The sequence below is a fragment of the Conger conger genome, chromosome 8 (genome assembly GCF_963514075.1).
Source record: "Conger conger chromosome 8, fConCon1.1, whole genome shotgun sequence".
Taxonomy (NCBI): domain Eukaryota; kingdom Metazoa; phylum Chordata; class Actinopteri; order Anguilliformes; family Congridae; genus Conger; species Conger conger.
The window spans coordinates 46,699,699-46,771,787 of NC_083767.1; the positions used below are offsets into that span (position 1 = coordinate 46,699,699).

General features: G+C 42.4%; 3 protein-coding genes and 1 long non-coding RNA gene across 9 annotated transcripts; 2 read left to right on the top strand and 2 right to left on the bottom strand.

Annotated features, from left to right (window-relative positions):
- Positions 1-16,755: 16,755 nt before the first annotated feature.
- LOC133135726 (uncharacterized) lies at positions 16,756-40,153 on the bottom strand. Its single transcript, XR_009709430.1, has 3 exons — positions 39,546-40,153; positions 17,809-17,899; positions 16,756-17,342 (listed from the first exon to the last, which is right to left on the bottom strand). It is a non-coding gene; the product is annotated as an uncharacterized LOC133135726 (long non-coding RNA).
- Positions 40,154-44,309: 4,156 nt separating this feature from the next.
- On the bottom strand, positions 44,310-56,845 carry LOC133135186 (bromodomain-containing protein 1-like). Of its 5 annotated transcripts, none has more exons than XM_061252006.1 (13): positions 56,556-56,845; positions 53,860-55,247; positions 52,684-52,840; positions 52,165-52,296; positions 51,559-51,687; positions 51,059-51,371; positions 50,451-50,711; positions 49,651-50,145; positions 49,073-49,199; positions 48,232-48,362; positions 47,601-47,710; positions 46,120-46,274; positions 44,310-45,707 (listed from the first exon to the last, which is right to left on the bottom strand). In XM_061252006.1, the coding sequence occupies exons 2-13, from the start codon at positions 55,227-55,229 to the stop codon at positions 45,524-45,526; spliced, it is 3,564 nt and encodes a 1,187-aa protein (XP_061107990.1). In that variant the 5' UTR covers positions 55,230-55,247; positions 56,556-56,845; the 3' UTR covers positions 44,310-45,523. The 5 variants fall into 5 exon arrangements, 4 of the variants coding, with proteins under 4 accessions (XP_061107990.1, XP_061107988.1, XP_061107991.1 ...); XM_061252004.1 differs by having other exon boundaries at positions 48,232-48,365; XM_061252007.1 differs by lacking the exon at positions 47,601-47,710 and having other exon boundaries at positions 45,558-45,707; positions 48,232-48,365.
- A 938-nt stretch (positions 56,846-57,783) lies between these two features.
- Positions 57,784-64,671, top strand: LOC133135083 (zinc finger BED domain-containing protein 4-like). Of its 2 annotated transcripts, none has more exons than XM_061251843.1 (2): positions 57,784-57,993; positions 59,808-64,671. In XM_061251843.1, exon 2 carries the CDS (start codon positions 60,009-60,011, stop codon positions 63,834-63,836), a length of 3,828 nt encoding a protein of 1,275 aa, XP_061107827.1. In that variant the 5' UTR covers positions 57,784-57,993; positions 59,808-60,008; the 3' UTR covers positions 63,837-64,671. The 2 variants fall into 2 exon arrangements, with proteins under 2 accessions (XP_061107827.1, XP_061107826.1); XM_061251842.1 differs by lacking the exon at positions 57,784-57,993 and adding an exon at positions 58,087-58,242.
- Positions 64,672-66,767: 2,096 nt separating this feature from the next.
- On the top strand, positions 66,768-72,014 carry creld2 (cysteine-rich with EGF-like domains 2). Its single transcript, XM_061252072.1, has 10 exons — positions 66,768-67,151; positions 67,553-67,635; positions 68,357-68,467; positions 68,721-68,812; positions 68,908-69,084; positions 69,182-69,280; positions 69,440-69,523; positions 70,189-70,284; positions 70,410-70,550; positions 71,559-72,014. The coding sequence occupies exons 1-10, from the start codon at positions 67,020-67,022 to the stop codon at positions 71,645-71,647; spliced, it is 1,104 nt and encodes a 367-aa protein (XP_061108056.1). The 5' UTR covers positions 66,768-67,019; the 3' UTR covers positions 71,648-72,014.
- The last annotated feature ends 75 nt before the right edge of the window (positions 72,015-72,089 follow it).

The following is a 72,089-nucleotide window of genomic DNA, read 5'->3' on the forward strand; positions in this document are numbered from 1 at the left end:
AGGCTATGTACTTAATGATAAGTGCCTCTACTCCTTTCTCTGTTAAAGGCTTTCTTTCAAGACGTATCATTGGCTTTGAAAAATCAGTGTGAGAATTGAGCTTAATTATATCTCAACTATGGACAGAAATTGATCAGTGGAATATAATCATTTTTAAATGCCTCTGTTAGAGAAATTACTTAGACCCATGCTGTGTTTAGAATTAGAAAAGCAACAGGCACTCCCTCTGGTACCATGAGATGAATCCTAAATGGGAATTAAACTTACAATATGGGTCTTTTCCCCATTGAGACACAAAATATATGTGTTATTCTCACCACAGTGGACTCAATGGAGTTTATGATGGGATGGGATGGATTGCATTGGTATTTTTATACAGTAGTTACAAAGATAGTCCATAAGGCATAAAATGCCATACTTTATGCAAACTACTTTGAGATTGATATTCACAATTTAATATTTGTGAACACTCATATCCTGTGTACTAAATCACTGTTGTGATGATCCAATTGACACAGTGATTCCCTTAAAAGTCAGGGAAATGTTATGCAAACAGATCAGAAACTGTGTGTTGTTATTTTGTAGAATCATCCATAGTTGAACTTGAGTATCGGTCTTTGAAACGGAGGAAGACTGAATGTCAAACATCTTGAAAGGCATTTGCCTTTTCTCTACACAAGAACTGAATTGGTTTCATTTGTGTAATTACTCTAATTGGAGAGGTAAAGGGGTAAATGAAGGGGGGTAATTGGCTGTGATTATAGGGGTAACATCTCGATGCACTTGAAAGCGTGAGAAATCGAGGTCTGTAAATCATGCAAGAGAACAGCCTTTGGACTGCAATTGTAAAACAAACAACGGCTGCATTTATAGATTATACTTATCTCCACACATTTATAGGGGTTCATTTACAAACAGATAAAGATAGATAAAACGAATCATCTTTGGATTATCAGAGTAATTCATTTCAGAAGTGCCATAAAAACTAATAGCATTTTTATAAAATATAATAGTGAAAACAAAGTGAGAGACCACAGGTATGTGCATTAGCCACTAGGAGGAATGGATTAAGAACCTGTAAGGGGGGGTTGATGGATCTGATAGAGGTGTTGATACTGGAGGCCCATCATGGCAGCGATGTTGTGCACTCACGCTCACAAGATTGACTGCCAGCGTGTCCTCATTCTGTAATTTCTCATGTCTCCCAAGATGCCACAGTGGCACAGATAAATTGACAGATAGGAGTGAAGAAGGCAAAAAATGACGAAGTTGTCAAAAGGAAGAGAAAAGGGGTGCATGTATACGAGAGATAAAGATGGGAGTGCAGAGAAAAAGAAAAACTGGAACTTTGTACAGTATTACTGAAGTTAAAGGAACAGTCTCCATCAGCAATATGTAGACGCGGATGAAAAGATGGCCGGTTTGTGGTTTAAAGAGGAGTGGGTCAGAAACACAGAGAGTATTTGAGTGCATTCAAATTTGCATGAGGGACTTGTTTGTGTGTGTATACATGAAAGCATGCGTTTGTGACAGCCATGTGGAGCTACTGCATCCATCCTCTTGAGAATTTTGCATATTTCTGAATACATTGTTTTCAAAGGAGAAACCTATCAAAATGGAAAAACGTTTGCTTGTTGCTTGTATTTTGTTGTCCTGAAATCACAGCAGGACATTTTTTTAATGTAACTACAGTTTCAAGTGATTGTTTATTTGGAAAATATTTGGGTAGACTAATGAAATGTTGATGTTGTTCAACCAGATTTCTTGAATTAATCCTGACAAACAGTAAAAAAACAACAATGGTTGGCAGAGGAGATCATTAACATGTTGAACTGGGATTCACTTAGCTGAAACACATCTTCTGTGTATCGCCAGGTAATACATCTTCCGAAGTTTAATGATATTTGAATGACCACGACTGGCTTAATGATATGTGTGACTGCTCTTATCTTACCTGGACAGGCTAAGGCCTTCTAAGATACTTTGAAGGTGTGACTATGTAGACATCCTTCACTTCTAGATTACTGTGAAGACAGGACAAGGGAAAATGTATGAAACATGAATCTAAAAGGTTTGAAATTTAATGCCACATAAAATAATGTTTATGTATGTCAGCGTGTTCCCTAAGTAGCCACTGGTAAATAAGATGACAGATAGATTGCCTGGTATTAGGATCAACTAAAGTCCCTCAGTACCTGCACTGGTTAGAAAATAAAATAAAAAAGAATATAGGATTTTTTTGTCCCTTGGATAATGCATCCCAAACTTGTACACCAAAAGGTCAATATGACATTCTCAAGATTCAAACTCCAGTATATTCATTATGTCAATATTGATTTTTTTTCAACATATACATAGCATGGAAAATATTGTCCTCTTTCTTATTTGCATAATGAAATGAATATTGAATAACTGTCAGCTCCTGCTGAATCAAATTAGCGTACCTTGTGGCTTAAATAATTTCTGATGTGATTAGTTACTTAGCTTGCAAAAACAATAAGCCGTACAATATGTGTAGCACAGGCTGATCAGAGAACTTTTGAAATTTTCAAAAGTGCTGAGAGGCAAAGCAAGCAGTCAACAACAAAACAGTCAATAGCCATTATAGGTTACCACACACTGTAAAAATGGAAAACAGATATTCAGTCAAACTGAGACTTTAGATTATCCAAGAAAAATGCATACCACTCAATTAACAGTCATTATAGCATAGTGGAACAGCGGTTCAGAACAAGGGTTGATCCGTTTTGGGATTTCAGGAACAATTCTGATCTCAGTTGTTTACTTGGCTCAATCATTTATTTGATCTGATTTAATAATTAACTGATCATAATCTTCAATCAAGACCTTGATAAGTAGAAATTGGCTAGAACAAAAACACTGGTGCTTTTCAGATAAGATTTGCCATGGTGGCTTCCCATGGTTAGGCATATTAAATTAGTGGTCCTCACTCCTGGTCCTGGAGAACCACAGGGTGAGATGGTTTTTATTTTTGCCTTAACAGCAACCAATTCAGACCCACAAAGCCAGGAGGTTTCCTTGACTACACACTAGTTACCACTGCTGCCTCGCAAGGTTCTGGGTTTGAATCCTGACCGGCCAGATCCTCTGTGTGTGTTCTCCCCGTGTTGTGCCTTTCAGGTCAGGTGTGCTCCTGCCATTGGCACTGGGCCAATGGTTTTGTGTAGTGGCTACCCACTACTAGGTAACTAGGATGGGTCAAATGCAGAGGACAAATATCTTCAATAAAATATGGCACATCTCATTTTAAGATAGCTGGATATTTGCAGTGAGTAAAACACGGAACCCTCCCAAATCTGGAACATGGAATAAAATAACGTTTACTAAGCCCAGTTATCCAACGCAGTAACCTGCTTTGTGAATCCTGCGCCCCCGCCCCCGCCCCCGCCCCCGCCCAGGATTAGGACCAGTCAGCTTGGCCATTAACACTGTGAAATCAGTTCTGCACAACATAATATCTGCCACTAAGCACCATCAATCTCAAAGCAAAGGCCACATCGCGCCCCACAGCCAGCGGAACGATCTTCAACCCCCGAAACATCGTTCCAACCCCTGAAACATCGTTCCAACCCCGTCACCGAACGGCGTGTTCGAGTTAATCACATCACAGCTACAGCTTTACCCATCATCCGCGCTCCGATTACCGCGCGTCTCCGTCATGACTCGTTTGACACAGCGTGCTTTTAGCGCAGTAAGTTCTGCGTGTCGTATTCAGAGCACCGCAGGGTCTGATTTCCCACATGGCAGTCCCACAGACACAGGTGCAAACGCAGCTTTGAGAGGGTGAAAACTCCAACAGACCCGGGACGCCGTTTTACAGTGTTCATCGTATTAGTGTTCTCACCAGGATGGCAGGGAAATATAGTATTAATTGACTTTGATTGTTTTGGGGGGGGGGGTTTTGTTCTGAAGATGGAAATGGGTTGTGCTGGAAAACATGCTGGGAGAAATCTGGTCTGAATTGGGAAATAGAGGGTGCGCTGTGAATGCTATGAAAATGTGAACAGGGGGCTCAAACTGTGACATCTTAAAACTGTCACACCGTCTATGTTTCTAAATACCCATAAAATTACAAGAAAATAAACAGAAGATGAGAAGCTTTTGTCTAAATATACACTCACTGAGCACTTTATTAGGAACACCTGGACACCTACTTATTCATGCGATTATCTAATCAGCCAATCATGTCTGCAATCCACAACCTCACGCAAATACGGGTCAGGAGCTTCAGTTAACGTTCACACCAACCATCAGGATGGGGAAACATTGTGATCTAAGTATAAATATGGAATAAAATCGATATAAAATCATGATACCAATAATCCTGGAACAGCTTCAGAAAGTCAGACAATCAGGATGCCAAGATCCTCCATGTCCCAGATACATCCAGAAGCTCCTCTCATGTGTCCCTAGTCAGGTGTTGAGCTGTTCTGACACCTTTACCTGTGCACATAGGCACCAGGTCTTCACTGGGAGCTCTGATGTGTAGTTAGGTGCCATGGAGGACACCAGTGGCCCAGTGTAATGTCTTTGTGTAATGATCTTATGGGCTGGAGGGAAATCAATAACTATTCAGAGGATGGGCGGAGATGTGTGTTTGTGCGATGATCCTGCTGACTGTTCTTAGTGATGGATTTGTATTGTTCCCATTAGACTGTACCATGCGTCCTGTCACCAAGCAATGCTACATGCAATAACTCTCATTTCAACGATAATTGCCAAAATTATTTTTGGTGGATGAACAACAATATCTCTGATGAAGTCAGTGACCCTTCCTGGCTAATCTAATCTACATTTAAATTCACCAGATCTGCCTTCTGAACAATTCTTTCTTCTTCTAGCACACAGATGCATCTCATCAATGCTATTCTCGGACAGCTTGTAAGTTGAGTTAAGTCTGAGGATTCTTGATGATACATGTGTACTCCTAATCGAAAAGGTAGGGCCAATAAAATAAATGAGATATTTGACGCTACGTTAATCTCCCGGCACGACCTTTAAAATGTCCCGTTAACCCTTTCAGTCCCAAGCCCAATATGAAGTGGCTCCACTCAAATCGCATGGGCTCCACTTTTGGCTTTGGTTTAGAAAATTGAAAACATTTTGTTGGGTTTTAATTGGGGCTCAAAACGATAGTATAGCAGGCATTTAGACTGGTTGAAAAGGTATAAGGTTGAGAGTCCCATATGGCACTCTTGGTATTTTACGGTAGTTAAGCTTGCGTGCCATATGGCACTATTGGGACTGAAAGGGTTATGTATCCATTTTCCTTTTCTGCTGCAAATGGTTTATCTGCATACATAATAAGGCCAGATAATAATTTTTTTTTTTCTTTATGCAACACGGGAAAGTATTTATGTATGTTTTATGATATTTTGAGAGCCTGGAAATTGATTTGCTTTTGCCCACAAAATGGATATATAATGTATATGACATGAGCTCTAGTATCAAATTCATAATTAGAAAATCTGTCGCAGGGTGTTTCAGTTCTATTTATTACCCAAAATGCAACACTTCTATTGATATATGCATGTGCCATCTGTGGGATATATTTCTTTTACAGGCAGGTTAAAGTTACGACTCTGAAATTCTCCCAGCTTTGTAAATGTTCGGTTGAATTTTAATTGACACCAGTTCTATTCTGTTGGGAACATAAAATTGCATGGGAAATTCTAAAAAAGGATTCGCCTAGGAGAAACCACACCACAACTGTGTCCTGTCTGATAAGTGATGTTTCTCTTCCCTTCTCTCCCCCACTGTAATAAGAGTCGACACCTATTTGTGACATATGACTGTATCAGAGATTGCTTTAGGCATGATAGCATCTTCACTCCTCACACTCAGAGCTGGGGGGGAATGGGTTTCAAATCTAGTTTACATTGCAGGGGGTAACTGATGTGTGCGTGTGTGTATGTGCGCGTGCGTGAGTGTGTGTGTCCTGCAGGGTTTGAACATCATCTCTGGAGCTTTAATGCGCCATTGGAACGATAGACATGAACAAACCCTTTCTCGTATATTTGCATTTATAAACAGTTGTTTTCTATGGTGCATGTTTTAAACATTCCTCTGTTAACAGGAATGTATAATAAATTATTGTAGTTACTATTGTTCACATGGATGTTCGTGCTCAGGTCAGGACCAGTGATCTTTACTGCAGCAGTGGCAGTTCCTTGCATACACATGAAGAAGTCAAGCCGGGTCAGCTAAGCCCACATACTCTCTCGCAGTGCTTTTTACTTCTCACTCTCTAGCTCTGTCACACTCACACTAACACACACTTACACTTACAGACTTACACACACAGACACACACACACACACACACACACACACACACACTTACACACACACAGACAGACACACACACACTTAGACACACAAACACACACACTTACAGACTCAAACACACACACTTACAGACACACACACACACACACACACACACACACACACACACACACACACACACAGTCAGCAATTCAATAACTCTTCCAGCATAGAGCTTTCACGAACGGCAGCATGAACATTCGGTTGTTTTGATGTAGAATTGGCTTTGGGTGTGCAAAATGAAATTTCGGTTTATGGAGCTACGGAAGGGGCACAATGCAGAGCGTGACATTACAATGAGAGATGCAGAGAGTACAGCAGACTGCTGGGGGAGACTGGCCTGGTTTCTTTTCACCATATCTGTATGTTCAGATTCACAAAAACTCCACTGTTCATCCTGTATAAATATTTTGTATGAGAAAGGGCCAACTGTTAAAGAATCCAACAAAAATGCCAGCACTTTTTTAAAACAAAGATTCCCATATTTCACAGGTATTGAATTATTAAACTTTATGGTAAGATTTTTACTTTGATGGACAGAAGGCAAAGTGTCATTTTCTCTTTCAGTTCAGCTTGTCTGCTGGATCAGAGGGAAAACGCCTTTAATAAGATTCATGATTTATCTCATTTAAATGAATTTTACTTCAGAGATAAAACTGCAGCCTTGTGGAGGTAGAAAAGAACATTTCGTTCACTGCAATGCAATTTATAACCCAACCAGGGAAATACCTGAGGACGATGACTCCTATCAAAATGAATAAAGAAAGGTCTTTAAATATTACACTACAATATATGTCACACAGCTAATGATATTTTAGTTAATGATTCAGAAGTTGATTTTTATGGGCGATTGATGGAACACGTGCATGGCACATCCACACTGTTGAGAGGCAGTGTCATTTCAGAGGATCGCTTGCTTAAGGACAAAGCTGGATGAAATGCACACTTGTTCCGGGCCGTTCTATCTGGCCTGTCAGGCAGAATAATTTCAGAGAATGGATCTTTAGCCACAGGCACCATGTTGGGCAGTTAAGGTGGTTTATTTAAATCAGCTAATTTGTCATTGCTGTAGAAATGACAGCTGTGGCACAGGTACGCCCCTCTCCCCCTTAAGTACTGCTCCGCCTGATCCTGCCAGAGACCCCTCACCCTCCTACCCAAAATCCCTCGCTCGTGCTAAAGACTCATTCTCCTCCAGAGACCGAGGAGGCATGCTTCTCCTCCTCCTCTGCTTGGCATCGCCAAGGCCGCCCCATCGATAAGAAGATAAGCAAGTTCTATCCTAAAAGCACCAAAACAATGTCACCGCACAACCTCCGGGGGCCCTCAATCCAGTGCGGTCGGGGCCCGTCTCACAGCTTCATCAAACCCACGGTGATTAAAACCCAGATTGTGGGCTGCAAGACTGCAGGCATCTGATTAACTTTGGCCTTCTTTACACTGCAGACTGAATGGGTTTATGGATTTTTCCTTTTGCCAAATCTAGCTTCAGCAAAGATCACTTTCCAATGCTACAAGTCTCTTTACACTAATTACCACTTGTAGCATGGGGGCATTCCAGGTGATTAAACATTCCCCACTATTTTGGCCACACATGCCCCTGTGCAGTAACTAAACATCTCAGATGATTTTTAATTTCATTTAATACAGCTAAGGGACATTGTTGTTTTCATCATCACTGTAAATTATTTTTATTTTTTTATTTAATATATTTTTTTAATCATTAGTATGCACCAGTTTTATTTAGTTTTTCTCCATGAAAATCATTAGTTTACTGTCACATTCATTAGAAGTGTTTATTCTTTTTCTTTATGTTTTACAGCTAATATTAGTCCCACAATTCTTGTTTCCTTTGTGGTCCAGTGTTGTGTATTTATTGAAAAACAGATAACAGCATGGCCTAGATTAGATAGTGAAAGTGTATCTAAATCCCCAAAGATACATCAAACAGCTAGTATCTGAATGGTGGGCGAACGTGTGTAGTCTCACCTGACGCTACCGGAACAGGATTAATTTAATGTTATCTCATTTATCGGACTCCAAAATAATGTTCTAACCTTTCCTCTGTGCTAATAGTTGTACATACAAGGAGACTGCAAATGAGGGACTGTGGCCTCTTTCTGGCAGTAGTGTGGTTCTATATGGATCGTTATCCATCTTGTTAGACACAGATTCTCTGGCTTGTGTAGCCTACAAGGATAGTATTGTGTATCTTGCGACGGCACTGGTGTGTAGCGGTTTAGAGTCAAGAGGAATGCCAGGTTAAAATGAATACAGTATGTTCAGTAATAGCAATATAGCAATACACATATAGGATAGCAATGGTGTGAAGCAAATTACAAGCAGGAGATTGCGTTGATGAGTCTCCCAGAATAACCATTCCCCTTTTCCCCTTACTTACCAAAAGATTGAAGAAAAACCCCAAATCATCAAAGAAAGGCACAATCAAAACAAAACAGCAGCAGCATCAATGACCTTGCTCGCATTATCTCAGTAAGTCTTGACTTGTATTAACATTCACTTTTGAATGCTGTTCCATGATCATTATTCCACGCACACTGTACCACACCATCAGATGTCCAACAACACCAAACATGATTACACTATATGGAAAACCTAAGGTTTTGCCATTTCAACTCAGTAACTGTGGGAGCATTCTGCAGAGGTAACTGTAGCAGAATGATTCTGTCTCTTTATCAAACCTTGCTGACTCCCTGTCAGCACCCTAAACACCATAAACATTGTCTGTTCACCCTGAAAGGTGGATAAGATGTTTACCTAGTCCACAGAGCATACTGCTATTCTGACTGTGATTATGTAAGTGTACAAGAGTAAGTCCCATCTTATTGCGTGATGGCATGACGGTTTAAATTTGGATAAGCCAGCAATCGCCCACATATTCCGAAAAAAAAGAAAACAAGAATATACTGTTCCTCAGAGACACCTTAGCAACTGAAACCATGGTGAGAACATAACATGGCTGGTTACAAGACAGTAAAAATTACCTTTACGCAATGGACTAATTACAGGGGATGTACAGGGGCAGGATGACAGGAGGCTTCACTCTCAATGTTGCTCTTTCAGTGCAGTAGATTCTGCAAATGGAGGCTTCTGATTTGCCAAGACCAGTTAGGATAGAGTTTTAAGAATGTACATTGCCTGAGTTTATGTATTAATTTCTCAGTTTTATGCATCAGGCCCCTTCACTGCCAGTGCAATAGTTAATATGGGTGCTTAATTGCAACATTGTACATGTTATGTGATATACCTTAGTGTCTTCCTTAATAATGATCTATTATTATAATTTATTGAAACACTACAATGTCCATTTAAACAGAGGAAACACTATACCTTAAACGCCTTACTCTAGAGCAAGTAGTACCCAAATCTTTTCATCTGAAAGTCTCAAAAAATTCACCCTCTGGGTCAGGATGGCCCAAATCCAAACCCCAATCTCCCTCAACCCCATCCCACCCAGACCCCCCGCCCACCTCCCCCTCGTGCTCGAGGTTACAACAGCTGTGCCCTACTCTGGATTCAAACTTGCCGTCCATTCCCTTAACCATTCCACTTCTATGGTATATTCTTTCCATGAACTCCAGTAAATTACTGCCAGACTGCTGTGCACTGTCATTGCCCTTTTTTTTTACTAGTTAGCTTTTTTATTGGAGCGTTACAATTTACAGTGCCGACTTCTGGAGGGAGAAAAAAAAAAAAAGAAGATAAACAGCAATAAAGGTTTTTTTTTAACCTGGGTTGTGCAACGCTTTCTCTGGCCTCAGCTCACCCCCCTAATTTCACGAAATCCCCGAGATTTAGAGGAAGGGGGGAGAGGTTAAACTGAGAGGGATACAGTTCATCAAATTCAAAGAGTGATGCATGACAGGAGCCTGTCTGGCAGCCAGGGCAAATCTAACATAAGCAGGATCCACCAGGCCCATCTGCTCCCAGCGGAGGAAATTCTATTACAGGTGCGAGATGGAGGGGGCTGCGTCTGGCACATATCGCACAGAAAGAGGGGGGGAAGGAGGAGAAAATAAAAGAAACAAATGCCAATTTTGAGGGTTTTCTTTTTTTCTTCCCCCCCCAATGCTAAATCATGAGTGCATTGGAACCACTTTAGCATCAAAAACACATTAAAGCGCTCAAGTTCTGTAGTAGCAAAAGCATCCAGCACCTGTATGTACACAGATCACTGCAGCTAAAGTACGGTTATGTCCGTATTGTTCAAGCAGCTCTGCAGTAAAAGAAAGCTGTCTTGAGTGGAGTTTTTTTTTTTTTCTGAAGGAAACAAACTACAGCAATACAGATAGATTACATTCTATCCATTTCACTGGGGGGGAAAAAAAACCCTTTCAAGAACAATTGCACTCCTTATCAAGCCTGTGAGTGACAAGACAATTATGTGAAGTTATGAATGCAAGGAGAAATACTCAAACAAAATCCCCTTAAAGCTAGATACAAAATGGACGCCGCATTGAGCATTCAATGGCTCGTCGTTCCAGAACAGGATCAATGCAACGATATTACACATTTCTCATTAAATTCTCGTTTGTTTTCCCTTCGTTAATCTCTTGATACAAATGATCATGCGATGTCAAGACTTAAGACCCTTTCTCAGGAAGTCACAGAAGACTGCCAAAATCATATCCCTACACAGCCTCTAATCCTACATGGCTTATGTAGTGAATAGGCTTGAAATACATACAATTATAGCACATGATATGACTACATTAAAGATGTAAGAATAATGCATGAATAACAATAAACGTTTTGGTATATTGAGCTGAAATTCATTAGGTATTTTTTATGTTGTTCCACATGTGTGCGGGTGTATATGAAAGTATTAACATTCTGTAATGCATTCACCTGAGATTCATCCAAAGAGATTTATGCTTTCATGGGTGGAATTTCGATTCACCAGATGCCCCAATAACTCCCATGCTCATTTTAAAAGTCTAATCATAATGATTCATTTTGGAGCAATATTTTATTTCACATTGAACAGCAAAGCAAATGAAAATGACATTTGAGCATGGTTGTAATATTAATAAGCTGTATTCCCTCAACACTTCAATACAGGTGTACAAAATGACTAATTACTCCCACATGACCCATTCTGTTGTGTCTCCCCTCTGCTTCCTATGTTACACCATGGACATTACCCACAAACATATGTCCTTTAAAATTAACGGCCAATTTCCTGACTAATGTTTATTGCTGTGATACACACAGGACAAAAACATAACAGCAAATAAGTGATTTTAAAAAAATGCATTCATATTTTATTTTTCCAGGAAGGCCCACTGAGATTTGAAGGCTTTTTTGAAAGAGAACCAAGAACATACAGTTCAATCCATATAGAACATACTGTAGGACATGAGTGAGGCAAAGATAACAGGGACACCTCTCTAATGAAATACAAGTGGTTATGGACATCAAAATGCTTTAGTGAGTTAGTGATATTAGGCTGTATTTTAACAAATAATGTACAATTGTCAACCTCAAACAATGCAAATTAAGGTCCAACTTGAAGTTACCATAGAAACATTTCTGTCTTTTGTTCCCTATATGTATGTTATGTTAGAGTGGTTTTACTGTAGGTACAAAAGAAAAGTAGAAATGCTCGGTATGCCACATTGTCTCACTTACTATACACTCCCTTTATCTGGTTTAAGTACGGTCCCACCACAGGGCTCTGCTGACTGTAATGAATTGATGTTAATGACCCATGTGCGCCTGGGGCTTTACATTGAATTCATCAGACGTGTAACCCAGGTGAATATGAACGATGAACTCAGTTTATTCACTTATCTTCAGTTAAATGGAGAACAAGCTTTATTTTTCTCCATAACAATTCCAACTGTTTAAAATGGCCGAATAGTTTAAAAAAAGGTGCCAAAATAAAAGCATGACATTTATTCATATTTTTATGCTTGGGGACAAAAGTGAAATGATAATCATTGCCTAGCTCCTGAGAAACCCCCACATTACCAGCTCAATGCATTATCTAGCTCCTGAGAAATCTCCACATAACCAACTAAATGCAGATATGCAGTATGTAGAATAGTACCGTTGGTGGGAAAATTAATATAAAAGAGAAAATTCCCTGATTAGCTCCTTTATAATAAATTTAAAAAATGTCTGAATGTCTTCCTCAATTAGAACTGTTCCGAGTAATAATGAGAAAGACTGAAATGTAACTATTTTACTGAGATCCCAGTTCTTTGGCCCTTCTGTTCCCAGTCGAGCTTCAATGAGACTCTGAACACTTTCCTGCTGGCGGAGGATGAAATCTTTGGGGCAAATTGATGCTCCACTAATTTTCCTCTGAAGGTTCCTTCAGGGCTATGCAGCAGTTATTTCTACATTTTAAAAATAATGAGAGAGGCTTTAAATATGCATGTATTTCAACGTGGCAGAAAAAAGTGCCAAAAGTGATAATTTCTGACATAAAAGTCAAGGACTAAAGTAATGGCATTTTAAAGACATATAAATGCGCACATTTTTAAATCTCAATCACATGATCATGTAGCTAATCATTTCAAACATTTGTCTACCTGCGTTGTACTGTGTCAAACACAGGGCATTGACCCTCTTCTCTCAGGCCTGCTGCATAGCCAGGTGAAGCAGACACGATACAGCACATTAACTTTAGAAACATGCAGGCAACCACCACCCCATTACAATATTGATAGAAGACTATCCTGATTCAGGAGTGTGAGAGCTTAAAGATCACCACTTCTATCTGTTGGACATGAATGAACATGAGCTTGAAATAGAGGAAAAAAAAAAAAAAGAAAAAAAAAAAAAAAAAAAGGTGCCTTTAAACCACTGATAGTCCGGAGCACATTTCTGACCGTTTTGCTTGTTTAACAAGTGTGTCAGTCTAAATAAGGATCTCCCATGAAGAGCTATTCTCTCTGTACTTCATCACGCCGCCTATGGTAGCAGCACAGCCTGTGTTCACTTCACCTTCGTTTTAATCAGAGCATAGTCACTGGGTAAAATTAAATATTTCAGAAAAAATTAAATATTTCTGAAGCAAATATTGCAGATTTGCTTTAATTGTATATTGCTCTTTTGTTATAATTTGCATGGGAATTATGCAGCAATTACAGAAGTAATGCCACAACATTCAAAGCAATTAAGTTAAAAGGAATCGGTTGTTAATGTACGAGCAGTGTTTAAAACGGCACCCTCGTTAATCACACAAAGCGATATGAAACGCGTTTGAGGAAATTAGTATTTTAGACGTTAGCTTTTAGCCTCCTCATTTCACTTTGTAATGCAGCTTCCGTTTTCACAGTATCCATCACTGCATTGGCAATGTCAATCAGAGGTGATTTGCATGCAACACACCTTCTGAAGCGATTTTTTGACTTGGGTTGTGAGCCCAAACTATTGGTGCTAAGTGAATGTTTTACTGTTGGGAATTGACCGCAAAGCAAAATTAACAACGCTTTGACATAACGCTCTGCGAGGGATTCATTTTCTCCCCGTCAAGCCAGCAAAGATGAGGGATTATCACAACCTCGCACCACGAGCGCATCGGGGAAATGCCAGCCTTCTCGATCACACGTAACCGTTAGCAACAGAAGTGAGATTGATGACTGGTGAACAACACACTCCTCGATACTCCTCACCTATCCGAATTTCCCTCACAGATACAGTAATGGAAGCTGTCCATCAAGGATCCCTGCCGGTACCTGGAGGCTGGAATATACCAGTACAGAAGAGGGAACGCTGACTTTCAGCTCCGAACGGTTTATAATCCAAAGGTATTTAAACCGACAGCTACAGACTACGCTTCAATTTCAAAAGCAGAGGTCAGGAAGGGCTTTTGGGCACTGCTTACATAATAGCCAACCAACTTGGCCTCACATACGTATATAGATATCCAACTAACGAGGCCAAAGAGTAGGCAGAAAATGCACAGTGCTGTAATTTCTACATGGTGAAACCAAAATATATAAAATACCCTTTAATAAAAAATTCACTTTAACCAAATGTGAATAGTTTGATTACAACTCTAAAATGTGGAGCACACAGCCAAATCAACATACAGCATATGAGAACATATGAATATTGGAATATGAAAACAGGCCAGCCATTTTCCTACAGTCAAAAGCAGTGATGTGCTCATATCTGGCTTTGGCCATCGGTACTGCTGGTTTTCACTCTTTCTCTCCAATCAGGGGCTAGTTTAGAGCGGGATACAAACTGAGTCTCTGGCTAATTGCTTCCATTACTCATTCAATTAACTATCAGGTAGAAAATAAATCAGCATTACCACTGGCTTTGAGGGTTAGTTTGAGTATCCCTGCTTGGGAGAACCCAGCCCTGTGTGGAGCCTGGAGTTAAACACCTCAAGGTTTCTGTCTACAGTATGACCTGGCAAGCTGTTTTCTCAGTTCTCTCATCAAAAAATTCTTCCTGATGGTGAGACGTGTGGCGCTGACTGTGGCGAAGCCGACTTTCAGCCATGTGTAATTCCTTTGCGCGGGTGGGGGTTCCATCCCCTCCGTAGTACTTTCTCATCTGCGGCCTCTGCTCTGCGTTACCTTCTCTGGTTTATACCTTTCTAAATAAAGCAAAAAAAAGGAGGGTGAACTTTCTCACTATCTTTTGAAAAAAACTTCATGATATCAGTGCGAAATGTACCTTTAATTTTTAACTTGGCCCCCTTATTCTGCTGACACAGCTTCGCCTTAAAAATCTTCTGCCGGTCCCTTAGGCTTGAACACATTGTCTTACTTTCCTTGCAACTAGTACATATCATATCTGGAACTGTTTTAATTGGCCTTTTGGTACTTTTTCCAAGATTCTTCTATTACTATCATGGGCTTCTATTACTATGGTGCCCCAAACTGGGAAAAATAAAACCTAAATGTCACCTGGAAAAAAAAAAAGCAATGTATAACACCAACATAACCTTTTTTGGATTTCTACTCAAAGTTCTTTTCTATATATGCCAGCATCCTGGCAGCCCTGGAATGAGGCCCCAGGCTGTCCACACTAACAAATTAGCTATGCAAATAGTAAAACCTACCAATACCTCCAGCAGAAAAGACAAGTGCCTTTCACATCATATACACTGCTTTGTATGAACCAGGGTTTGGAGGATCTAGAGCAGCAAATGCATAGACTTACCAGCTACTATAAATACTGAAACCCCAAATAGAAAAGCACTACGGAAAACAAACTCTAAATCCTGTTGGTTAGCTCACTAGCTACCAATTAATTTAGCCTCTAATTGAATATTGTATCGCATTTGTTAGGAGAGAAAGCATTCCATTGTGTACACACAAATATGCACTTATACCATTTCAACAAGGAAACAGGTTCTTCAAACTTAATTGGAGGCAGGCAAAGTTAAAATGCAGGGAAGAACAAAGAAGAAAAGGAGAGAAGATGGATGAAGGTACTTTCAATACTGTAATAATTCACCGGGCTGCTAAATTGAAAGGCTCTCAGGTGTCTACCCCTCGAGAGAATACACCAGGGGGAGATCAAAGTTTCTGTTTCCTTATGAATAAAAGAGTATCACCCATCTGTGCAGGTTTAATAAGAGGGGCTGCTTTAAGGGGAGGGCAGGCAGGCAGACCCTGGCCCGGGCCCCCAGGGGACCGCGTGGCCCCGCTCCTCAGTGAGAGAGGAACGCATGATGGAATGGCATTTGAAAGGACATGAAAAGAATTTCCAGATTTAATAGGGCCGTGTGGAAAAAAAGAAAAGAAAGGAGCCCTCCCATATGTCTTTGGACAATGGAACCTGCAGCCTCTAACACACAGGGGGAAATTAAACACAATGAAATATTCTTCATACCTAATGAACAGACATATGCACCATGAATGTACTGTACTGTACTTTCTTTCTCCATTTCTCTCTCTTTCTCTCTCCAATTAATATTATCAAGGGAAACAATCCTTATCCTTATTTTATTAAAAATGATTTGTTTTTGAGATATAATAATTTACTACCTGGTATAAACAATATCTCCTGTGGCAAGGGTAATCATTTGATGTTGTTCCTTTGATAAAACAAGGGTACATCTGTGGGTGCTCCCATGCAAAAGTTTAAACTTTCAATTTGTAGAGTTAATATCCCAAATGCCAAAATCATAAAACGGAGCCATAAAATTCAGTTTTGAAACAACAGTGTAAATTGCATTGTTTTAATGAAAACATGTGTTTATTGGTCTAGAAAAATGTATTAAATCATTGTCCATACAGTCCTCTTTTTCTTTTCCAGCATGATTCTCATCTGTCAACTATTATTTTATCTGCACTAAAATGTTTAAAAGTTTATTTTTGTACAGGTGAACAAGGAACCCAAAAGGAACCCAAAAACATCCCTTGTTCATAATTATAGTGATTATATTTTAAGTCATTCTTTCAAATATGAAAAATCTTGTATTTTAGGTGTTGATCTGCCCATTGTCCTAATCTAGAAACTGCCACACTGTTTTTTTGCAAGTGGGCTTATCCAGTTTCAAGCAAACTAAAAGCTTTTTTGAAGAATGTAATTAAAGTAAGTATAGGAATATAGGAATATCATTTAACTTTCTTTAGATTTTGCCCTTTAAATGTGATGATTTAATGGTCAGTTCAGCCTTGTGAAAGAGGTGGATTCAGTGGCTGCGGCTGAGTGGATTAAAATGACCTTGTGCGCGCACATTTCGGCTCCTACCCCGGTGTTATTACGGTCGCACGATGTGCAGGGATGCCTCTGAGGTTTAACTTGTTAATAGAAAAATCAGCTGAACGAGATGCATTTGGACCGAGGTCTGGCCACCGCGGTCCCTCCGTGGGACCGGACAGATGGACCGGGTCCCCCAGCGGAGCCAGAATGGGCCCGTGTGGGACGCCGTGCCTTTTCTCCAGGACATAATTAATCTTTCCGTCCGTATTCGCACTCGCCAGCCCCCCTGCGAGGCCTCACACGCCGCCGCCATGACAACCTATTTCACGGTAACGACTGGGACCACCACCGCTGAGAAGAGAGTTTAAAAAAAATAAATAAATAAAAAAGGCGATTAAAAACACCTATTTGAACTTTGACCTTTTCAGAAAATACAATTCCCTGTGACATCATTTACATAATTGGAGCTGAGGGTTTTTTTTTCCTCCAGCAACAATACACACATTTTTTTTTTTGTGTGTGAACACACAGGAGAAATGATAAACTAGCTAAGGGAAATAGGTTTGCAGCACAAACCACTTCCTATAAGTGAATATGCTTGACATATAATAAACCTACAGGAGAGCCACTGTTATCCATGGCATATTTACTTAAATTCAATATAGTGCAGTACATCGGTTTGGCTGTCTGAATGCTTCTGCCTAAGGGCAGGTTAGAGTGCTTATCATATTGAATGTCTGTGACTGTGCTCTCATAACTTACAGTCAAGAGTTTATCAGGAATTCATAAAATGCTCTTTGATCAAACAGTATCCTACCAGGAGATGAACCAGGGAAAACTGCCATCACCGGGGGCAGTGTCCAGTGCCCAAAGCATTTTCAGTCCCAGAAAATACTTCTCCCTGCCACCTATGGAAGAACCGCCATTATCCAACCAGCTATAATTGTGATTCAAGTGGGGCTGTTAGCTGCAATCGCTTCCAGGACTTCAGCTAAAGTTATTTAAAAATGAATTGCTCATTCAAAAAGTCAAACAGAAACTTGGCCCCAGAAAAAGTAGAAAAACAGTCATTTCATTTTCAATCCGACATTTGTTTCACAACAATCAACAGCAAGAACAAGTCTGGCTAATGCTTCGGGGGTGGGGAGGGGGGGGAACAGAGAGGGAGTATAAATGGGTTATGATTTCTGTCAGATCAGTATAAATATTCAGAGCGTATCTTCATACCTCCCTCTGTCCAGAGCGAATAAGACTGAGGGTATCAGGAGAGGCATCACTGGGGACGTACATCATTTCATAGTGTGATTTCCATCCCTCCAAAACAAATCTGGCATAACAACTCATGAATAACAGCATATCATTCCGCTCCCAAATCAACAGTGCGCTGGCCTTCTGCAGAAGTGACTCCTCATCCTGTCACAACATTGCATTCAGCTGTGAGGGGGTGGGGGGGCGGGTGACTACCCATCAAACCCAGCCCACTGCAGTACTGGTGACAAAGTTCTCCACCCTCTGGTCTGAACCAATAGCTTTCCACTGGGTGTGACCACAAAGTCCAGACGCCTGCTTTGAGACATTCTGACCCACAGCCATGACATCTGGGGGCCAACCAGCACCCTCAGCAGTACAGAACAGAACAGACCAGATGGAGGTCATGGAGCAACACCAGTGCTCATGAATGTTAACGCTGTTTGGCTCTTTTTCCATGGTCAAATGGTAGTCAACTGGCCCAATCCCACCGTGTTCATGTTAGTCTGTACGCTCATCTGCAGATGGGCCCTGGAACAGGAAGTTATAGCTTGCAAGATTGGATTCCTGAAATCTGACCGCTCTAGCAACTTTTTTCCAGCGCTATGTTACAGGTCAGTGACTGAGACGACATGAGATAATTAATCAAGAGAAGCAAGTGACCGTTTAATTAATATTAAAGCACATTCCCTGATTTTTGGTAAACTTAATTCACATTATAGCTTTGGTCAGGCTCATATTAACATAAGGTTATCAGCTTGTCAAGCGAAGTGATCTGCTTGCTCAACAATCTACATGCAACGTCGTTCTAATCACAACAAATTTCTACTGAATTAAGTTTTTGGCCATTGTCAAGTAACTTAAACATACAGTACATAAAATGAATGCATTCATTTTTATCATAACCCCTCCCCCCCCCCCAGACTTTTGAAGGTAATGCTAATTTCAGCTTTTAGCTCTGTGGAGGGACAGGGTGAAGCAGGTAGGGCAGCCCTGAGTGCTCTGCAGAGAGAGGGAACAGGTACCGCAGGACAGAGAGACCGGCAGGGTAGGAGGACTGGAGACGGCAGCCCTCCACAGAGATGCTGAGGGAGGTGTGCTGATTCTCATTAAGAGATATGTCCAGTTTCCACGGTGTTAAAGAGCCATTACAACTTTCATCAGGAGCAGATTGTGTCTAATAGGCTCGGGGAACAGAAAGCAGGCCAGGAGATTGGAGACAGGCCAGGCCGCAACTGCACTGATTACACAAGTGCACGGATCTGCTTATTACATCTGATATTAGCTAACCGGCAGATTATCAATTGGCAGGTTATCAACATCCCTCCCCCCCATACCCCACACCATTACAGGTGCTGCCATTGATGTTGTGAGAAAATATCTGCAATACATTAGGCCTGAGTGTAGTCTGCTCAACAATCTACCTAACGGGCAATTTCAAGAGTGGATTATGATTTGCCTGGTCAGGATTCTAAGTTATCGATCCCAAATATAGCAATGAACGGACAATAGACCAGAAATGTCAAGTTAATAATGAATAAATGCAGGACAGGAAGATGGAAGAAGCAGCAGAAGAGGAATTCATCAGCATTCTTTCAGAGGCGAGGCTTTGCTGCCGTAATTCATATTTATTTTGGCTCAAGAGCTACACCCAAGCACTGACAATCTCTCACACCACACTCCATTCCGACAAAGTTAAAAAACACACCGATGCAGAGGCACTGGATTATATTCTGGAAGCAAAGCTTTTTAGATGTCGTCTTGCCATTTGGCAGGGACAGGGGGTGGGTGTGGGGTTGGGTACTAAGTGTCTTTGAAGGTTAATGCTCTCACTCAAACACAATTATTCCATCAATTAAGGTCGGCGGCGGAGCAGAACTTAAACAGCCCCGCGGGACAGCGGCGGGATTGTGCTGATGGGCCCGCGGCACGCGACCGAGCGGGCGGGGGGAAGGGGGACAGGGCGCCGTCGGCCTGCGTGGACCCGCCCGTCACTCCCTCCGCAGCGGAGCGCAGCCGGAGATGGCAGGGAGGCTAATGCAGGAGGAGACTTTAAACCTCATCCTGCGGTGGACGAGCGGGGGGGGGGGGGGGGAGCGGGTCAGGGCGACAACGTGCGATCAAAGACGGAGCCACCGCACTGATGAGCCGGCCCTTCTTATCTCAGCTCAGCAATGTTTCCATCGATCGGCCCGCGATTGTGCGTCCGTCAGCCCCCTGGAACCCCCCCCCCCCCAATAGCCCCATTGATCCAGCTCATACCGGCCTCACCCTCCTGATCACACAACCTGATGCCTTCTGTGTTCCCCAAATGAATCACATAAACAAGCCCAGCGTGGAGGACGCCCAGGATTATGGGTGGGGGCGAGGGTCACACAGTGAGATTGGGGGGTGGGGGGGGTTACTGGCTCTGGGAGAGGGTAGTAGTGGTGTATGGGGGGGGGGGGGGTTGTGGGATAGGGTAGTAGTGGTGTGTGGGGGGGGGGTTGTGGGATAGGGTAGTAGTGGTGTATGTGAGGGGGGGTTGTGGGATAGGGTAGGAGTGGTGTATGAGGGGGGGGGTTGTGGGATAGGGCAGTAGGGTGTATGTGAGGGGGGGGTTGTGGGATAGGGTAGTAGTGGTGTATGTGAGGGGGGGTTGTGGGATAGGATAGTAGTGGTGTATGTGAAGGGGGGTTGTGGGATAGGGTAGGAGTGGTGTATGGGGGGGGGGGGTTGTGGGATAGGGTAGTAGGGTGTATGGGGGGGGGGGTCACTGGCAGAAGGTGGAGGTGGTAGGGGGCTGTGCCTAAGTTAGAGGACGAGGGATTGGTTGCTTGCTGTGACAGACTCGTGTAGGGCGTGAGGAGGATGTACCGGAGGTGTCCGATGCATGAGAGACCTGCAGGATTAATGAGTGACCTCCACTGGTGCGACATCTTCATTTGCAGTCTTCCCGGAAGGGGAGCATATTGGGACCAACATTCCCCAATGGCATCACATGACTCACTTGGCATTGATGGGATGTAAATGGCAGAACCCCGGCGATGTCAGGTGCACAGATGAACATTGCAGGGCCTCTTCCCCTGACACGGATGGCAAACCCAAAACCCTCATGTATGTGTTCACAGACTTGGAGGTAATTGCATCCATGACAGTGCATAATTTTGCTGTCATTACGACAAATCCCCACAAAAATCACTGGGGCTTTGATGCGAATGGAGGGCTCTTCAAGACACTAACAAATTAGCGGTTTCAAGCCTTAAATCTGCAAAACTGATGAATGATGTTGAAATAAACTGTAATCATTTCATTTCTGAAGAGAGGATGTCTCCTAAGCCTTTTGTAAGCAATAGAACATAAGATTTTTATAAGGGTGGCTTTTTGAAATGACAAGCATAACAGCCAAAACTGATAACCAAAAATACACATTTTAGTTAATCCGTTGCCTTATATTTAAATTCCATGCTCAACAAGTTTAGCAAACTGTGTTATACCGCCTTTGTGAATGATTGCCCAAGTATACTGCCTAAGTGAATTGTTCCATTCTGAAAATAGTCCCCATTGAATGAACAATTTGCTCTGTTCAGAAGTACAAGACTACACTGGGCGCGTTTTTTTTTTTTCTGTGATAATAGGTTATGTTTTCTGGATATTGAAATATGTCTTCCTAAGCTGGATTTAATTACTTTAGCACACAATTTCGAGGAATAGCTTCCTGGTTGAGAACTAAATGGGGGAGAAGAGTGTCAGACAGAAACATTGGACGTTTTGGTGTTGTGAAAGAAATGTGTGCCGAAAATGTGTGCCCCCCCAAAAAAAAGACTAAAAGACTCCTGACAAGGAGTGCGGATCAATCCGCCGAAAATTCAATCTTTATTAATCTTTATGGCCCCAACACCTGAACCATGCCTGGTTTGCTTATACTCCACCACAGGCACAAGAGACAGGTCCAGATAGCCAAGAGAAATGTTTTGCTACAACAAAGCGCCTCTTTCTTTGAATTTCTTGAAGTGTGGGTAAATCAAGGCATCACCTCTGCCCATGTTTGCTCGTGCGTGATCGCACATGAAAGCGCTGTTAACACAGTACACATTTATTACCAATTCAGCTTTTCATCTCTTCCAGGATTGTGTGTTTTTCCTTTGTGTTCTTGGTCAATCGTTCTTAAGATAAAAAGAGCTTTAAAAGATTATCTCCTTGGCTTGCATGCCATTAACATTAATCAGTGTGTATTGACTGCTTTGTCCTTTAGCATTTCAAGTTCAGAAGAGGGCTTCGTTAATCCACCAATTCTGAGGAGAAGGCACACACTCACTCACTCATTCACATAGCAGCCTCCCGCCAAATACACACACACACACGTTGCTGCATTTATACACAAATTAAAATGCATATTATAAGCAAATGTCTGACATCAGAGAGGAGATACGATAAAAGCTCTCCCAATTATTTTTGAATGCCTACCGGAAAGGCACTTTATCAGGCAAAATCTAAACAGCACACTCACTGTAGTTTTTTCAAAATGAAAAATGGAGGAACAACACTTTTAGAACAGGTCGAGGATTTAGAGGTATTGTCTGGAGGAGGCAGCAAGGCATTATGGTGTCAATTTTGTCTGTTCTGACACAGACATCTTCATAGACCTTTGATTTGGTGTACTGAGACAGAATTTACACCACAACTGGCTAAGAACACAGAGTGACACTAAAATAACAACGCACAGTCGCAAAGCCATTAGTATGAAAGATATACATATGCAAATCCCTCTATTCCTCTCTCTGACATAATAGCAGTGACATGTGCTGTGATTGCTTATGGGAGTGGTTTCGGTTTTGAATGGTGTTTTCATGCCCATATCAAGCTGATAATTGCAGAGTAATTACACCTCCATTGTGGTCTGTTGTTGCTATTGTGGTGTAGCGCAAACAGTGCTAACATCAAAGCAAACGCTGGCTACAGATCATAAGTGGTATTAATATTCAAATATCCTCATTGGAAAAAAAGTGTTTATTTATGAGACACACAAGTGTTTATCTACACTGATCAAAGAGGAACATTTATCATTTAGCATTTTGTGTGCACACTTTTTAGGGGGGAACATTTGAAACTGTGCGTGTGTGTGTGTGTGTGCGCATGTGTCCACCTTTAGTTTTACAATATGCCGCAGTGCATCCATTAATCTGTTTCCCCATCAACCTCCAAATGTTTGCTTGTACCGTATTTCAGGAGCTCCTTTAATGTCATTGTGCTGCAGTGCTAGACATGGACTGGCAGTCACTGATAGACTGGACCATCTTCCCACAGTTAACCTCAGAGAGCTCCTGAGAAGTTCCGTCACACCTAAGTTATAAAAAAAACGAGTTATGACAATTCAGGTAGGAGGATGTGGTTGCTTCTTGTGGAAATACGTAATCTTTCTTTGATTATTGAACCACATTTTCAAAAAGTAAATATTCACCCTTATTGCCACAACAGCATTTTCATATAAATCATTCATAAATGTGTGAAAAAAAACAAAAAAAAACTTGTAATGTAGGCCCATCACAGAAGCAGAGCAGGAAGAGATGGCAGAGTAAAACAGGACTTCAAAGACAAAGAGAATCATAACTAATACACAAAGTATGAGCAACAAAAGAGACAGCTTGTCATAAATAGAGAAGGCAGGGCCTGGAAACACAGAAGTACAAAGAAGCATTGACAGACAGCGGGTCACACGTGGAGCAGAGTGGACACTGCCTGCCATTTTCTCGACTGACGCGAGGTCTGTCTGGTATAAGGAGGACAAATATGCAGGTGCTTGCAAAGCCATGTCAACCACCATGAGCACAATCATGTGGCTTAGATGGGTCACATGACCCTCAGAGGCCTTGTCAATAGCTCTTGCCTTACCCCAGCCTCTCTGACTGCCCAACTAGGGCAATCGTATGACAAGCCCTACACCTGGCAGTAAAATAAGCTGCTTCCCTCTCTCCACTCGATCAATAGCCCAAAGCAAAGAAAGGCTTAAGTATATTAACTCTGCGCTGACAAACTCCTCCTGTCAAGCACAGCACAAAGGCAGCGGGCTGGGAGTCGGACACATTGCGCGCGGACGTGAGGCCTGCTCGTGCCTCGTAGGCGTATCCAGAGCTTTCTGTCGGACAAAACCAGCCCCGCACTGCCACCAGACGACTTTAGCATGCAGCTAGACCACGGACTTCAACAATCCTCAAGAGTCCTCAGAGTTATCAGCTTCTACTTATTATTATTCTTATTGCCATCATAATTACAGCATTATTGCAGCGTATGACAGCAGAAGCGTATGAGTGAGAGCATCGTAATGATCTTTTAATCAGTCAAGCGGATCACCGCATTTGCTCCCACCACACCACTCAAACCACACAGATCAGTAAATTCATCTAATACATGCATTATAATGGTCAATGATAAGTGAGAACAGTCCAAATCCTTACAAAAATGCAACGCTCGGTGCAGCTTGACGTTTTTTTTTGCGAGAGTGGGACAGAGAGGAAAAAGAACACCCAAGAACTGCTCCAATTTTCGCCTGGATTAATGATGTATGTGTAATCAGCTGCAGTATTACCACAGTCATTAGTTGTGAGGAAGAGAGAAGTGGAGGACCATGCTGTTCTTTGAAGATATTTAAGGATATAATTAATCAGGAAAAAGAAGCAAACTGGATGTAAACAAGCTTCCAGAGAAATTACCCAGGGTCACACTCAGCCTTCTTCCAATAGGAAGGAGACTGTGGGATGTTTTCCTTGTTTATAGTTATATATTTTTAATCCTTTATTTAACCAGGGGAGGTCCATTAGGACATGTTTCTCTTTTTCAAAGGACGCCCTGGGAGAAACGCCAGAGAGAACAGAAGTGGGGAGAGTTGCGAGTGCAAGCCACTGGAGCAGTTTTTGGGTTAAGGGCCTGGCTCAAGGGCCCAACCGCAGACATTTTCCTTTTTCATTTAGGGACCTCCAGATGCATGTCAGCATCTTTATGCACCCTCCAGGGGCTTGAAACAGCAACTTTACAGTTGCTGGTCAAGCAACCTACCACAAGGCTACGAATGGTAAATGGTAAATGCTTGGAATTTATATAGCGCCTTTATCCAAAGCGCTGTACAATTGATGCTTCTCATTCACCCATTCATACACACAACTCACACACCAACGGCGATTGGCTGCCATGCAAGGCGCCGACCAGCTCGTCAGGAGCATTTGGGGGTTAGGTGTCTTGCTCAGGGACACTTCGAAACAGCCCGGGGGATCGAACCGGCAACCCTCCGACTGCCAGACGACTGTTCTTACTGTCTGAGCCACGTCGCCCCCGATATACGAATGTATGTGTACATGTGTCTAGTTACTGCTATGCTATCTCTACCCCATGCAATGAGCACTGTCAGTAAAACATGCCCAACCCTCCAAAGGCTGTGACTAGCTTACATACAACATGTCCCATGGTACCTAGTATGCTATATGCTAATATGCTAATCATAAAATAATTTATTCCTCTCTCTCTTTCTCTCTCTCTTTTCCACTGCCGCTCACGCTCTCTCTTTTTTCTGGCTTGTTAAATAGACATTCAGCTTATCAAATGATTGTACAGATTGTTGTTATTTGCCACACTGAGCCCCAAAGACCTCTCTTGTCAACCATATGACCAGAGGCTCCAAATTCCCATCACCTTAATTGAGGCAGACAGATACAGCTAATTATGCAGAGATAATCTTCTTCATCTGACTAATTATATTTCCCATTAGCCGCTGATAATGCTCATTAAATTTACTTTCTGCAGAAGACATTATAAATGATACGACCAAGACTCATCCAGTTTCGGTGCTGTATTTCGGGGCAATGGTCCCAAATGGAGGGACCATTACCAGAGGAGATGGCCACTGTGGAAAGGTCTGTAGATCTGTACCATGACAACTTTTGAAAGGAGAGTGAGGACATCACAAGAGCACTCTGAGAAAGTAAGAAAAACTAACAACAAAGTTTCACAAGCTGCAAAATAGAATAACCATAACATAACCAAACATTTGGGAATGTGATCATTTTTATTGAATATAAATATATATATATATGTTTTTGATATATAATAAGTAGCCCTATGATCAGAATACAATTATTCTGTGTTAAAAAAATGAAATGGGAAATTTAAAATAGAATATCAGTTAAAGTGAGTGCAAGAAATCTATTAAATCCAGCAAAATAATGAAAGTCCTTGAAATAATTGCATGTAAGTACCAGAGGGATGTGTGTGCACATGTGTGTGGACACGTGTACATGCACATGATTGTATTGCAGCAACATCACGCAGCACATGAAAACCACACAATCGAACAGTCAAAGCATACGATGACTACCAACAACTGGCATCAGACAAAGGGCTGCATGAGAAAAGTTTTCCGCGTCCTTGCCTTTGAAAACCAATTAATTGCGCATTTGAGGAAACGCAGCCAACACTGGTGGCGAGAGACGGCAACAGAATGGACGTGTGAAACTGATTGGCAAGCCATTTTATGGTCCGTAATCAATTCTGTCAGAACAAGCGCCTAATTCGTTCCCCCTGTGTCCACCGTTTAACAGGAAGGGGAAGGACTTCGGGCTCCAAGCCATGTGCTGGAAGGGTAGCATAACGACATCAGAATGACCCAACTCTCAGGCTATTAATAGTATATTACCCGATAGATCAGAGGTACTCTCAAAGGGCGAAGGGGGAAGGTGGGTTAGCCCAGTGTAGGCCGTTGGGGGGGTGGGGGGTGGTTTGATCCAGACCGTTGACCGAGAGCACGTCAAGGTGGTGCTTTTCCAACGGTTAGGACAAACTACGGTTACAAGCACCTGCTCATTAGTGATACACACGGAGAAATTAATTAAACTGGAGAGCATCTGTGTTTGTGAAAACCGTGTCGAACCGCTTCATAAAGCCGGTGTCAGACATTTCAAAGAACAGCAACAACAGCAGCAGCAGCAACGTCAACAGAGAAACAATGGCTGAAACCATGGCAACAGATATTAATGGACAGAATTGCAATCACCAAGAGCAGGATTTGCTTTTTATGTCAATATGCACAAGAACAATCTGCATCAAAAATGCCTTGTAGCTAAATGTTTTTTGAAAAGTCTGTTCCTCTGTAAAAATGTGACTGACACAGTTAAACTACTAGCATGCCAGTATAAGACCTTGATTAAATTCAGCATTGTGACATTTGTATTTTTAGCTCCAGGCTTTCCAATTGTCCCCTGCATAAATTGAACCCAGGCCCAAGTTGTCAGTTGAGCAAATCAAAAGGCACAACAGGCTTCATAAAAATGTTTAAAAAGCTGAATTTAAATTTAGCACTGAAACACAAAAAAAGGTGGGGGAAAAGAAGAGAAACAAGCCAGAAGCAACAATTCAATTTAAGTGGGAATAAATGAACTTTCATTGCCGATTATTCGGATCAGCTGGCACCTCGAAGCACCAGAGCGATTTCGTCTACCAGGCCTGCTACCTCTCAGCTGAAGGGAAGAGCCACATGTGCCATTACATTTCTCCATTACCGCATCTAAGCAGTGACTTTATGTCTCCCTATTGTAAAAATAATTTCATTCTCCTCACAAATAGTACATAAATGTCCAACCGACACAATGAGAGTGATAACTCCACCTGCATTCAGGCTTCAGTGATTTGATTTTTTTTTTTCCCTTGGTGTAATTTCCAGCAGTACAAAAAGATTGTGGGATTGGAGATGCTCCCATTTCATTTTGTCTGTGCACCAGGTGGCAATATTATATCACTGGCAGTAAAACTGACAAACTTTTCATCCTTGCTTAATGGATGAACAGTTTCTCACTAGAAATGCGCAATGCACCAGTCACAAACGGTCCTTTCATTTTGACTATGTAAATTATATCTTTTCAATTGTACCCATGATCCCCACTGCTACGCAATGATACCCAGGTAGTAATAGTAATGAAAATTCGCTAGGCCTAGCAATCAACCAAAACTAAAATGAAAACCAGAGATCTAAGTTATAGGCTACTGATAAGTAAGAAATGTTCTATGTGAACGTTAAGATGGCATGTAGATCATGTAGAGTGAGAGCAGCCAAAGCCAAGCTAATTCTCATTGGGAGTCATTAACTAGACCTTTATCAAGCTAAAGCACACGGTTCCTAAAGTCAATATGATGGACACTGGATTTGTCTGTGCGTTTGTTAAAAAAATGATCATGAACTTCAAGCATAGTAACCCCCAGATGCCTAAATTAGCCATAGTCTTTTTTTGGGCATATCTGTAACAGCCAACAACTGAAATATAATGGCTACATTTTTTTTTTTTTTTTTTTTTACTAAAATAATTGATATCAAAAACTGTCAAAATAATTGATATAACTAATGCAAGAATTTATATAAATATATACAGCATAATATAAACATAATTCTGTTTATACTGTTACAATTCTGTTACAAGTGAGCTTTTATACATAATATAGGCTACCAGGACTATACACACACATGCATTGAACAAGAGCATAATCCAATCCCCATTCTAGGGCACAGTCCTATTCCTTGTTGGATTTGAAATTCCTCTCCAATTAACTCAAATAGGCTTCCAGCAGAGATGCTATTGGATATAAGGTTTCCAACAGCATGTGACACAATTTACTGATGAAAACAGTACACCACAGTGGATGACTTTAATCTGATATTTATAGAGAAATGTTGAGCACCAACCTAAGAATGTAACCTGTAAAATTCAGTAACAGTAAATTCAGTAATGAATCAAATTTTAAAAAGCATGCAACAAGCTGGAGTCTAGGGTCGACCAATCCATTACCCTGGAATTAGGCTTTTCACTGCCATGTACCTCATTGTTTCAAGGTTACGACTCACACTGTAACACTTTAAGCGCCATTGTCATTTTAATGCGTGTGTTGCTCCATAAATACCTTTTTTTTTTTTTATCCTATTGTTTAGTGGATGTCATGTTTTAATAGCGTAAGAGCTGAAAGAACTCCTTTTCTCTCCACTTCTCGGTCTCATCATTGGTCTTTACAGATGGGAAATTTCTAACGAGGTCGTTAGCGGAGTTTGTACTGTGTGCCGTTTGTTATCAGGTGACGGCAGGCTGGGGCGTTAATAAAGCCGTCATCCGTGCGCTAATTCACCCCTGATTATTTCTGCTCTCTGGTGACTCTCGTTAGCATATTCCACCATTTTTGTGTGACACACAATAAACGATAAAGGAAGCTGCTGCGCTATCTCTCCACGAGATGAGATGAGGCCCTTTAATCACTCTTTGTAAATGGCGTCGTAGGCCTATCCAGGAGGACGGTGGAACCGGCAGAGAGGCTGGCGGCTAATGAAGTCAGTGTTCATTTTCTCTCGGTGACGGCGGTTAAGTTTATTCAGGCCCATGCGTAGCTCGCACAAACACGCCTGCAACTGCCCTGCTCTTGACCACCAGAAATGGAGCACCCGTTTTTGAGTTTATTTCCTTTTCTCAATTTGGTTCCGTGTCGCCAGACCTGCCACCTCAATAATTGCGCGTTTGTTAGCATAAGATGATGCGTGTGCAATACATGCATCCGCTAGAAAGCAGAATCGCTGTGCATTTGCATAAGGAGGCAGGAGGTTAATAACGTAGGGGCCCCCACTCTGACGCGGATACGCTCCCAGCCTCCTCAGCAAGAGAGACTGAAAGCGCTGATCCGCGATGTTCCTCCAACTGACAAAGAAAAATGATAAGTCACATTGCAGCGATGTCAAACTCCAAGACCTCAAAGCTTTGCCCATCTGTTAATGTTGTCAGCCATGTAGCTAAAACTGCCTTAGGTGTGTGTGTGAGTGTGTGCATGCACACGGTAGTATGACTGGGCAAAAACAAAGAATGCCAATAGACTCATATATTACACTACTCTAAGATGAATTATTTGAGAAGTCTGAATCTTAAACAATCTGTCCAGTGGTGAGCACATGTTGTTTGACATGCAGTAGGCATTATACATGACTGTAGCACATCGGTGATCATGCATTGATGGAAGTGTTAGGGGCTGATCAATTTCATTTCCTGAATTTTGAGGCTTTCAGCAAATGCAAACATCACTTAAAACTTTTTGTGATTAATAGAAATGATAAAGTCAGCCATGACAGCTGGGCAAAAACATACCCATCCCAGCTATTTCAGAGTTACAGTAAAAGTTAGTATTTCCACAGTGAAATTTCAAAAGGCTTCAAAAAAAGGCTTCAAACGTTGCCGCAGGGATGAGGATTTATAACAACGGTGTGCACAGTGGCATTTCCCATTTTAAAATGGCAGAAATGTGTATTGTGTTGGGCACACTGCCCCATAATGATTAAATCAAAGCTGACCGTCTGCACTTTAACCTTTTACCCATCGTTTAAATTCAAATCCAGTGTTCTGGATTCAAAACAACAAAAAGTATATCACTGTCAAAACACTTACGGATTGCACTACATACGAACTTTGCAATATTCTATGAGGACAAAAAAAAAAAAAAAAAAAAAAAGAAAAAAAAAAGGGATTCTATAGCTGGTGTCCTATTGATTTGTTTGGTTTAATTAAGTTAAACATCTTTATTCGATAATGACCTTGAAAACTTTGTTCTATTGACGAAGGATTAATTAATTCTGGTTAAAGTGAAAAATAATGGTTTGAAATCCATACTAATCCCAGGTATTCATGGATTATCTTGCACATGCAATTCTGGTCATTTTTTAACATAGTGGCCATTTTCAGGATTGGGAGATTTGATCAATTAAACCGTTAGCAAACAATCCACAGCATGCCTGTATGAATTAAAGGTCTTCTGGTGCAGAATAAAGGAATACTACCAACTGCCAACATGGGGGACCACTAATGAGAAATGAATTAACGTGCAGGCCCTTTTTGTACATTTTCTAAAGTCAGAGTGTCTATGAGATTAAGACATACTAAAAGAAAATTAACTAGATATCACCTTTTTAATGTGTGCGATGCGCATTTATAGACTTAAACATGTTTAAACATGCTGTGCGGCTCTTGTTGCACTTTTTGCGTTAGTCACATCCCCCCCTCCCTCCCCGCTGAGACGGAGTTGTGAGATGCCAGAGGGAGTTGCAATGTTATCACCAGACAAGGGACCGTTTCCTCTTCTAATAATGCAGACGGCTATTTCAGGAGCATCAGGTGTTTCTGCCTGCCTGTAATGTGACGTTTCTATTCAAAGATTTGGGTTTGATAGTGTAAGATAGCCCTAGAAACAAGCATGCTGAGAATACCACATGAATAATTTTAAACCACCTTCAAAGTTACTGACACAAGGTTATGATGAAGAACCAATGCAATGTCTTAATTCACCGTGTAATATTGAAATATGATAACTCTGTAAACATAAACTACTGTATAAACAGCAAGAAAAATACAGCCACAAACTATACACAGATATTTGCCAGCATCCATCTTTTGTGCATGTACAATTCTCCAAACTATTATTCCTTCACATGCAGTTAACAAAATCTGAAATCAATATACTACAGGTTTTGCAATGCCTTACCATAAAAATGTTAAACTTACTTGACTATCATTTAAGTTTCGCTTGATTTTCTTGATTTGGGAGTGCAGCAGGGTGTGCTGGTTTTTGTTGTGACTCTGCGCTTAATTGAACAATTAAAGCAGTTAATTACACTGACCAACAGATACAGACAGACCCAAAGACTGCAAATCTAGATTCCATAATCTTGATTGTATCTATCAGAATGATCCTATCTGAAAATTATTTGAAAAACGAGGACAAAACCAACAAGATCGATTTGATCTGGGATAGCAAAAAAATAAAAAATTTTGAAATACTGGGCCCAGGTGGGTATCTTTTAAAGCAGGATTACAGTTAGCTGGATAACAATGTTGAGTAAGAAACGTTTTACTTCAGTGAATATTCCATATCTGGAAAGGATCGGTTTCATGTAGTGCAGTTATCCAGCTAACTCAGTAATTCAGCAGGGCCCAGGTTTCTTGGGTCTGAACTGGTTGGGATATCAAGGTGAAGACAAAAACCAGTACACTCTGTGACTCTCTGGGACCAGGAACGAAGATCACTGCTGTAAGATTTCTGCTTGATTTATTTGTATGCATCTGCAGTGGCTTAGAGATTAGAGCAGCACATCTCTTGTTGGTTTTTGTATATTTCACTATGCCCACCCACCGTATAGACATGTTTGACCAATAGCTAACTGCATGAGCAACAAATGGATGTCACTGCCAGCGCGGGAGGGTGGACACTTCAGAGAACACCTTTCAAATACCTCAGAAAACCTTTCAAAAGTCAACACATCTTTGCGGAGTGATAAATGTACAAGGCAACACAAACAAATCGTTTGTTTTTTTGAAGATTTAATACCATTCTGTTGTGATTTGTGATGTTGTGCCTCGTCATTTGTGACAGGTTCCCCACAGCTCCAGGCCCTTTCTTAAGGTTATTTTTTATTTGATGGTGGGTATATCGGGGAAAGGGATTTTAGAATAGCTCAGGGAGATCTGTCAGTACAACCTCCTGCGCCACATTTGCCTATAGCCATCGTGTCATTTGGTGTGTGGATATAATGACGATATTCTCGATTCAGCGTAACACGCTGCTGTATACGGTCTTGTTCATGGTCTAACTCAGGGGTCGGCAACCCTGGTCCTGGAGAGCCGCAGGGTGTGCTGGCTTTCGTCTCCACCTTAAAATAAGCAAGCGACTCAGACCCAAGAAACCAGGTGAGGTGAGTTAACTGTAATCAATGGCTTTCATTGATCAATTAATGCCAAGCAACAACGAAAGCCAGCACACCCTGCGGCTCTCCAGGACCAGGGTTGCCAACCCCTGGTCTAACTTTTTACAATATTAGCTAATCAATGTACTGAAAAGATATAATTGGTAATGTCTTGAGTCAGCTAGAGTCAATGTAATATAAAGGTGGTATTTTCTTTATACTGTTCTCGAGTCACACAGGTAAAGCTATGCGACATCCTTCATTGCTTGGACACTTCTGCCATTTCACATGTTTGAGCACAGTCCTACACTACAATGACATCAATCACAATTTAATGTTCAGCTGCTTTTATGTGAAACACTTCATCGGTGATAGATTAATTTACCAATGAAACATGTTCATGTCAGGCAGAATCTGAGACTGCACTTAGCATGGTGCTTATCACAAATCCAGTGCAATCCTGCACAGATGAACATAGATTCACAGGTCTGGTATCAAGACTGCACCATATATGCAGATTCCAGACCAGACAAGCAAGGCACAGACATAAGCTTAACACACATTCAGCATTTTGCTCACATAATGCATAATATTCCACTGCTGTGATATCCATTAGACCTGCACAGCTATATACAACAGCATTCTGCCCTAGAATGCTATTATTGGGACAGCCTGTTAGCATAGCGGCTAAGGTACATGATAGGGACCTGGAAGGTTGGTGGTGCAAGCTCTGTTTTAGCCACGATAAGATCCGGACAGCCGTTGGGTCCTTGAGCAAGGCCCTTAACCCCACATTGCTCCCTGGGCGCTGCAACATGGCTGCTCACAAACTACCCCATGGGGTTCAATAAAGTATATCTTCTTCTACAAATTATAAGAAAAGAGGGGACCCACCTCACCTTCTGGTACTGGTGGTAAGTCTGTGATGTCTGTGTTTGCTTAAACAGGTACTTGCGTTTAGTGGTCCAGTCAATACAACTTATATACGTACTGTATATAGTCTGTATTCCAATATCCAGATTGAATCTAAAATAACTAGGACAGAAAAATCTGTCGTTATCCTTGTTCACTTCTGGAGGTTATATCAGTGCTAGTCTGTTCTCATACAAATTCCATCTGTGGTGCCCTGTGAACAGTCGTACAGATAGGATAGTCAAGGCTCACATTTTCAAATATTTCCATAAATATCTGAGCACTTTCAACAGCACAGTGGAAGTGGATTGATCTGTTCACCTCTGCAAATGCTGGAGTTATCGGTCAGCCCCTCCACTTGCAGGAGCACCGCTGTCTTGTCTGACACTCAAAGAATAATCAGGGCACTGAGCATAAAGCAGAATGTTTGTTGTTTCAGTGTTCTGTGGCATTATACTGCCTCTATAAAGTCACTCTGACCCAAGTCTGAGCCGGTGAAATCACTCAGTGTTTAGTGCCATCTGCTATGAGGCAACCGCCCACCAGGCTGAAGAAACACATTACTTCTGCAGCCAATTTCACACATTTCCCATAATAAATTCCAAAATAGTGCCTCTGGACACCATCTTAGCGATGGGAGGGGGGGGGGGGGTGGGAAGAGGATGGGGGCTGGGTTACGGCAACAGGAGAGGAAGAAATAACGTGGCATTTCTGCGCTTCTCTCCGTTTACTCTGTCTGCTACACTGGGGCGTGAGGATCAGGCATCTGTCAATCCTGTAACTTTTCATTTAAGGGAATAGCTGGGATGAAATATTAAACTAATATGGCACCCCCCGCCCTCCTCTCCTCTTCCAATCAGAAATCCTCCCATGACATGCTCAGTGAGGGGGGGTGGGGGGGGCTGGGGATGTCAAATCTTCGGACCGCAAACTAGATGTTAGGCAGATACTGATTTAAATCTATAAGAAATTGTTTTTTTGTTTTTTTTTTTATACCGTTTTGATATAAAAAGCAGCATAATGGTAAATTAGATATTTTGTTTCCAGTGCACTGTGCACACACATTAGACCGTGTAAGGTGCTTTATGCAAAACATGTGGCAAGGGGAAGACTGCTGCTTAACTGACCAAAGTATATTAAAATTGATTTACACAGAACACATCATGTGCCCAGTACCAGAGGGGAATTGACCATCCTCTGTGGAGTTGTCCATTTCAAGGTACATTTGGTGGATATAAAAGGGCCATGTGTTTAGTTCTGATGTAGACTGAAATAGCAATATTACCCTTTATTCCTTTTTCTATCATCAATTTATTCAAGCAGGTACAATTGAAACGAGCAGTAAATAGTTACAGTCAATAACACTAAGTATGAAATTTGTTTTCTGGGGGATCTAATTCTCTCAATTTCTTTTCCCCCAAAGGCATGCAACTGTTGTTATAAAAAAGATATATATATATATATATATATATATATATATATATATATATATATATATATATATATATATGGTTCGCCACCCACAGTTCAGTTTGCTTGCTTCACAAATCTTCTTTTACGTTTATGTTTTTTGAAATAACGTACACACGCACACCCACCAGTGTAAATGGCTTTTCCTTGCAAGAAAAAAGTAGTACAGATCTAATAAATCTAGGTGGAATTTAATAACTATACATTATGTAAACGCAGAAGTTAAAACATTTTAAGTGTTGAAAATGCAATGTTTTATGAAAAAACCCATGGGTTCTCCATTCTACAACCACAATTTTTTTCAAAGGTTACTCTGATATCTGATCTGATTCAACATCCATGTGCAATTTTTTTCCATATTTACAATAACTTAGACGGTGGTAGCAGTAAAAAAAGGCCAACAGGATGCTAAGATACTCAACTTATACAATACTCTTGTTAGACCACACTGTGTGCAGTTCTGGGGAACATACTATAAGAAAGATATAGAGGCACTGGAAAATGATCAGAGAAGGGCAACCAGATTGATTCCATGTATAAAAGATAAGAGTTATTATGAGGATAGACTTAAGATGCTTAATCTCTTTAAGCTTAGTAAAAGGAGATTTAGGGGGGATTTGATTGCGGCTTTTAAATTAATTAAAATTCATAAACATTTCAAGACCAGGCTTCATATGGTGCTAGATACTATTTAGCTTTCAGGCAAACTAAGCAGTAGGTACATTTAGTGGTAGGAAAACGCAAGTATTGCTGGGCTGGAAGGCCTGTTTTCGCCATTATGTTATGTTATGTTATGTTGTGTACATTGCCTCTAATGCAGAAGGCAAACTTGTGCCTGGATGAAGTGCGTTTAAAAGACCTCCCTTGTGTTTCTTCAGCCAGCACATTAGTGCTGAAATGTGACACGCGCTCTTATCCGCACAGAACGGCAGGCTCCCGCTGTGCTTACATTAATCCATCCATCCTATACCACCCGACTAATTAATTCATTAGCCCTTGATGTTAAGCAGGTGCTTCTGTGCAAAATCTATCATTAATTAAAGGCCTTGGATGATGAGGAACAGATACATTTCGAGGCTCCCCTGTGGAGATGCCCACCGCAATGCAATATTGCAAATGTGTCTTTTCTAATATGCTGGCTGAAGACCTTGTGAAAACCAATGCGCTCTGGTCCTCAGACATAGTTTGGGTGGGGAACACTCCCCCATAGCGGAGAGGGTTGTCTATGTGTCATACCTCACACAAGAGGAACTGGCCATAATGCCAGCTGTACTCATCTCCAGCATATTAACTGTGGACAGTCAGAGCAAGTGGCTGGCAAACCCCATTGCAGTTAAAACATGTGGAGACTACCATATGTCTGCTAAATAAAGTGGCTTTGAAAACACAAACAGTCTGAGAGCAAACAATGTGATTTGGGGTAGACCAAAATGGTGAACACCAAAGGTTATAAAAGCAGTCAATGGGATCTCCCTCGCATTGCTTCAACCCTATGAAACACATGCCCATTAAAGCCCCAGAAAGCCAATATGTTTCTGCCCTCCGTGGTATTTCTTAATAGACTCTCTTCTCACTATTCCCAAATTAGTACTCAGAGTGTGCTTGCTTTTATTCATTCTTAAACATTAACATACTATCAGGCAGAGTGTTAAAGACAGGTGGGAGTGAAAAGACCAAACTGAAACATTCGGTGTACTTAAGTGTGATGCGTGAAGGGGAAAAGGTCCTCCAGCAGTGAAAAGAATAGGGAGGATCTGGGCTGTCTCTCTCATATTTTACAGCACTCTAGAACGAGAGAGAGAGAAAGAGACATTTCCTTCAGCTGCAATATAGGCACCAGCTCCGTTAAGCATCACTACCGGGGTGACATAGATTATTGACAGGAGAGGAGATATCACCTGCACTCACCTGGGTAAAAGCTACAGAGGTTCAAGCACAGATAAGGGATATCACCTCTCTAAAACGCTCCGGCTGATTTCAGAAAAGCAATCTGAACAGTGGCAGAATGGGTCTCCTTATAAAAGCTCAATGCCAAACAGACAGGGTTTGAGAAATTGAGATTGGCACAAACCTGTAAAAAGTTCATTCAGACCTCACATTTTCACGCAGGCCTGACATGTTTCTGATCGTGCTGGCAGTAGATGGTAAGCCACATACCATACTGGTGGACAGCTAGCCTATATACAGGTTGTGTCTGTTTTAAACACACTCTTTATCAGTCATAAATTAATGCTGTTATATCAGAATCAGTGTATCCCTCAGTGCAATTTTAAAAATCCCTCGTATCATTAATGTATAATAACCTTGGGCAAACAGGCAGCTGGAATCCTTCAGACCAACTGCACCAAACATATGATTGAGGCATAAAACTAGAAGCCAAACCAAACGGGCATTGTTCTCGTGACAAAGCCCTTCACACATGATCTTTTCATTCAGCGTCATCATGTCTTTGAAGAAAAAAAATGGGAGATGTAGGATAACAGAATTTTTTAATAGCAGGTGTGTTACTGGGCTTATCCTCCCTTATCCCAGCACACACATCGGCCCTGGTCTAAAATCTCTGACTGGGCACTGTGAGCAGCCCTTATTGCGGCTTATATCTACAGATCCCTTAGATCCAGAAATCCCTCAGATCCACAGATTCCCACAATGCAGCAGGGGGGGGGGGGGGGTGTAAATCTAACAAACCTTACAGAACAGGCCCCTGGAAGAGTACTGGAGATCAAATCCAATTCTGGCAAGATTCACATTAAGCCCTGTCACTCATGGCAGTGCCCTTGAAAACACAAATGTTGATGAAACCAAACGCGTCCCACCACCGGCCTCCCCTGCAAGACCCCTGCTCTGCAGCTAATTATAAACACCCAGGAACACAAGCACCTCATCCAAAATACTCACACGCTGCAACCAACATCCCAAATCCAAACCTGTCGCCCACTGTACTCTCCAATTTGCAAAACACCAAAAAGCCCACCTTTCAGTATGCACAATGTACTGTATCTTTGACACACTGCTCAATACAGGGACTCACTGCACACCACACCATGGTGACAAAGCACTGCATCTCAGTTTAAGGGAAGGTGCAATGCACAATCAATGTGCAATTCAATGTGCATGTATTTGTGAGCTGGACATGGCAAATTACCTTAATTATATAACTAATTATCGCTCACTTCAAAGGCTATACCAGCGAGTCAGTGTCCCCTGGCCCTCAGGCTGACTGATGCAGCCTGATATTTAGACTTAATTGGATGGTAATGATGCAGTTTTTAGGAAGAGGTAAAGGCTTGGCCCTCGCACTTTAAACAGACGCGCGCAAGCTCTATAGAAAAGGCGCATTCTATGGTAGCCCGGATAAACAAGTAGTCTAAGGCTCAGATCTAGAGCCAGGAAAATTACTCTGCTAAGGTATAGCCTATATTTCTAGATGCTCCTGATATCTAACACCAATTGTTCTCTGCGCTTCAACAACCATCGCAATTTCAACTAAATTTCCATTCCGTCATAATATCGAATTCAGGCATTTGAGGAGGAAATCCTAGTTTTTATGAACTCATGGAAGCGGTAGTTAGGATTGATTGTCACAAGGAATCAATTTTAGCCCTACGTGTGGTTCTAGACCGTTTTGCCGCTGCACGCCTTAAGTGGGAACCCTCATCAATAAAAATATTGGAAGAGGAGCTTGGAACAAACATAAAATGATAGTCTACAACAAATGTTTACATACAACAATGTTCGTCTGACTGCAAGCCCCAGAGTTCAAATACAACAATGTTCGTCTGACTGCAAGCCCCAGAGTTCAAATACAACAAGGACAAATACCTGCGATTCCCAGTATCATTCAAATCTATCGTTTAAAAAAAGACTAACCTACTTTCAGTCGCAGATCGTTACTATGACCAAATTAATTCATACAGCCGATTCCTTTTAATTTCTTTTGAAGTTGTTTGTTTGCTTTACCTTGGGAAACTTCCGCACAACTTTTTGTTTCCCTTTAGTAAAGAAGGCTCATCACATAAATATTTATAGAGCTAGGGCATACTCTTCTTCTCCCCCTTTCCTCCCCTGGAGAATAAGCCTGCATGGGGCCTACTGAATATTTCCATCTATTACACGTGACTTGGGCGGTGATCATAGCAGATTTAGTCTGTTTATGCTCTTTTACTTAAAACAAACAAACATAGAATAAAATTAAAATCTCATACCTTTTAATCAACATGAATACACATCCCAACGCTCCGATCCACTTCTCACCGCATCCTGGCTCCATCCTGCTCTCTGCTGATGCAACACTGCCCCGCTGTGGTTTGCGGGGGAACTTTTCTTACGGAGCCGGGGGGGTCTCGATCCCTGAAGTTCTTTTGAAAGTCGCTGCGCTTGACAGGCTCACGAGCCTGCAAGCATCAGGCGCTGATTATTCAGCAGCAAGGACCGCATGCGCCTCCGGGCCCTTTCCTGCGTGCGCTCAACCCGCGGATAAAACCCGCAGGAGCATCATTTCATCTGTCTGCTGCAGCTCCGCGCGTCGACGGGGATGACACTTTGTTCCGCCTGTGCTCAGGGCGGACAGTCGATTCAGAGGTTGAGCGGTTGACTTGCACTGACTCGCTAATAGGGGAAGTGAGCCTTCCAAGGCATCCGTTCGGCTTTTACCCCGCAGGTGCATATGAATAGACTACCAGGTTTCATCTACCCACACCAGGCAGAGAGTGTAGGATCCATAATGCCCAGTTGATGTGGGGACCGGGCTGTATGGGCAATATGTGATCATAATTCTGAGGTTGCTATTATTTCAGGGTTGGCTAGCCCACATGGGACAATGAGCAATGAAGCCAAGGATCTTCACAGCTGCATGTTGGACATTAAATTAACTGATTGATCTTAATTAACCATCTAATTATAATAGCTCGACCCATTTTTTATTTATTTTTGCCATGACTATTATTTTATGCTAAACATATGACTTAGAAGAGTGAGTGAAAGAGGAAGAAGAATGGCCGGATGATGGAGAGGGCGGAGGGAGAAGTGAATGCATGCTGAAATTCAACAGAGGACGGATGGCGGATGCCTGGATATATCAGCTGATGATTGCCAGGGACGGACCAGACATGCACAGAGGTTCTTTCCCCAGTCAATTGCAAGAGAGAACATAAGGTGCGATGTTGAATAGAACATGTGGCCAGATGAACTAGACCTAGTAGACCGAAACCAGCATTACTGTACCAGTGACTTCCAGTATTTAAAAAAAAGTAAACTATATCAATTTTACTGTATTCGAGTAGTGAAATTTTTGTTTCTCATTTTCATTCGTAATTGCTGTATGTATTATATATATATATATATATATATATATATATATATATATATATATACATTGTCTGCCCACTATCAACTATCAACCAAATGACAAATACTTAACAAATACTTAAACTAATAACAATAACAAAAGAGGAACTAGAGAGTACAAAATGATTTACTACTTAAAAGATTGACATAAATGCATTCTACTGCAATGCCACCTGTCGCTTTTTTTTTTTTTTTTGCTGCATTTTCAGCATGAAATGAACTGTCAGACAACATGTTTGCGCAGAGTTGTAAAGTGCTTAGAAAAAGTTAACTCAATATTGAAAAATGCTTGTTAGCAATTATTAATAAAACAACAATAAAACAGATGGAATTTGATTAAAATAACGGAACAGGCACAGACTGAGACTAATTCAGGCTGATTACAAAGCTACACAGTAAGATGTCCAGTGTTAATTCAGTTCTAACAGAGCACATACAATAACCATATGTACTCTGAAAGAGTTTATTTAACACTGAATATTAATGTCACACATTACAATAAGGTAGTTAATGTTGTTGTTGACATTAATTAATGATGGACAATGCATCAATGGTCCATCATTGGTCAATGCATTTGTTAACAACTAACTAACGTATTTGTTCCATGATATTTATACATTAGTAAATCATAGGATGATCTTATAATTAGTTAAGGTTCATGCCAATTCGTTGAACCTTATTGTAAAGAGTTACCTATTTTATTGTCGCACCAGAAAACAGTGATCTTACTGATTGAAGAGATGAGAGATTGAGGTGTGATATGATGTGAAATGAGACTGCTGCAGAGCGGTTTGTCGATGGTGGAGAAATGGAGGTTAGGAGGTATGACTGCTAATAAATGAGACAATCGTTCAGCTGAACGGCCTCTGTAATATAACACCTCCATCTGGCAAGTCAAAGACAATCGACAAAGAGGGGCATGCCTGCCTCTTTCACAATTTGCATATTTTCTTACGGTTACGCATGTATTTTAAACCAATTGAGATTGCATTCCCACGAAAGAGAATATGATGAATAGCCTAATGGTTGGTTGTAACAAGTCATTTCAGAATGGAAAATCAGCAGACTAAGTGTTGCGCTGAATCATTTTGGCATTAAATTGAAAAACTGATGACAAAAGATGTGTCAGGCAGTGCACGAAATTATGTGACATATTAGCCGCATGTGCGAGGTTAGGCTTATTGCTTACAGAATACGAGGCAATATGGTATAGGGTTGGTTTGGCATTTGACAGCTTAACACAGCACAGCCCCTCTCCACCTCGTCATTGAAGTGTCCTTCAGCAGGTGACGTTTTCTGACGACTTCAGGTGACACTTTGTGGAGAATAATGGATTCCTAGCCCCGGTTGTCACCAGGGCTCACCTGCTGGCTTCTATCCGGCAATTTCAGAGACCCCGGCAGGCGAGGGAGGCCGCCAGCGAGTACCCGGCTAATTAGGGCGCCTCACTCAGTCAAAGTTATTTGATGAAGGTGATGTGGGAGATTGATCTTCATGCTTGACTTCCTCCCCGACTGCGCGCAGTGTTTACCTCCCCTAGCAATTAGCATCTGATTGAGAGAAAAGACGACAGTGGAGCCGCTGTTTCGTTTTAAATTCCGAGTCACAAGTGCAAGATTTTTGAGCTCAAAACTTCTTCTAATAACAACAACGGCTAGTTGGCGAACAATAAAATGCGGATTTGATATATATTACAAACACGGAGGCTATCCCGATACACTCTCAAAGCAGATGTGTTAAAAACAACACATAACGTGTCGTTTCTAACGCACCTCCATGTCTAGCTAAGGATGACACATTTTGTGTTACTTTCAACACAGTCTATGTTAAAAGTCACATAAATTGTACATTTAATATAAAAGACATAGGCATAATTTTGACACAAAATGTGTTAAGTAACACAAAACTAGCAGACCTGGGTCAAATATGTAATGGTTTTGGATTTAAATATTTTTATGTGCTCGATTGATCTTGCAAGGTGCAGTTGAGCCAACCAAGAGGACCAGAAGGTAGGGTTGCACTTTTTTGAGAGTATTTCATGTTCCAATACACCAGACAAGCCTAGAAAAGTATTTGAATCCAAAACAATTACTGATTTTACCCAGGTCTGAAAAGTAGTAACACAAAGTGTGTTGAATATTAAGGCATCTGCAGTTTCCTTCTTTTACCCAAAAGGGTGTGCAAAGAAAACAAACAACAACAAAAACAACTATAATAATACATTCCAGATATTCCGGTGCATATTACAGATTGACACCAAATAATGAGGTTGGGATGTATGCCTTCCCTGACTGGGCAATGCTGAATTTATTACTATTATCATTATTATTCTGCCTGAATGAATGCACGCACGCGTAGACATTTTTAAGCATGACATTACCCATGTGTTAATCGTGAACTATGCATGCAGAGAATTATCCAATTGGGCTACAAACAGAATCATGTGCACAATCTTTATACTAACCATGGAGGACAGATGGTGCCAGTAAATGTGGCCTAATGCCCTGTATGTTCATTTGACATCCTAAACGGACATTGGGCTATTCCTATTTGATGCATTAGGAACAGCGGGATCGATTGCAATGAATGAGGAAAAAGCCAAATTGAGGAGTTAGGCCAAAAGAAACAAAAGCCAATTGAAACATTAGCCTACATTCAGCCATCACCAGCAAAATGTAACTAGGGTAGGCTGTTTTTATGAATTTGATTTGGTAACGTGACCGTCCATTTAATAACCTAGTCAGTCTAAACCTTCATTTACTAGGCCTGCTGATAGTCTACTCAATGCAACAATGTGGTATTTCAAGAAATGGACAATTGACAGACGAGGCTTCAGTCAGACAGGATCCAGTAGTGTACTGCATCTTGACATCAGAACAGAAATTATATCAGTTAAGCCAGGGGTGTCAAACTAAATTCCCAGAGGGCTGCAGTATCTGTAGGTTTTTGTTGTTTCCTTTCAATTAGCTGCCAATTAGGCCTTGAGGACATGGTGAGTGGGCTCTTTAGCCAATCAATGACTTGAATGCACCGCGAGTGCCATGACACCCCGAAAGCCAGCAGACACTGCAGCCCTCCAGGCCCGGAGTTTGACTACTGCGACCGCAGCACCTAAACGCATCTCCCTCCTGCTGCTGTGCCCTTCTGCATTACAGTATTACATAAAGTGCTTTAGCGCCCTCTGGAGGAAGACTTCAGACTCTAAGCATATCCTAAAATAAGTGGCACGGATTTAGTCACTGCACGTCATTGTGTTACTGTCAAAATACTTAGACTGCACAGTGTGTGTACACAAACATAATATACACAGACTATGTAAATATATGCTGTACACACACAATGCTCAGAACCATTACCCATAGTTAACCAGGTTAACTGCATTTGCATAGAAGTAAAGCTGTTTTTTTTTTGCGTGGAAAATGCTACAAGAAATTGTGAAACATTCCCACTTTACTGTGAAAGTCTTAAAAGTCAGTATGAGATTTCTTCATTTAACTTTTAATGGGGGACTGAAGCTATTATCTCATTAAAATAACCTCATTATCTATAACACATGCATGGATGCATGCGTGCCCACACATCCAGGGTGTCTACGATTTCTAATTATCCAATAAACTACTCCCTTCTGTATTTTCAGCGTATTTATTAAAAAATAAAATAAAAACAAAAATAAAAACCCTATTGGGGTGATCCCAGTAACCACCTAACAATGGTCTATGTACAGAACATACCATACAAAAATGTTTTCAAAACCTACCTATTGCTACCCAGGATCCTACTAAAAGAACGATTCACAAATTCTATTGGTCAACCGTCAAAATTACATGAGAAACACAAGGTCATATTTTGTAAAACAAAAATAGGTCCGCAATAACCTGTCATCACTTAATCTTTTACATTTCTCTGTATATAAAGTAATGCAAATACTTTTTTTCTTTACAATAAATAAAACAGACTCACCCTTCTACAGTTATAATACAGATCCCTGTAACATAGAAAAAACAAATTAAAACCACTGATTGAAAAAGTTATTTTTGTTTTTAGTCCGACTAATACCATTCACACCAGACAAAGTCAAAATAAAAAGTAGGAAATATCTGGGCAGCGAGTATTTTTGGTTTCGTGAGAATGACGCACTTTCGGTTTTCCATAGCTACTAAAGATTTCCTGTGTAAGCATCTGAAGTATACAGATATATAGATTTATATAAATATGTACAAACAAAAACATACTAAAATTATTGAAAATATTCTTGTACAAAAATAAAGAGGCAGAGTGAGGAAGTTTACGCACATAAACTTCAATAACTTAAGAAAGCAGAAATAAATGGAGAAGTTACTGAAATACTTTTGAAACCGTTTGTTTAAGCCCTACACGGGTCTCGTTTATAACCAGGACTTCCTAGTGTCCATAGCACCAGTAAAGACCGCATGATAGTGCGAACGTGAATGACTTAAGTATAAATACCAAGTAATATACAGTACCAATTCTTAAAAAAAAAAAATCTACACAATAAGTTAGTGTCAGGAAATGTACAGGTATTTACAGTTCATTAAATACACAGGTAAAATGGAGGAAATGGAGTGACTGAGTGAGGGCTGAAATGTTGTACAGAGTGCAGAGTTCTGTGAGCAGTCCAGTGGTCCTGCAGTAGCAGTCACAGACAAACACATTCATGGAGTAGCAGCCATCTGACCAGCAAGGCTGAAGAGGAGGGGGCAGGGGGGCGACTGGGCATTACAGTTAGAGGCGTCCGGTGAAGTGGAAGGTGAACAGGGTGCCCCTGCCCCCAGCCCGACCCTCCCCACCCCCAGAGGTTGGGCAGTCCGGCCCAGGCTCAGTCCACATCGCTCAGGTCACTGACGGGCCGGTCCTGGACGCGGCTCAGGTGGTTCATGGCTCGGGTGAAGGCCGTCTGCACGGCCTTCCGGATGCTGGACGTGCGGCCCTCCATCATTTTGATCTTGTCGATGGTCTTGTCGATCCCCAGTGGCACCACTTTGGACTTAGGAAGCCACTGCCTGCAGAAACGGGAAAAGGCGGAAGTTTTAAGAGTCGCTTCAAACGAACACCGGGCTGAAGCAGTCTCGTTGAGGCGAGGATATTTTTTTAAATGGTCATTATGGTTAAAAACCCAGTTGCACATCATCACAGACACTAGGCTATAAACAGTAATGCTGGGTAATCGACAGACACTAAACGCCTCGTATACTTTCTCACTTAATTATCCGCTGTTCCTAGGGGACTGAGTGCAAACACAGTAAATATATCCATTCCTGATACTCCTCCTCAAGTCGAGAGTATTTATGGTAAATAAAACATTACCGCTACCCCAGGGACTCTCAGACAGGGTACCCAAATCAGCGCAGTGCACTTAACTACGTTCGGTCCAAGAAACACGGCATAAATAAATAAAAGGGAAAGATTTCTCACCAACTGCGTTTGTTGTCGAAGAAGAGGACGAGGAAGAGTTTCTCTCCGGACTTGTACTGCATCTGCTCCCCAATCCGGAGCACATCCATGGGGGGCATCGGGATCGAGACGCCATTGTGCTGACAGCCCACCCGGGGCATTTTGGGGTCGATTATCTGTGCCCAGGAGATAAAACGCGTAGGTATGGGAGTTAAGTCTCCGGCTACCAATCCCACACACAGCCAGGGACATGCAAGCTCGATCACACACACACACACACACACACACACACACACACACACACACACACACACACACACACACACACACACACACACACACACACACACACACACACACACACACACACACACACACACACACACACGCCTGCTGATGTGCTGCAGCACAGCCATCTGTTCCGGAGGTTCGCAAAGCAAGTTCACGTTGATAAGGTTACCAGCCAAACTTCAGTCTAAACACAGAGCATGCAAAAGCTTCCAGCATGACCTCTCAGGCAGTTAAAGTTGGCAACCATGTGAGAATTTATGAATGAATGCTGCCACCTAGAGGAGCCTCTCAAAATGAAATGTTTTTGAATATGTAATATATAATTTTGAATATGAATAATTAATATGCAATGAAGGGTATATCTTATCAAATGGAATTTTACAACATTTGTAAGAAATGACTAAATATGACTCAGGACTAAAGATTGGAGGACATTCAAATGAAATTGAATCATATGAAAACTGTATTTCATGCACAGACCCGAAATGGACCACGCAATAATGATTCAGGCATACTTTTTGTGACCGTCTCAGCTTTGGGGGGAGGGATAGGGGGAATAGTTAAAAGCTATTGACTGGATGCACGGTCCATAAACACTAGGTTGCATGTCATGAATAAGAAACTATAACCAAGCATGACCCATATTAAAGTGTGAGTGTGAAAGGCAGTCTCACAGACAGGACTAAAATGGTAATTCAAAGATCAGACTGATGCTATCATACTAAAATTTTAAAATCTTGTTAAGTGGTTTCAAATAAACTACAATGGCAACTGAGCAAACAAGAGCATCGAGTGTTTGGGACTAAAACTGGGACTCTTCTCTCATAACGCTATTCTCAAGTACCCACACAATTCTATTTGCAATACACTAGAGAAACCGGGTTATGTGCTCTTATCTCAAAAGGGAATTTCACTGATTTAGAATGCAGCATGAGTTTGGCATCTCAGCAAACACTTTAATGAAGACACACTTCACAGACTGAAACCTACACAGCACTAGGGTGTGCGTGTACATTTGAGACAACAGGATGCATGGATGTGAGCTTGTATGTGAGCTTGCCCGTGAACGTGCGTTTCGAGCATGCATGTGCATGGAGGCATGCATGAGCATGTGGGCGCATGTGGCACGTGAAGGGCAGGGTATGGGGGTGGCGAAGAGGATGAGGAGGAGACGGTCAGTCGCTCGCCAACGTACACATACTCGCACTCACCAAGGCAGGGTAGGAAGGGTATCCGCTACATTTTGCCCAAACTAGTTTTAGAGGTTCCAGAACAACAGTTGCAGCACTAGCAGGCATCCATATATTGCTGTTGCCAACTTCTATGGAAGCGGGAATAACGACAATCAAGTTATGAGGGGGTTCACTGCAAATACAGAGCACAATACCTCCAAAAGCCATGCTTAAAAGGACAGAGAAACATTACCACACAGGTGTATCAGCCTAATCAATGAACAATAAATATACACCAACACATAACTATACAGAGATCAAAACAAGCAGAGACTACACATGATCTAATCAATAACAATAACAATGAGGTGAACATATACGCTAAATGACATCTACAAAAAATTCTGATTGTGTGACCAAAACATATTGCTCTTCGATATATTTGGGCCAAAGCCACTATGACTGCACAATGTCAGAAGACTACTGACGGTATTATGCAGCTGATTTTCCTACAACTGCACAAAGCGTCAAACTTCAGCTTGCCATTCCTCTTAACAGGTACTCAGTCACACAATCGGACTACCAGAAACAAGCAAGGAACACATGAAGTGGCGTCTCCTAAGCATATGCTGTGCTGTGTTGAGGAAGGGGGAGGAAGCGGCCCACGTACCAGCTGCAATCCTGGCAGCCTTGGCGAAGTTTCCGTTCTCGATGCAGGCGATTAGCTGGGTCTTGTCGTCCACCGTGTTTCTCCTCACCAGTGCGGGCTTTCCTTTCCCACACTTTGGAAGACTGAAAGTGCTACTGGAAACCACAACACAATGAGTCCTGCATCTGCCCGTCAGTATGACCGCAAACATGACCGCACAGATTCTTCCCTTCATTGGAAAGTTAGCATTATATGTAATATGCGTTATGTAAGACTGTTTGTGAACGTGTGGGATGATGTTTTAAGAGCGTAGGCGGGGTAAAAGCCTGCGGAAACAGCATGTGCTTGAGGATAGTGTAAGTGTGCCCGTATTATCATCAGTGATAATATACTGCACAGTATGTCTCTGCACAGGCCAATGAGGGAGTGTCTAGGAACAGAAAATATCCCGAAGCAGAGGACAGCATGTGAAATCAGGACAGTATGTGGAAGGGTGTGAGAGAAAGCGTGAGAAACCAGGGGGACAGCGCGTGAGAAACCAGGGGGACAGCATGCGAGACAGCGTGTGAAACCAGGGGGACAGCGCGTGAGAAACCAGGGGGACAGCATGCGAGACAGCGTGTGAAACCAGGGGGACAGCGCGTGAGAAACCAGGGGGACAGCATACGAGACAGCGTGTGAAACCAGGGGGACAGCGCGTGAGAAACCAGGGGGACAGCATGCGAGACAGCGTGTGAAACCAGGGGGACAGCGCGTGAGAAACCAGGGGGACAGCATACGAGACAGCGTGTGAAACCAGAGGGACAGCGTGTGTGAAATAAGGGGGGCACAGCGTGTGAGAGTGTGCAGGAACAGCTCATACCTGGTGCTACACAGCAGGCTGCCACTGGAGGAGATGCTGGACTCCGAGGCGCACCTCCGCCGGGGCTCCAGCTGCCTGCTGGGACTGAGCTCTTTCTCCTGCTCGACGACAAAGCCGTTAGACAGGCCTGGAGACGCGAGAGGAGAGCGTCAGGAAAGAGTCAAATCACACACTAAACACAACACATACACACATAAACTGATGATTGTATCCATTCTTTCACCAAGTACAGATTTGTTGTCTCATTTTAAAGTAGACAATACAATAAAGCGAAGCAGTGACCAGAATGCAGATACACAGTTAAAAATTTTGGCTTTGAAATAATATTCCATGTACATTTATAAAACAAGTATATTATTAGTTTTCCATATGCTAAAAGGTCTTGCACAAGCTAAAGCTCTTAGCAAATCAGGCCTGTGCTTGATTGAATCATGCCAAGCATCACTATTCCTGAAAAAAAACATCAACCTTGTACCACTGCCAAAGCTCAGGCAGCCATCCTGATCTGGGGGAAACATCACCATTAACAATGGATGATGCAGCGGAAGAGCGACGGTAATGTACGGCAGGAGGGTTACCTGCATCGAAGCGTTTGCTGGGGGTGGACTCGTCCCCTTCGCTGTCCCCGCTGGCGCTGCGGGACCTCTTCCTGGGCTGCAGTAGCGTCTCCAGTCGAGGGATGACCACGGACAGGAAGGTTTTGGTGCCCAGCTGGGGGCAGGGGGCCTGGGTGTCCCCTTCTTTGCCGGGCTTCTGAGGGCTGGCGCTCTTGGACTTGCGGAAGAGCACGGACGTGCGGCGGTTGACGGGGCCGGAAGGCTCGGACAGCGTGGACGTGGCGACCACGCTGACGTCGGCGTCGGAGAGCGGCGGGCACGCGGAGGTGAGTCCGTTTAGCGTCTCCTTGGTTCCCGGGGCGAGGCGCCTCCCGCCGTCAAACTTGACTCGCTTCTGGCACTTGTCGGGGTTGGGGTCTATGGGCTTGAGTGTAGGCGGTTCTGAATGACTGTCGGCATTTATCGGAGGAGGTAATGAGTCAGACGGTTCCAGTTTCGGTGGCAATGATTTATCTCCTGCAAAATAGTGAGAAAAATATACTGGTTACAAAGAAATAATAAAATAAAAGGAAAAGTGTGAAACTGGTATAAGGAACAAGGTTGGCTTCAATATAAAGGGTATAATGAGCCAGCTTGGTTCAAGCTACAGCGTGAAACTAATATAAACAAGGCTAGTTCCAAAAGGGCATTTCACAAAGCAGGACAGTAGCATATGGCAGTATAGGAATAATGACCTGGACTGGTTCTACCTCTAAAGAGGAAAAGCCAAATAGGTGGTTAAAACACCCTGCTGTCAGGCAGCCTTCTCCCAGAGTGCATACCATCATCTTCAGCGTCCTGTCCAGCAGGCTCCACCTCCTCCGGTCTGGGCTCTTCCCTCTCCTCCACGCGGGGCACTGGAACGTTCCGTAGGCTCATCTCTGCACGTACGCTGCAGATCTCCTTCTTCAGCAGCTTCAGGCGCTTGCTACGCGAAGGGCTGGTCTTCATGCTGCACGTCAGGTCCAGCTTCTCCAGCAGGCCCTTCAGCTGCTCCTCCAGAGACATGTGTGCCCGGTTGGCTGGGTTTAGCAAGCGATCCACTGCAGGAAAGAGCAGAACCTCTTATTAATTATAAAGAAAAAAAAGAAAAAAAAAAAAGAATATAATCCTTGGATTGACAACTTCGGAATCTTCGTTCCTGATGCAACAGTAATACCTAGCCTCTGAGGAAAGTGAAAGCTTGTCTTTCCACAGTGATTACACTAGAATGGTGGTAGAAACAGTGGGATTGGGATCTTGGTGACTAAGTGTTGCTTGCTGTTGGTGGTGGTCGCCAGTGAACTCTAACTTTGGTTTTAATAGTGCTTTACACATATTTTTAAATCACACTGCTTTTGCATGGCTGTATCAGTCAGGCCTCATCAACGTACAAGTTAGCTGTACTCACCATCCTCCCAGGAGAACGTGGGTGGAGGCTCCAGTTTTGGGGCCTCAGGCAGGTGCATCCCACTGTCGAAGTCGAAGCCAGTGAGCTCCACGTGGCGGCGAGTCTTCCGGAGCACGACCCCGCCCTGGTCTCGCAGACGCACGGCGGCGCGGTAGAAGAAGGTGTCCTTGGCATTGTATTTCATGCAGTTGGCCACTATTAGGTTAAAGTCATCCTCAAACTCATCCAGGTTCCTGTATCCATGAGCCTCAATGCGGCTCCTCATGGTGGAAAAATCCATTGGCACCTTGATGTGGTCCAGATAATCTGGAACCTATAAGACAATGCGCATACGCACAAACCACACACACAACAACACAGAGTAAACTACAATGGTAAAATTGTGAAGGTTGTGTCTAGTACCGTATTGCATAATATACTTGTGGAGGTATCAACCAGCTTCGGTTCTTTGTCATTTTCTCCACTGCAGTCGGGAATATCTTGGTATGTATGAGACTCACCTCGTTGAGGCTGACGGGCTGGGCAAAGATCTTGGCCTGGTCCTTCTCCTGGAGCTGGTCCAAGACGGACCGAAGCAGAATGGTTAATGGGGCGAGCTGTACCTCCAGCACCGACTGCTGCAGCTTCATCTACAGAACACAGCACACACGGACACACGAAACAGGTTCACAACTTGCGCACATAAACCTGCAGCAACTTCAACCTTATTCCATCATGAGACACTACACTGAAACCACTGTGTGAACGATCATAAAAGAGTTGTGTTTCTGTTGTGAAAGTGGGTGCAGCTCTCTGGTTTTTATACTCAAAGGCGTGGCTGCGATTTGTGGTGTGCTGTAGTCTCTTCTCTCTCATTTTCATATGTGGTTATGACTTTGGAGGTGTGGCATTTCCCTTGCTCTCATGTTAGCATCCAAAGAGGGGTATAGTGCCCAGGTATCAATAGCCAAAATGCTGCACCTGCGCTGAATTCACGAGCACCTACATCAGAGAATAATCAATAAAGCCTTGGACTCCGATACCCATACCCTCGGAGGTACTCCCCCCCTCCACCAACTATTTTCCTGTGAGAAAACCAGCGTACGACCTTCTGGCTGTAGCAGTACCTCCTCTCTCTTGAGTTTCTCCCTCTTGCGGATCAGCTCCAGTAACAGACGGGTGCGCTCCAGGTCATGGCGTAGACGGTGCCACTCCTTCAGCTGTTCTTTAAGTGCTCGACTCTCCTCCTCATTCTTTTTCTGATGAATAAACCAAAAACAGATTGCTTAAAATATATAAACTGCTTCCAGGGAAGATGACAGTTTGCAATTCCCACTCCCCTCTTGTGATCAAATGAGATCCCTGTGTGCACTCTTTAATTAGCACCTAACAGATTACAATAATGAGTCTGCATATCTGCTGAACTTTGGTCCTTGAGGAGCAAGGTTAAAGAAACCCCATTAATGCCAATACATTTTACATAAAGAAAAAAAAACGTTCACAACAGCAAGGGCTCTTATATTAACCAATAAAGCACAATTTAGCAATCCATGAACATCCCTGTAAAGTAACAGGTGATGATCATAAGTGCATTTGAGCTGAAGTGCACAGTAACAGAGATGCACGGGGGCTGTGTTTGAACTGACCGGCTGTGTGGTCTTCTTGGATTGCAGACCGGACTGCAGGCGCCGGATCAGAGGTACCCCGTTCCTCGACTGCCTTTTCAGGGACCAGTAGCTCAGGGCACGTTCGACAAACACTTTTTTCTTCTGGACAGACACCTGACTTAGGATGGTGTTTAACCTAAAGAAATAATTTTGTCCGTTTGAGTTTTGGTGAGGCTTAAGGTCTGACAGAAAAGCTACAGCTAGTGTAACTGCACTGATCCCAACATTCCGCTAAAGGTGCCATTTCTGTATCCCATTGCTCATTCTACACAGAACGCCCTTCAAAAAAATGCTCTTTTTAAAGCTTACACACATCTGTGAATGATGAAGGTCCCATATTGTGGAAAATGTTGGATGTCTTGCTATGTGGATCACAAAGGAGTTGAAGGTGCTATAAAAAAAAAAACGCTGGAAGTAGGAAAAGCACAGTCTCTAAATAAATCCATGTAATCCGTATTAAGAAAATGTGAAGAGTGAGAGTTTTGTGAAGTTATGACATCACAACAATACGCTAATTTGCTTCAGCACCCCGAGCCGGAACAAATCCAAGCACTTGGTACAGACTGGAGCCAAACAGAGGTTCACTGCTATCAATGAGCCTTAAAGACGCAGTCACTAGAGCCTGTTTTTGGTTTAGCTCATGATAGGTGCTGATGAATGAACATGTAACGCTGGATAGATTGTTTTTGGTACTTCTTAAAGATATCAGGACACAAAATAAAACACTGGAAAGGTGTACAATATGGCACCTTTAACGTTGATGATCATGTTAAATATCCTCCATCCAAGTAGATGTATCCCCTGCTTTGATCGTAACAGTTTCACATAAAAATACAGGAATATAACGCTGGTCTTTCTGAAAATGTAATAGTTAAAAATAAAAAAAGTCACTATTTGGTTTTATTAATTACGTGGTTCTGGCTCAGGGAATGGTGAGATTTCCAAGTCAGTTTAAAATTATACATTTAGTGCATAAGCTGTCATAATACAAAACAAAAAAAACATATAGTAAATAGAATGCCTTTGTTTGGAGAATTCGCATTTGCAGACACATAGGTAGCAAAGCTAAACACAGGACAAAACAAAAGCAATAGCCAGAGGTTTGTGTTCTATGAACCTAACCCAGGTTCCACAGGCTGTCTCAGTAAAACATACCTTTTGGGAGGTATATTCGGCATGGATACTGCTGGGACCACAGCCTGGGGCTCAGAGACGGAGACAACAGCCTTCTTTTTACTCTTCTTCTTCTGCCTGCCTTTTAACCTGCTCCTTCCGCTGTTCTTATCCCCGTTCTGACACAGTCTGTTGTTGGCTTTGGCTTCTTCGTAGATGGTGAGGGGCTTCCGGACACAGCCGGCGGGGGTGTGCGCGCCACAGTAGGCCGTCTTCTTCACCGAGAAGGTGGGGGTGCCTTCATCCGTTACCTCTTTGACGGGCTCCATCTTCATGTAGAGGCCAGCCTTCTGGGCGCAGCTGACGTGGAAGGCGGTGTAGCAGTTGGCCCGGTGGCACTGGATGCAGGCCCCCACGCCCTTCTCCTTGCAGAGGTAGCACGTTAGCTTCCAGCGAGCTGGCGGGATGTTCTGCACGCCGTCGATCGGCTCGATGAAAACCGTGTTGGAGAAGCCCACCTCGGGCACCCACAGGGCGCAGACCACATGGCCCCAGCGGTCGTCTTCCGTCCTCTTCAGGGCCCCACCCTTGTTGGGGCAGAGCACGCAGTCCACTGGCTGGGAGGGGGCCTGGAGGCAGTGCCGGCACAGCCATTGGCCCTCAGGGATGTAGGGCACGCCGTAGCACTCCTGGTGCACGGCCAGGTTGCACATGTCACAGAAAAGGATGGCGTTGCTGTTGTGGCACTCCCCGTCCATGCAGATGCAGCAGACAGCGTCCTCGTCGATGAGCGATTGAGGGTCAGCCTGGCCCAGGCTCTCGAAGAAGGACTCCTTTTCAAAGCGGTCCATGAGGAACTCAAACACGTTCTGTGAGACCTGGCTGAAGCCCTCGCTCCTCCTCTTCTCGTTGACCAGCTCCAGCCAGGCGTAGTCCTCCTCGTCCATGTCATACTCCACCTCCTCGTCCAGCTCCTCCGGTGTCTTCTCCTCGTAGGTGAAGTAGGCGGAGGGGCGACGGGGCACTGCGGGCAGGTTGTACTCCACTGTGCGGAATTTGGGTTCAGGGAGCGTGTTGGTCGGCACCGGAGGGGCCTGAGCAGGGGGCAGGGCCGCGATCTTCTTCTGCTGGCTGTTCTTCAGCCGGGTGGACCGGACCAGGACCTGCTGGGGCTTCACACTGTTCTCCTTGTTGCTGTTGCACTCCACGATCTCCTGGGCTGTGGGGTCGTCATCTGAAATGACCTCCAACTTGTCGAAAATGCTGATCCGGTGCACACGCCCGTCGATCTCCAGCTCCACCATGCGCTGCGCCTGGGCGTAAGTCAATGTCTCCCGGTTGGGCGAGGGCCGGATGGGAGAGGACGGGCGCTGTGGCGTCGGCACACGGTGGTTTCGCGTTTTTCTCTTCATCCCGAACGCCTCGAAAACCTGCAGCAGATACACATGCCCCCTCACAGCTTAAACCAAAGAAAAAGACAAGCCAGCATCCTGTCTTAGTTTCACTTTCATTTCCCTCATTTACAAGCTAATTTTGACAGCTTGTATCGCTTTTATCAGAGGAAACTGTCAACCATGTGCTGTATGCTTCAAATCACTCAGTGCACAACAGGTCAATCAAAACTGCTGTGTAGCAGGTCTTGGCATTTGGATTACACAAGAGCTCAAATTCTTGTACTACACACAAGAAATGGTTGCATGCCTGTGTGCCACTACCATGCACAAGCTTGAATGTTGGCAAAGACAAAGGGAATATACCAGCCCACAGTTTTGGCACCAACCAAGTTGACAACCACCAAGTCACCTTTACAACACCTTTACGTGGTCCAGGGAGCACCAGGCAAAAAGATAATTACATTTGTAAGGGTAATTTTCCCTAACACGTTTTTGGACAGGAAATTGGAGAAAGCATCAGTATTATTGCAACCCAGCTTCCTCAAACTTGTAAAAATATATATACATTTTACTGCGCTAGATGCGGGACACTGTTCCGAAGAAAAAAAAACGAAGTCAATTTCGTAATTCACGGGTGGTTGAGTTAGCTCAATGCTAAATGGCATTTTCAGCGTGCAGACAGATTGCACAGAATGCAAAATGACTGACAAAATAACTGATTCTTATCGGCTGTAGCTAGATGCTCGAGCGGCATAGAAATAAAGCACGCAATCTAGGCAAGTGACAGAGACTGAGCTACCCTCGCCACTTTAAATTCCACAGATAATCACGTACTGTCTGGCTAGACCCTAGCTGCATATTGAGACAATAATAACCCTTTGTTTGCAGCAAAACCGAGGGACAAATTATGAAGACTCCAACATTAGTTTGTCAATGTTGCTGGGAAACTATAGTAGTTTGACGTCACTGCACCAAACGTTTTGCCGGGATAGTTTGAATCAATGGGACATAGCAACACCGTTACAGTTTAATATCTACAGTGCATTTCGCCGATGGCTCCTTTGCAGTCATCTGCATGCACCGCCGCGCAGTGCATGCCGTTCCGCCAAGCCGCGATCAACAGGGAGAAGAGCGAACATCGCCAGCGGCCTGGGGTGCTGGGACGGTTCACAATAATAAAGCTAGCTAGTAAAGACAAATATGGCGTCCAACAAAACAAGAATCCGAGTCGATTTTGAAGAATAGCATTTTTTCACCCAGACTGGCAATTTCATTTGATCATAAGCATTGACACATGAATGATCAGAACATGTATGTGTACGAATTATAACAACTAGCTCATACCTTGCGGTTCCAAAGCTTTTGCTGAAGACAGCAGCAGCGCTGGTGAAAGCAATGGCGATGTGGCCTGCGGAGCGGCTGTGATTCCGCACAATCTTCTCATCCAACGGGCCCCGCTCAAGCTTTCAGCTGGAATGTTTAGGGATATCTAGATGTATCCATCACGACCGTCTGGATTCTGACTTCGGTTCTATCATCGGTATGCAAGTACACGTAAAATAACCATTCGTAAATCGCACAGTTCGCTTTCTAATGACGACCAGCAGCTACCCAAGGCTTCCCTCTCCCAACAACAATGCGGTTGCACTGGAGGCCCCACCCGCACGCACAACGTAATTACGTAAGGGGGAGGTCAGGAAGCTGCCTTTTAAATCCAGACTTAGCTGTGAATCAAGGTTTATTATGGGTGCAAGCTAAAATTTTTGATAGCTTGTTCAATTTTTTTACTTGTAGCACGATATAGCTATGATATGGCACTGATCATATATGAAAAGTAATGTTCTATATCATCAATACCAACATCGCTGTCAATACTTAGACGAAGCTAACGATACAGTAGCACAATTACCTTGCTAAAACTGTACGGGATCAGACGTTTTTAAACCATGTAATGCATGTACACCAATATAATATAAATATGTCTGGTTATTTCTACTTTTGTATAAATGAATGCACATTACAGTTATTCTGCTGAGACTTTTATCCAAAGCTACTTACTGTTGATCAGACTAAGCAGGGAACAATCCCCACAGGAGAAGGGCTACATTCTGCCCATAACGGGAGGCAAGGCAACTGGAGAAGATGCTGGGGCAGCCTAGCCTAGTGGCTGGGTTGCTTGACTGTCACCCAGTAGGTTGGTGGTTCAAACCCCAGTTTAACCGCAATGAGATGACAGCAGTGGGCCCTTGAGCAAGGGCCTTAACCGCACATTCCTCCGGGGGGATTAGTCAAATCAACTGTAAATGGCTTTGGAAAAGCGGCAGCTAAATAACTATAATGTAATGCTTGCCAATGTTATTTTCATCAACTTTGTAACTATGACCCAGGTAATTCATTATTATACAAGTGCAGTTTGGTCAGTATGCGAATAAATGTGTCACATTCAGTTCCACCCTCATCTATCTATAACATTGTTAATACGAATACCATTGAAATATTATATTAACTTGCCAACACTATAAAGGTTCCTGGTTTTGCCCCACCCATCATGGCGTTCTCTTGCCCCTGAGAGAGACCTTCCAGGTCAAGAAACCCCGTGTTTATGCTTAGCTAGTAACGAAGTGCAGCGACAAGAAGGCAAAAACAAAGCACGGCGTTATGAATGTCTTTTTCTGGGGAAATTATAGGACGAAGAAACATGGCGAATCGGTGCATTATGCATATGTGTTTTAAAGACGATACGAGCGTGCCTGGACAGGAAAGCAGACGGCCATCTGAAAAGGTATTAAGCAATGGAATTGCTTTGTTTTCTTTTTTATTACTACATCGCCATTTTGGAAACCCTTCAACCCCATGATGACATCATAAAAGCACGTTCCTTCCGTCCTACGCTGTGTGGAGCTCCTGCTACTGAACGTTAACTGTAGTGTAGACAAAGCAACCGACTAATTGCCCATTTAGAGCAATGCAATGTGATACATTTAACTGTTTAGTTGCCAAAATTGGCAGGAACTGTCCTCAGGGCATCCAGGTATGTACATTTGAAGTCTTAAGTATTGGCTCGCAGTTAAAATACGATGAGAGTCTTGGGCTGATCCGGTTCTCTGGCTAGTTCGTCCTCTGTTCTTCTGTCAGGATCTGGTTCTGCCTTACCAGGTCGAGGTCTTTCATGGCCTACAATGGCAAGATCCCATGATGAGGCTAGGTTTTCAAACCTATGTCTTCTTTTTGTGGATAGAAAAGTCAAACTTTGAAGTTTTCCGATTTGGTTAATTTTAGTGACACTGAAGTAACTAGCTCGCTAGTTAACGTTTGCTAGAATCGTTTTCCTATGTAAGTTAGTCCTGCTCGTTAACGCTAAGTTATAACGGCATCTTGCTCTAGTCTAGGGTAACTAGCTATGCAAGTTAATGACGCGTGAGGAAGTATCTAGCCAATCAGACCTCCATTGTTTGATAACTGACATTACTCGTTTGTAAATAACAAAACGATGTACATACCTTCCCAGCAGTCGATAGCTGGTTGCGTGCTGGGGCTGTTTACATAGCTAACGTTCGATTGTGGTTTTAATGTTTATCAGAACTAGCCGCAGTTGCATACTAGCTCTCTTGTCGGTTTTGTTAGCTATAATTTTTGCTACGTGACATTTCTACGTTGTAGAAGTCCGTTGTTAAATTGGCTGTCAGTTTGGGTACAGACACAGTTGGTAGTTAGGTAACTTAACGTGAGATAGGTAAAAGGTGATTAAATTAACCCCGTCAATTTATACTTTCAATGTTGAAGATTGTTGCAATCTGTATGAAATTAAACAATGTATCATCAAAATGTTTTCTGGAATTAAGATGGATTAGATTGTAACAACACGCCGATTTGTTATGTGGCAGGCTGTAGTAATTTCTAAGGCAAACATTCATGTTATTTATTGCACTGGTTTGCCTTTACAATCATTCCACGAGAAATGGAACAGGCTGTCAGACCTGTTGCTCAGAACAAACTTGAATTTACATGTTCCCTACCTATCTGTAAGGAGTAAAACTGAAACTGGAGCTCCTGATACCAAACAGTTATTGCGAAATACATAAACAGCGATCATCCAAAATGGCCACATGTGTCTGTGTCTCTGGAGAAAAATAGCGATACAAATATTTTTTGTCAGATCAAACTGACCAAAGTCAGTTATTCATGCCTTAAAAACAATCATATGGAAAGTAATGTCTAAATGTATACTGGTACTATATTGAAGAATATATACAGAAGAAAATCACAAACCACATGTGAGCATATTCTTTCAGCTTCATTCTTTCATAATTCCACAAAGACGTGTGAATGTCTATGTTAATGCGTACATAGGACTTCTCATTCTCAAAGATTTTGTGGTTAACTGGCAGTCATTTTGGAGCATCTCCAGTCCCTGTATCTGATAAACTGTACATCTAGAATTCTGTTTTATTCATTTAAATACATAAAGACTGCCTGAAGGAAGTGTGAGGCAAAATTGGATAAATGTATTTCTGTTATTAGAGGTGATGTTATTACTGTACTTGAACTTGGCTATGTGACTAATGTTTGACCTTTCTTTTTCAACTCTTTCTTTAGATATTATGCTGACCACAATTGGATCTGTTGTGTATACTTGCAATCATTAAGTAAATGGATGAAGTGGATCAAATTTACCTCGAACAAAAGGTGGAAAATAAAATGACCCAACAATCTAAGATGCCACCCATGGCTCTCAGTAAAATGGTGGGTGGATTTTAAAAAAGGACTTGCTCTCAGGCAGAAATTCAGTCTGCTAACATGGACAGTGAGGAAGACCTCTCTCATAACGGTGATGAAAGGGGACTTGGGAATGGCAATGTTACAGAAGATTGCAAAAAACGAGAAGCAAAAGGCACATGTTTAAAAATTATGGGACAGGATGGTTATGTGTTTAAATCATATAGCCTTACATGTCACGAGGCCACAGATGCAAAACCTGCTTCCTGTTCCTCAGGGACTTTGGCTGAAGAACCTTCTTCAGTGTTTTCTGCCCTTGACTGTAAGTCAGGAGGCTTGTCTTCTCAGGTTGATGGGCATTCATCCGAATCTCCAACAACAGACAAACAGTCTTTTCAGGAAGAGATGTGTAACAAAGAGGACTGGCCCGTTTCTTCATCCATTTCAATAGCGAGCCCGAAGCCTGGGGCACTGTCAGACTGCATTGCTGACAATATAAAGAAAGAGCCAGGAAGCGATTTAGATGCACATATAAAAGAGGATGAAACGCATGTCAAGGATGAAGCTGATGATGTTGAAGATGATGAAAATGTAACCTTTGACAGCTCAGCAGGCCCTTTTGCCACTAGATGTGATGATTACAGCAACTTGCTTAGCGGTTACACAAGTACTCTTTATGATGTTGCAATGGATGCTGTGACACAGAGTCTTATATCATCAATTAAAAATCCTGCTAGTCCTCGAAAGAAGTCCCCTGCTTGGAAGCATTTCTGCATATCTCCACGAGATAGCACCAAAGCAATCTGCATGTACTGTATGAAAGAGTTCAGTCGGGGTAAGAATGAGAGAGACCTCAGCACCAGTTGTCTGCTGAGGCATGTGCGAAGGGCTCACCCCACTGTGCTTTTACAGGACGGTGAGCTTCCCTCCAGCGCTTTGGGTAGCCCAGTTGCCTCATCCGTAATACCTCCCACAAACTCACCAAATAATGGGGAATTGGCAGCAAACACAACATCCGCTTTGCAGAAAAATACTTTGCCATCTTCCCCATCTGCCGATAGCACAGAGGTCTCATGCAACAAAGTGCTCCCAATTATGCCAAAGTTGGAGAAGCATCCCAAATATGACACCTTCATGGACTCTTCCCTGCATTCTAGCAGCAACGGTCATGAAGATGGTGTGGAAGGAGGATCTGAGCATATCCCTGCGAATCCTAAAAACTCTAACTCTCGGAGGAGGTCAGCAGTGTGGAAACACTTTTATCTTTCCCCTGCAGATAGCTCCAAGGCTGTTTGTGTACACTGCATGAATGAATTCAGCAGGGGTAAGAACGGAAAAGATTTGGGAACAAGTTGTCTTATACGTCACATGTGGCGGGCCCACCGAGACATTGTCATTGAAGAAAACCAACAGGGCTACAGCATTCCACCACCTTACACTAACCCTCCAACTCTTCTGTCACGCATCAAGTTGAAGGAGGGAGAAGAGTTTAAAAAAGAGCCTTCATCTGTTTCGTCGTCTCCTAAAGCGATGTCTGACCGGGTTCGTAATGAGGAAATTGATGTCAACGAGGAATCGAACGATACACTATATCAGTCAGGGCAAGAGTCATCCCTTGACATGTCGGTGACCGTAGGACTAATGGGTGATGAAGACCTGCCTCACACCTCTTCGCCTGATGACCTCGCTGAAGTCCCAAAGCAAAACAAAGAGATGATTTCGGTTTTCCAACAAAACAAGAAGATCATGAAGCGGGTAAAGTCAGAAGTGTGGCACCATTTTATTGTTTCCCCAGTAGACCAACGCAAAGCATTGTGCCGGTACTGTCCATGTGTAATTAACCGTGGGAAACGTGGTGACTTTGGAACCAGCTGTCTGATGAGACATCTGATGAGACGGCACCCTGATGTCCTAAAGAGCCAAAAAAGCATGTATAACAATGCCTCCTCCCCTCAATCACCAAATGTCATCACTGCTGGAGAAGCGATGTCAGAAGATTTCTCCGAAACCCCTGTCATTGAGAAGAAACTTCACATAGTCCCTGCTTTTAGCAAAAAGACTTCAAAACTGTGGAATCACTTTTCCATTTGTGCCACAGATCCCACAAAGGTTGTTTGTTTGCACTGTAGCCGCAGAATAAGCAGAGGGAAAAAGACCACAAACCTTGGCACCAGTTGCTTATTTAGGCACATGCAGAGATTTCATGGACATGCTCTAGAACAAAACAACAGCAGTGTCTCAGGTGTTTCCTCTGCTGATGTACAAGTGAAACAAGAACTCATGGACACATCCTCATATGAGGAAAATATTGAAAGATTTGATGAGTACCACCCAGTTGCCAAAAAAATAACTAAACTTGTTGCAGAAATGCTTGCACTGGATCTTCAGCCCTCTGCTCTGGTAGAGAATGTGGGTCTCAACCGGTTACTAGAATACCTGCAACCACAATATTCACTCCCCTCATCTTCCTACTTTACCAGCACTGCCATACCAGAAATGTACAACAGAGTGAAAGAAGTTATAATCACGCACCTTAAAGAGGCTGAGGGTGGCATTGTCCACTTCACTGCAAGTATCTGGGTGAGCAGCCAGACACGGGAGTACCTGACCCTGACAGCACACTGGGTCACTTACGAGTCGTGTGTGCGATCTCAAGGCCAAGACTTCCACTGCTCCGCCCTCCTCAGTATCTCACCAATTGACTGTGACTACAATATGCTCAATATTCAGAAACAGCTTGAATACCTCTGGGACTCTTGGATTGATTCTTCAGGGCTGAAAATTGGGTTCACTGTAACTGATAATCAGAGCATTGGAAAAATCTTGGAGGATAACGATCGCACTGTTGTACGGTGTTTTGAACGCTCCATTGACCTCATTGTAACTGAAGCCATAAAGAGTCAGAGGATGGTTCAGAACCTGTTAAGCAGTGCTCGCAAAATCTGTGAGCGTGTTCACCGCTCAACGAAAGCAAAAGAGAAACTGACAGGGCTTCAAAAGGAATATCACTTACCAGAAAACCAGCTGGTTCAGGACATTCCCTCCAAGTGGAAAACATCCCTTTACATGTTTGAACGTTTAGTGGAACAAAAGAAAGCCATTGATGAAATGTCAATTGAGTGCAATTTCAGGGAATTGATCAGCTGTGACCAGTGGGAAGTGATGCAGTCTGTGTGCAATGCTTTAAAGCCCTTTGAGGTTGCCTGCAGGGAGATGAGCAATCGGACTGCTACATTAGGCCAAGTAATACCACTCATCCACATCCTCAACCGAAAAATAGACTTGCTCTTTGATGAGACCATGGGCATTGACAACATGCTCAAGTCCCTGAAGGATGCTATGGTGAGCCGATTGTCCTCAACACTTCATGACCCAAGGTACATGTGGGCAACAATGTTGGACCCGCGGTACAAGACCTCACTGTTCACGGAGGGGGAGGCAGAGCAGTGCAAGCAAGATCTTGTACAAGAACTTGACACATTATCTACCTCAACCGAGAAAAAGCATTTGCTTTCCAATGGCTGTAGTGAGATCCGTCCTCCGTCAAACAGCATTGTGAGTAATAAGGACAACCTCTGGGCCCTCATGGATGACATCAGGAACAAGATCAAACAAGAGGAGCAACCCAAATCATCAGAGCTAGCAGTGCTAGAGTATCTTGAAGAAGAGATACTCGATCAAAGCTGTGATCCTTTGGATTATTGGAACCTGAAGAAGTTCCTATGGCCAGACCTTGCCAAAGTAGCTGTTCGGCACGTTGGTTGCCCCCCTAGCATTGTCCAAGCAGAGACATTGTTTTGCACAGCGAGTATAAACTCTGCCCAGAGTCAGTCAAGGCCTCTGCTGGACAATCTGGAGGAGCTAATCTTTTTAAAGGTCAATTTTCCATTGATATATTTTCAGTACTGAAAAGGGAGGACTTAGGGCTGTTTCACAGTGCTCAACTTAGCCCAGTCTAGGACTGGTTCACATCCACTTCTGTGAATTTGTCCCAATATGTCAATACACTGAACACATTTTGATATGATTGCCTCAGGTATCTCATACAAAGTTTTGATTAGTAACACATCAGATGAGTTCTTTGAACATGTTTTGTGCATACTACTGTTTATAACTTGAGTGAGGCCGCTGTCCCAGCGGACTGAGTTTATCACAGGAGGGAGAGTAGCTAGTCTTATGTGAATTGACTTGTTGCTGTCTTTTTTTTATTCTTATTTTTCTCTCCCCCCCCCCCCCCCCCCCCAAACCCATTTTCTTCCTTCTGTGCCTTATGCAAATGACTTCAGGTCAAAATACAAAGTACTTGACTGATGTTCAACTACGTTGTATACTTAAATGTATGTGATTATGATAGAAATCTAGATACTGAATGTTTTTTTTATACATGTGAATGAGGTTCAAAATAAATGCTAACAGAAATACCTGATACTTTTCACGGGAAAATAGTTTAGTTCTTTAATTGTGAAATTGTTGGTAATGGGTACTGTTCCATAAAGCTAGTTTTCTTTTCAACAGAAACTATCTTTATATAGACTATAAAATATTGCTGTATTTACAATAGAAGCAATCTGTTTGAAATTTCTTTCTTAAGCACAGCTAGTCTTCTGAGGGATTAAATTATTGGTCACTGTTGAGTGAAATGACACTGTACATTTATAAATTCTCTGAAGAATTTTATGCTTGTTTAATGATGACTGGAACCATGCTAATGTTGTTAATTGTAAATAAAGACATTTTCCTTGGATTGTCTTTGACATTAAAAATAGTGTATATGTTGATCTGTGCGATTACATGCCTTTCCCTAATTCTTGGTAGGAGGAGCAGTTGTATTTTTTCCTGCCTTTCTTTCTGATTAAGAAACTGATCCAGAAGATGATTAGATGGATTACATAGAATATATCCTGGACTTATGTCCTCAATTGCCTCATCTTGATGAATCTAGGTTTATCCCAGGAGAAAATGCAGACTAGGGGAAGGGGCGGGGGGGGTGTTCGGCAGAGGACTGCATTTTCCCACACCCTACACACTGCACACTGCACTCCATCCAAACCATTTAAAACCATCTGTGTGCTTCTGTCTTGCTGCTTCCCTTTTGATCAGGAAGTATATGTGCATTGAAGTTGAAATAATATTCATTCATTATCCTAACCCTGAACAGGGATCACTGGAGCCTATCCCAGCATACATTGGCCGAAAGGCAGGAATACAACCTGCACAGGTCGCCAGTCCATCGCAGGGCACACACACACACACCATTCACTCATACCTAGGGGCAATTTAGACTCTCCAATCAGCCTAACCTGCATGTCTTTGGACTGTGGGAGGAAACCCACACAAACACGGGGAGGCCCCGGCCGACCGGGATTCAAACCCAGGACCTCCTTGCTGTGAGGCGGCAGTGCTACCCACTGCACCATCCATGCCGCCTTGAAATCATATATAAAGTTTAATTTTTGCAGTTTTTTTTTGTAATTAGCGGTTAAATTTTCTCAATTAGACACAAGTTATTTTTAATTTGAAATTGTTTCATATAAACAGGGCTACTGGAGACCTACTATCCTGTAGGAGAGGTTTTTCCCTCCAACCGTAGTAAAGCACACCTTGTGTAATAGGTAGAGATCTTGTTGACTGGGCAATTGGAATCCAGTGTGCCAAATGTTCAGGAAGACGGACACAATGTTCCAGCTCAGGAATTGCAATTGTGCAAAGGACTTTAATTTACTGTGTTGCGCGTATATGGCAAATCATTCCAAAACACATTTACAGCAACCATAATTAATCAAAGAGATTGGTTGACAAAAACCATCATACATAGGGAGTCCCCAGGAGCAGGGCTTAATCAAAAACAACCCTCCTGACCATGAACAATACTATGCAGGCAAATACAGAAACAATATACACTATCCTGCTGAATGCATTACGCACATCAGGTGGTAAGGTACCATAACATTATTGGCATTTGGCAGATGGCAGATGGCAGATGCTCTTATCCAGAGCAACATACAGTTGATTAGACTAAGTAGGAGACAATCCTCCCCTGGAGCAATGCAGGGTTAAGGGCCTTGCTCAAGGACCCAACAGCTGCACGGATCTTATTGTGGCAACACTGGGATTAGAACCACCAACCTTGCGTGTCCCAGTCATTTACCTTAACCACTACGCTACAGGCCGCCATAAGAGTCATACGACATAAGAGTCATAAGAGGCTGTGTACGATTTACATATCTATGCACAGACTCAAGGTGCATGCCCGAACCTTACCTTGGCTACCGTGCAATTGGATTTATAGTATAAATGTTCTTGGTGAATATATTGAGGCCCATATGTGGCTGATACAACCTGGGTATCCAAGAACTTCCACAATTACATAGCTATCATGATGCTTTTGGACGTATTACCATTTTCCCTGTTTGCTATTATATTTTCCACATGTTTACCATTTACAGGATATGGATTGATCAGTATAATCCATTAAAACATCCCTGGTAAATTGCTGCTGTCTCCAGTGCTAAAACACAATCATGTCCTGCAAGATTACAGTTCTCTCAGGTCGCTCAAAGTAATTAGTTGTAAACGACACAGATGTTTAATTCACTGACCAACCAATGTGTTCTTCCCACAATAGCTACTGGTCCACAGCACAAAAACTAGAATATGCGCAGTATGACACATTGAAGCATTACCCATCGAGGCATTACCTAATACTATGACCTTTCCATTGTTACACGTGGTTGCAGCCCGTTGTCCCGCGCGTGGCGACTTGTCATTGGTTGTTTTATGACTGACAGGAAAAGATGGCCAACCAATGGAAGCCACACTTGTAACGAAAGGGTGATGCGGAAATTGAAATGCAATTTTTTTGTAAAGCCGGGAGGTAAATATGATTTTGTATAAGCGCCGCTTTGAATAAGTCAACCTACGTATACTTGCAGCGAATGTATTTGGAGCATCAAACCAAGCCCATGTGGTGACCCAAGTTTAGCTTGCAATTGTAGCTTGCAAGCTGAAGTTGTGTAATGTCGCTAGCTACTCTTGCATGCTTTTGAATGTGAGATTAGTTTGTTAGCTAGCTAGATAACGTTAGCTCCGAAAATGCCGTCGGCTGGATCTGTTGTAACCCTATACTGTGCTCTAAGTTTACTTTTACACAGTGCGCACACGAATGCAAAAGACTTAAAAGAGTCGTGTTCGACTTGCAGAGGGATCACCGACAACTTCAAAAAGGTACGTTATGCATATCATTTGTATTCATCTAGCTATCCGGATGAATGAAAACACCCCATTTTCAGTAAAATGCGTTTTCTACGTTATTTTTTGTATCTTGTCATTCTGTGCGCACAATTTTTCATTCATAATGTGTTACATTTTGTTCTTGAAATTCAGTTTTACTCTGGAATCAATTTGGATTAGATGTTTGGTAAGGTTCACGCAGCCTGCACAATTTTGAAGTGACACATTTGTATGACATACAAATGTGCTTTTTCGGTTTAATTGGCACCTGGACAAAAAAAAAACACAGTAAAAACCCTATTTCCAGTGCTCTCTGCGTGTTGTTAGATGTTGGGATATTCCATGTGTATTATCACATTGTGAGAACTTACTTTTCCATTTGTTATCTTAATCAGGGGTTTGACAAAACAACAAAGAAGAACTTTGGAGGTGGAAACACTGCATGGGAGGAGAGGGCACTGTCAAAGTATGAGACCAGGTGAGAGGGCTTAGCTGGAAAAACAATATGTGGAAAGGTCTGCTTTTTCTTTTGTGACCAGAGTAAATTTGTAATGTGTGGGTTTTTAAATAAATGGGTTTTTAAATAAGTGAGTTTTTAAATAAGTCTGTTATCTTTTTGAAGTTCTTGTGAAACCGAAAAGTGTTTTTACAAGACCAAATTTGCATCTGTCCAGGTGTGTTGCTATGGCAACGCTGATGGTGCGCGTTGAACAGGATATGTGTATGCTTGTTCCGAAATAACTGCCATAGTTTTAAAGAATTTATTAGAAATGTAGTACAATCTTATATTCTGACATATTCTTTTTTTTATTTTTTATTATTGGATATCAACTGTCATGTGCACTTGATTTCCTCAAATCCATTGTTCCCCTAGCCTAAAAATCTATTTTTCTTCCACCTAAATGCCTTCATAGTCTTGGCATGCATATCCACATACCTTTATTTAAAGTGTTCATTTAATCCTAAATTTATCATTATATTAGCATGCTCACTGTGCTTAGCATGCTTCACTTCGCTGCCACCAAGTGTCTCTTGGACATTAAAATGGCATCCCAAACAAGGTTAAATGCTGCAGAAATACTGTCTTGTAATACTGACATATTTTTGAAGGCAGGTTGCATCATAATGCACAATAATACTGTTTATGCACTGGATGAATAAAGTGATTCTGCTGTGTTGTTTAATCTGTTTCTGGACAGTGAGATTCGCCTGGTGGAGATTTTGGAGGGCCTGTGTGACAGCAGCAACTTTGAGTGCAATCACATGGTAGAGGAACATGAGGAGGAGCTTGAGACCTGGTGGTTCAAGAGGTGAGGGCACAGTCGCTTAGCTGAGGACTCAACGACCTCATCGCAACCACACACCTTTCATCAAACCAACATGGAAGTCCTGCCTCTGTCGTGATTGCATATTAAAAATATCATTTTCCATGCAAGTTATCTGTGTCAGGTCAGCGACAGAACTTAATATTGTTCAGCATTTATTTGCATATTTAAATATATATATATTCTTTTTACATTTTTTACATTTTTAAAATATATATATTTTTTGTACATTTTCCAGGAAAACAAAGCACCCTGACCTTTTTAAATGGTTCTGCATCGATACCATCAAAGTGTGCTGTCCCAAAGGAACATTTGGCCCTGACTGCAATGGTAACTATCACAGACTCTGTAAACCCCATCAGGTCTGACCAGAAAGGGATTGGGCCTCCATTTTGTGTGAACTTCTCCTTGGGTTGTGTCTCCAGGCTGTGTAGGGGGGTCTGAGAGACCCTGCCATGGCAACGGGGCCTGTGATGGAGATGGAACAAGGGGAGGCCATGGCAGGTGTAGCTGTAATCAGGGCTACCAAGGGGAGTTCTGCTTGGACTGCGTCGATGGACACTTCAATGTGTTTAAGAACGACACCTTTTCCGTCTGTGCAGGTATGTCTAGGGTAGGGCAGAGGTAATGGACACAGTGTTGTTGAATTCATCAAGCTTTATCCTGAGCCTACGTGAGGTTTGTCTGCTCTGCCTTTAGAGTGCCACGCCTCCTGCAAGACTTGCACAGGATCAACCAATCAGGATTGTGGCGAGTGTAAACCCGGATGGGCCAAGAGTGAGGGCGGGGCCTGTAATGGTGAGAACATTCTTCATTATTTGGATGTAGTGGGTAGAGCTGTGGAAGAATGATTTATTATTAATAAATGAATGTTGATACTTTGCATGACCTGTAATTATTTTTTTCTGTTTTTTTTTTTTTTTTTTTTTTTTTGGTACTTTTGTGTCACATCCAAAGATGTAGACGAGTGCTCAAAGGAATCACCTCCTTGTGGAGAACAACAGTATTGTCTCAACACAGATGGTTCATATTCCTGCCAAGGTACGTTAGGTTCTACAGTTTCTCAAGAAAGAAACTGTATGTTCCCGTCTGGGGCATTCACTGACCTGACATTGGCCGTTTTTGGTGTCTGTTCCTACGAGACAGAAATGAGCACACAGTGAATACTCATATTAGAGTGTATTGCAGTTTCTCATCTTGAAACCAGTACTTCTCCAGTAAAGAATTACTCCATGGCACTTATGGGGAATTATTGCTCAAATCATCAGTCACATGCTGGTCTTGATGAAATGTCACACTGACCTTCAGGTAGTCAGTATACCGACAGAGATGAATATGTTTGCCTAATTTAAATTATCCCATGTACTCAAGCTTTCACTGTGCCACTTTTTAAGAGATGTATTCTGTTTGGCATTATATTATGTTATTAGTAATCTATTTATGAGAGGTGATTTGTAAACAAAGACAAGAATTTCTCAAAGGTCATTAACCTGGTTAATTTGATTGGCTATAGGCCTGGATTTAGTCAACATTCACTTTTGATTCTGAAAGCTTGTTTTTGTCTGCTGAACTCAAGGTTGTTTACAAAGGTAGTAGTGGTAATAGATAGTAATCCTCACTCGTCGAAATATTAAATTATGGCTATTAATACAGAAATTAATTGAGGTGCATACAAACGACCCTCTCCCCTCTGTATCACCGTCCAGCCTGTGACAAGGCCTGCACTGGCTGTAAAGGGGCGGGGCCTAGCAACTGCCTCGCCTGCGCCGAAGGGTTCAAGGAGGACGAGGGCGCCTGCACAGGTACTGTTAAATATTTGCATAATTTGATAATTACTCAAAGGTGTTATTGATACTGGTAACTGAAATTAATAATGCGTTACGGTTGAAGCACTTTAAAATATCCTAAATACTGTCTTTCCTGATAGATATTAATGAGTGTGAGCAGCCTGATGAGGCTTGCCCTGGAGAGCACCGTGAGTGTGTTAACATCAAGGGCAGTCACAGGTGCATCTGCTCCAGCAAGTTTGAGGAGAAGGATGGAGTCTGTGTCCAAACCGAAGAGCCAGGTGACTGTGACTGCATTCGTAGGGATAAGAAAAATACATTTATGAATTGATACTACACAAATGTCTTCAGCATCGCTTTTTAATTAACCAGGGGGGTTGTATTACGAAGGCAGTTTAACATACCCAGGGTTTCTTTGAGGTAGCTGCCATGACCAAACAGCAATTGGCCGTAACTGGTATCAGGAAGGTGGTTATCATCTTGCTAAGTCAACATGGATCTTGTTAATCAAGCTCTGTGCTTGTTCCTAGGAAAAAGGGTGGCTGTTGCAACAATGAGCCAATGGCATATACTGTAGTCGCATATTTCTCTCTTGAGGAAAATAGACTCAGATGGATGGATACAGTAAACAAAAAAATTGTAATGGCAAAAAGCTAATTTGTGAGTTAATACCTTTTTTGCCTTACCACTTACAATGTATACTGTAAGTCTGCACTATATAATTCTGTAGTTTATCTATAATGTTCCAACAGCTCTTTAGCCTTAAACTTGATACAGGATATCTAAAATTCCAATTTCTCTTTCCCACACAACCTGGGGAAGGTCAGGGCAGGCACTATGGTGATCCACTCGATGAACTGATTCATATGAGTGTGTGAACGGAGATTAAGGTGATGCATCCCTATATATGTGAATATGTATGGGCACGGGTTATGCCAGCATTCAACACACTTGTCACCAAGGAGCTCTTGCCAACAATTATGCTGGTTGCTTGTTAAATGATTGCGGTAGCCACAGTTTAGGCTAGTCACAATAGTTTACCTTGCTGGCAGAGCCAGTATAATGTAATGTGATATGAGGTTTCCCCATGCTGACTGATACTTTCTAGAAAATTACTGCTCGTGCAGTACTGCAGTTGACCCAGATGCTCACACAATGTTCTTACCTGAATGTTCTTTTGCTTAAAAATACATTTAAATTCAGTAACCATCCGTATAGATTGAAGTAAGCTATTTTGCCAGACTGGTGGTGAGACTAACTGTAGGCGTTGACTGTATTTCCTTCCTTAGCAGCATCAGAGGAAAGCCAAGAGGTGCTGGACTCCGAACCACCAGAGGCCGCAGAGCAGAAGTACCCAGAGGGGCATGAGGACCTATGATGTCAGAGACGCGTGTGGGGCACAGCTGTGACCCCTGTGGGACAGCTAAAGGACAGCTCGACTGTAACTGGAGGCATTCACACTCAACTACAAATGGTTTGAACTCTGTGGCACTTGCTGTACATATTTACTGAACTGCACTATAGGGAACAACCTTTTTACATGAGAAAACCGGACAGCCATGAGGATCTTGGCATTGGCCCCAGACGCACTTATTTTTGTAAAGGACACCCCGGTTTGACCCAATAATGGCACAATAAATGTTGTTTGTTTTCATGTCTTGTCCTCTTTTCTTTCTGATTATGCTCAAGTAAAGGTGATTCAAATGGACGTTCAGTATTGAAAATTAAAGTATTCATGAATTCTACTGTACTGTCTTGAGTTTTGTCGTTTGTATCAGTGAGCAGTAGGAAAATGAAATGGTATGGCAGGCCCAAATGTG

Bases quoted from the DNA above. Each gene is read 5' to 3' on its own strand.
- LOC133135186 (XM_061252004.1), bottom strand. From the start codon at position 55,229: ATGAAGAGAAAAACGCGAAACCACCGTGTGCCGACGCCACAGCGCCCG. The intron at 51,372-51,558 runs GTGAGTCTCATA...ATTGTCTTATAG, and splicing joins AGCCCGTCAGCCTCAACGAG to GTTCCAGATTATCTGGACCA. The intron at 49,200-49,650 runs GTAACCCTCCTG...TCGCGTCTCCAG, and splicing joins CAGCAAACGCTTCGATGCAG to GCCTGTCTAACGGCTTTGTC.
- LOC133135083 (XM_061251843.1), top strand. From the start codon at position 60,009: ATGGACAGTGAGGAAGACCTCTCTCATAACGGTGATGAAAGGGGACTT.
- creld2 (XM_061252072.1), top strand. From the start codon at position 67,020: ATGCCGTCGGCTGGATCTGTTGTAACCCTATACTGTGCTCTAAGTTTA. The intron at 68,468-68,720 runs GTGAGGGCACAG...TACATTTTCCAG, and splicing joins GAGACCTGGTGGTTCAAGAG to GAAAACAAAGCACCCTGACC. The intron at 70,285-70,409 runs GTACTGTTAAAT...CTTTCCTGATAG, and splicing joins GGACGAGGGCGCCTGCACAG to ATATTAATGAGTGTGAGCAG.